General features: G+C 51.6%; 1 protein-coding gene across 1 annotated transcript; it reads right to left on the bottom strand.

Moving 5' to 3' along the window:
* Window positions 1-38,343: 38,343 nt before the first annotated feature.
* Window positions 38,344-67,141, bottom strand: RND2 (Rho family GTPase 2). The gene is made up of 5 exons (XM_074940596.1): window positions 66,959-67,141; window positions 66,214-66,301; window positions 48,012-48,121; window positions 42,863-42,997; window positions 38,344-39,820 (listed from the first exon to the last, which is right to left on the bottom strand). The coding sequence occupies exons 1-5, from the start codon at window positions 67,055-67,057 to the stop codon at window positions 39,572-39,574; spliced, it is 681 nt and encodes a 226-aa protein (XP_074796697.1). The 5' UTR covers window positions 67,058-67,141; the 3' UTR covers window positions 38,344-39,571.
* Between the last annotated feature and the right edge of the window lie 3,942 nt (window positions 67,142-71,083).

Below are 71,083 nucleotides of genomic sequence, written 5' to 3'. Positions count from 1 at the left end.
TGGCTTTAAGCTGGTCTCCTGAGTTTTGGGGCCTGACTTGTGATTGCCGAACGCTGCTGGTGGCGACATTGCGCTACTGCATGTGCAAGTGGGGTGTGAGGAGGGTTCTTTGGTGTTTGTCCTTGTGCAGTTTATTGATGTTGGGTACCCAGGACTGGAGCCCCTGGAACATGGGCTGGGTGGGAGTGTGTCTGACAGGCCTCTGAGCCATTAGGATGCCAACTGCACCTTTTGCTCCCCTTAATGGACCATGAGACAATTATGGTTAGATTTATGGAAGCTGCTGAAGCAGGAGACGCCCAGCAATAGTGCTGAGCAGCTCTCACTTCGGAGCCAGCCAGGTCATCGCTCTCTGCTCCCCCACCTCGGAAGAAGACATTCTTGTGTGGGGCTGATGCTCATTCAGTCACTTTGGAGACCATCTGTCTGCATGGTTCTGTGCTAGCCCACATCAGTAGGGCAGACTGACTGCTAGGCAAAGTCAGGAGGCTGTGAGCCCTATGGGGGCCTACCCCAGAGAGAGTCAGCTGAATATCAGGCTCCCTGCAGCAAGTACACGCCTCACAGCTAACGGGCGGTTCTGCAGTACCCCTCCATGCCTGCGGATGATAGCGGAAGTTGCATCTCCGGTCCTAGTAGACACTATTCTCTGTGGGTGGACAGCACTGGCTGCCAGAAGTAAAGGCTAAACCATTGGTCAAAACTGCAGTGACACAGAAAGACTCCTTGGCACCCAACATGAGCACGAAACAAGCCGTGAGAAAGGCATGAAGCCCTAAAATGCAAATCCTTTCCTGGTGAGCTGTCTCACCGCTAGAGAAAGGACGAGAATCTGGCATTTTTAATATAAATGTCACGTGTCTGTTCATTAGAAAAACCCAACATTAAGTTCTGCGGTGGCCTGGTGTGAGTGGTCAGAACCCAGCTTGGGAAGCTGCATAATAAGTTAGGAACGAAACAGAGGAAGCAAAGAGCAGTGTTAGCGTGACTCCGGCAATCTCATAGACAAATATACAGGTAGACACATCGATACATAGGTAAACACTGCTCTGTTCAGTGTACTCAGTAATTATTTTGGGGATCACCTAATCTGTGCCAGAATTCTCTCCAATTTAGCTCAGTTCCCAACTTTTCCATAAAAACATTCACCAGGTTATTTCTGATCATCAGATCCAATCCTTGGCCTCTCGGATGAATAAATGACTGCATGCCTGTGAGCATGCTCCTTCAACCACTTGATTGTGGATGGACATTCCACATGTGCCTGGCTGGAGCAACGCACCAGTGGTGCTGCCTGCTAGATGTTCTAAGACCAGGGGATTTGCTGCCAAACGTACCAGCTATGTCCCGATAGAATGCACCTGCTCTGCTGCCTGCTACGTATTCCAAAAAGGTACAGGCAGAAGGTTTATATGGTGCTGAATGTACCAGCTGTGCCCAGGTACATCACCCCTGATGCTCTGATACTGAACAGACTCTTTAGAATGACAGCAAGGTTGGTTTGTGGATAGGACGTTGGGCAGGGATTCTGGAGATTCTACGTCACCCTCCTCACTGTAGTATCTGACGGGATTGCCTATCACTGGCATCTGTCAGGTGTGATTCTTTCTTTCTCCTTCCTCGCCCCAGGAAGAAACTGTCTGGGGCTGTGTTTTTAAATGCATTCTATGTCTCCTGTGAGGCGTGATTATATTAGAAAAGGCAGGTCAGAGAAATGTGCCTCACACCAAGAGCAGAAGGGTCGGAGGTTTGTGATGGTTCTGAGATCCTGCAGGTGTTCCTTCCACAGTCTCACACCAGCCACCGAAAAAGCTCCGTCTCCTGCAAAGACTAGCTTTACTCCTGCAGTGGGCAGCTCAATTTTCCAGTCTTCAGGAGATCTGGGTTCTGTCTCTGGCAATGCCACAGACTGCATTGTGATCCTGGGTACACCACCTAATCTCTCTTTGCCTCCATGCCTATCAGTAAAGAGGTGAGAATGACACTTCCTTACCCCCAGGAGGATATGAGGATACATTAATTCCTGTTTGTGAGGCACTCAGATCCGAAGGTGACAGGGGTCACAGAAATAAAGTCAGTAATTTGGGTATGTCCAGATAGAACCAGGCTGTCACACTGCAAAATGTACCCGATGCATTTCACACCTTATGATTTCCATAGCCTTTAGCCATCTCCTCCTTGCTTGAGTGCTCCAGCATTATTCATGATGGCACTCTTATAGCTAATGCTGACCACTGATGCAGAGGAGTATATGCTGGCTTAATGATGTCAGATCCGTTCGTTAATTATCCCCCCAACAGGCTTTAAGGTTGACTATAAAGACTGATGATTTTAATTTCCTTACAGCCCACTTGGCTGAAGGAGGTTCCTCCTGTTACACACGTAATGAGTTAAGCCACTTCTGACAGCAATTACACAGCAGCTCATACTTATGTTCTCTCTTCAGACAAAGATCAAGGTCAATACAGTAATTAAACCTTATCAGGGAGCCCATATGAGAGGGAGCCAGAGAGAGGGCTGCTCTCACTTATGCTGTAGATGCATTTCCACTCAGACACCTTATTGATGTGTATAACACTCAGAAATTGCTAAGCAGTCTGTTCTGTTATGAACTAAAGAGATAATGCAAACAAATCACAGGGAAATAATTCAGAGAGTCCACACTCTGTGGTTCTTGCACTTTGACCTCTGCTAATACTTTGCTGTGCTAATGAACTGGGAAGAAATATTCTCCCTTAGAGTCAATAACATGTTTCCAAAAGCGTGCAGCGCAGTGCAGAAAGGTTACTTTGTGCTGTGCTGATTAGCTTGCACTTGTTCTGCATTACATCATCATCTAGCGGCAGCAGGTGGCTCCGCTGTGCAGATACATCTGAACTGTAGATGTCCGCCCTCGGATCCATGGAAGCCAAAAGGACACCATTCTATAGTGGCAAAGGGAACAGCTTAGATGTGACCTTACAGGGGACAGATTTGCATTTACACTGTGGCTCCTTTTCAGAGTAATGGGTGCTTTAGAATCGGCATAAATGTAATTTAATGCCAGAGTACTGTAAACAGGCCTTAGTGTACATGAGAATCAAGCCCTAGGTCTTTTCCATCTCTGATTCCTGTGATCCTCTGATTAGATAGATACACTGACCGCTAATATGCTAATGTGTTACACTGAGAACGGGACAAGTTCCATATTAAGGTACCAAGCTAGCGCCAAGTGTCTGCAGAGTCTGATGTAATGGTGGCAGGAAATTATCCAATAAGTTGTACCCCAATCCACCTGGCAGTGGTACCCAAACCAGAACTTTGGCGTAGAGAGAAATGTCTGCTTTGGATACTGCACAGCTGGGCTTTCTCTGAGACCTGTTCTTTTGCTGCACTGAAATGTCATTGTGAAATTATGGCATTGTTGGGATTTTTTCAGAGGTTAGCTGTAATTCGGTATAAGAATCTTGTTAAAGTCCTTCAGAAACACTGCTGTGCGTCTGACGCAGGCAGAGAACAGCATGAATTGCTCTCGTTTTGAAGAACTATGAATTTCTCCCATTGGTTTCAGTTTTTGTTGCTGCCTCTGTAGCAAAAAGTTGTCAGCAAGAATGGCCCATCTCCAGGGCTGTGTCTACACTATCCATTTCCCCTTCTGTTGCTGGCGGTGCCGTATCTACACTACATCTTCTAACAATGGAGCTGCACTGGGATTAGCAGGGTCCAGAACGGCAACTGAAAATTTTAGGGGTGGGAAGAAAAGGCCTAGGAAATATAGTGGTATGTTCCTGCAGAGCCAGCAGGGGTTGCTCTCACATTGGTTTTGCAGGCGTCATAAAGCAATGGGTGTGGCTGCTGCTTCCCTCTCAGCTTCTCAGCAAAGGAGTAGGGGTTCGGCGTGTGGAGGTAGATGTTCACTGTGGGCTAATTCGCAAGCTCAAGGTGCTTCCGGGGCTGCTGTGCCTTCCCTGCACCTGCCTGCTAAGCATCCCGTGGCTGATAAAAACTGCAGGAAACTTTTAAAAGCACAATCACACCTTGTATTGAGGTTCCAATTCCAAAGGGTGAATGGATTGTTAAGATGTGTTGAAAGCATGTTACAAACCGGAGTAGTGTGTGTTAGAGATGGTTATAAGCACATTGCTAGAAGGCATTGCCGATATAAGCTCCCCGTTGGACTCTGATGAGCTATTCATTAAAACATCGGTTGATAATTTATTAGCCCTTTACAACCTTAGTATAAAGTGTGGCCCAGAAGGTTTAGTGATAATGTACCTGCTGCTGCTGAAGTCAGTGGATACCAGCCCTTGCCAGGTGAGAGGGATATAACAAGTTGTCACTATGCCCATGTCAGGTGGACAAGGCTATGGGATAAAAAGCAGCCCCTTGCCAGCGCTTCTGTGTGTCACACTCTTCTTGCAAATAACTCCACTGTTGTGTCCACCCTCCCTTTCCTTCCCACAGATTGAAAGACACTAATGGAAAATATTCATTGCTCCACATGGGATGTTATTGATGGCCCAGTGGCTGCTGAAATGGCACACGCAAACTCTCTCTGCAGGTATTCAGCTCACTGATGAATAATATGCTTGGGGACCCAGGCTGTAAAAGATGCAGTAGAAATGTCAATGAAACACAAACCAGGAGATGGACAGGGCGGTAGTGACAGACGCATGCACTCAAATCAAAGCTGAGGAAAGGGTTAGCATATGACTATGCATCGTTTCTGCATACAGGGGTGTGTATCAGTGCAGAGGGCTATTGTATATCTGTGCATGTCTTTGGGTGGCAGTAGGCATTGTGCGAAGTAGAGTGTGGATATTTGTGTATTGCGTACATACAAACTATGAGATGTTTCACTTGGTCCTGGTCCAGAGAACATGGCCAAAGGTAAAAACCATATCCAATTTGGGAACCAACTTTTATTCTTTCTCTGCAAAGGTGGAACAATGGGGCTGTGTATTCTCAGAAAGGGAAAAGGGGGTTGGCTTGTTGGTTGTTTCTGAGGTGTCTTGCCTGTTTGACTTCACTTCCTCCACTGGAAGAAAATCAGACCCCAAGGCAAAGCAGAAGCTTGGCAAAAGCTTCCTATCCCTCCCTGTCCCTGATCATCCTGGGGTTCACATTTCAATCAAGTCAAACAACAGCCACTGAGTAAGCCACTGAGTGGCACTGACTGAGGTAAAATTCCCAGGGGCCAGTGCCCGGCCCCCCAGGCCCATGGCCCAAGCGGAGGCTCCTGCCCTCGGGGCTGGCCGGACTCTGACTCAGGCTGTGGGGGCTCGGCCCGTCAGCCCCAGTAGGCCACAGCGCCGGCACCCGGCGAGGTCAGAGAGGTGATGTGCTTGGCAGGGGAATGGGCAGGAACGAAGCAAGGGCCTCAGTGGGACTTAGCACAAGCTGTGCTGACAAGCTCGCCAGCACTGGGGCTGTGATTTGTTGGGAGCCTTCGAGCGCATTCACATGCTCGTCATGGGGTCTGTAAACCAGCCCGAGTCTGCTGCTGACCCGGACAGTCCTCTATTGCTCTTCAAGCTGAACAGAGCAGCCTGACAGCCGCTGTTCCCAGTGCCGGCTATTTAATGCCAAGTCACAGGGGAAGTGGGTGGCGTCTGATATGTCTGTGGAAAGAGACTTACTAATGCATGTGATGCTGACTCACCTGGCCTGAGAGACCTGCCAGGAATTCTTCCCTCTAGCAAACCTGTCAAAGCAGAGCCTGATTGGCAGAGACCTGGGACCTCAGGGCCTCTGTGTGTGAAATATTTCACATTGAGTGGTGGGGGGAGGCCTGGAAAGGGCATTGCTATAATTATGGAAACTTCCTTTCTGCCCCCCTGATACCACTGGGGAATGTGAGGGCACTCTGGCCATCCTGCTTCCTTACCCGCTAACAGGGCAGTCTGCCCCTGTAAGAGCCTGCAGAGCCAGGGAGCAGAAAGCTCTGGCCCAGGGAGAAGCCCAGGAGGCCAGGCAGGTGTAGGGAACCAGCTGATCCAGATAAGCAGCAGCTAGTGATTGGCTCGAATTCCCAGCTGGAAGAGATAAGTAAGGACCCAGCTGTAAGCGAGAGGGTGAATGTTTTCACAAGTAGTAGTGGAAGGTTGCAACAGGGCAGGCAGGGCTTGCGGTCCCCAGAAGGCAAAGGGAGGGTTGTGACCCTTGAGCTATTGGGGTGTAGACGATCTGGTCGTACCAGTCCAGGCCATTTTTGTTTCTTTTCATTATTTCTTGAGTTTGTGTGGCAGAGCACTAAGAGAGCCTGCCTGTACTGTAGCTAAAGTGGAGTTGGGAGTGGCTGACTGTCCTGTCCCCAAGCTGGTGGACAGGACTGCTAGACTACCCACTCCTCCAGTCCCCTCGTGTCCTCTGGAGGCTCCTGGAGGGGTGCCCTGGGGTTTCTGTTGGTGTGTAGAATGCTCAGGTGGCGTTTTTACATTCGTTTCTAGCAGCCAGTTTAAACACAGACTGACCATCTTGGAAAAGGATCTTGTTAAATATGTTTAAAGCAAATATTTACTAAACAAAATTTAAAAAATCACAGAAAGTGGCTTCCAATTGCGTGATAACTTGTATTAAAAGATGTTAAAATAAGCATTGCTAACATCCACCAATGCAAGAAGAGTGAATGGAAACTGCCTAATGTTAATTGCTCGGTTCAATTCCAAAGACAGCTTATAAAATGTACAGATGTTTTCCATATATGTGAATATCGGCTGCCTTTTTTCTTCCATTTTGAAACACACCAGACTGCATGTTTATTTGCATGCATGGTACTAAATATCAGAGTAATCCTAGGCCCCAGTGCTTTCAAATGCTACAAACTTAACTGCTCTGACTTCTTCACATTAACTCCTCACAGTGACAAGAAACACAGAAAAAAAGATTAGAAAAAAATGAGAAGGATAAAAATTAAGCAACTGCAACTACAAAACACAGCCCCTGCTTTTTGTACGCTTAAAACCTGTTTGCACTTTTGGGTAATCTACTTTATCAAAGATAGGAGAGCACCCTGCTTTCTCCTGCATTTTCACAATTTGGCCTTCAAATTAAATTTCTCTTGGAATGAATACATATCTCCGCGATCTTAGAGATCAGTTGAATATATTTTGGCAAAATTCTATTTACCTAAAATGTATGATTAGGTGCATTGGGGTCTATTTCAGCCCGTCTTTATGCTGAATTCTTTCCCTGAGAAGCCAGCTCTGAGAGAAGATCTCTCCTCTTTGACTCAGCTGCTCCTTGCTGCTATGTATTCCTCTGCACATTAGGGTTCCCATCTGTGGAGCCTTCTTTGTTCCTTTGTTTCGATAGCTGGAGAGGGTGTGAGGTTTGTTTTGGTTTTTTGTTCCAGAACTGAAATGACTCAGCCCTGGCCCATCCTTCCCCATCCCCTAGCAAGTGTTGACTCTTATGGGAAATTTTCTAGGAGAGAAGGGCTCCTAAGAACTGCTCCAAAGAACAGAAAATACTTCCCAGGAAAAACAGGTCCATCTTTTGCAGTCGCCCCAGTTTAGTAGTTGGAGCAACCAAGTCTGCAGAAGAATTTACCTCCCTCCAGCAGATTAGGCAATGGGAGACAGAGAGGTGGGAGGAGGGCAGAGAGGCTCACAAAAGAAAAGTGGATTTAAAATTACAATGAAATTTTCTTGCTTTATTATTTGTATTAGGGTAGCACCTGGACAACCCAGCCAACATCAGGGCTCCACTGTGCTGGGTGCTATACAAACACACAGCGAAAGACAGTCCCTGGCCTGAAGAGCTTAAATTCTGAATTGACAAAGGGTAGGAGAGGAAACAGAGAAGAGAAGTGACTTGCCTACGGTCAGGCAGCTAGTTAGTATCAGAGCCAGAAGCAGAACCCAGGTCTCCTGACCCCCAGCCTACTGCCCTGTCCACAGGGCCATGTTGGCTTCTTTCTGTCCTGTTAGAAATTCCCCAACACTGTCAGGTCCCTTCACACCTGACTCTGAGAAGTATCTTTAGCACATGAGTATATCAGGGCTCCTCTGGCCTCTTTCCAAAGGAAACAGAACGGAAAGGCTACACTTGGGGAAAGCAGGAATTACTATGTGTACTAAGGGGAAGGACCATAGAATCATAGAAGATCAGGGCTGGAAGAGACCTCAGGAGGTCATCTAGTCCAACCCCCTGCTCAAAGCAGGACCAACCCCAACTAAATCATCCCAGCCAGGGCTTTGTCAAGCTGGGCTTTTGTCAAGCCAGGACCAGTAGAAACAGACTTTGGATGGGCTGTGGCGATTAGCATGCTGCCTGGGGATAAAGACAGAAAATGATATTTTGGCCAGTGAAGCACCTTCCCTAAGTCAGGGAAGCAAAGTGACAGATTGTATTTTTGTCTGGTACCGGGAGTGCCTTCAGGCTGGGAATGTTTGTCAGGTTTGAATTACGCCGACTCCATCCCTGGGCCACATAGTCCCTGCATGGCTCCGTCATTGGAGAAATACTCTGATAATGCTCCATCACCCTAGTCTACTACATCACCAAGAGTGACTGGTGGTTAGACTGATGAATTAGTGTAATACATCATCCCAGTTAGGCACCCTGGTCACGTACATATCACCAGCGGCTTTCCCCAGGGAAGCAAAGGTCCATAAACAATCTGTTTAATCACAGAGCCACAGTCAGTCCCCACACTGCAAGCTGGGCACTGCTTGGCTAGTGCCAGCTAAAAATCTTGGCATGCAACCAGCTTTCTCCTGGGTACGAGTTGGGCATCATATTTGCAGCCTTTTCACAAGCCTTATGTTCTCCTGTAGATAGGATTTCTTTTTCCTCATCTGAAGTTTACAGGAGACATAATTCAGGTGGCCATTGCTATTAAATCCAAGCACTCTGTGAATAGTAATGAGATTAATAAATAATGAGCTTTATGTGTCATGTGTTCTGCCCCTGCAGCCCCACGGGTTGGCAGAGAAAATCCATCCTACTGGGAACAGATTTGCAAAGGAGATTGGGGAAAAGAGGAACCAGGGTCTTTGCTATTTATGAACTTAGGAATTATTTGCAATGTGGTAGCATATCCTATTTCCTGTCATACCAGAGCAGGCCAGTGGTCCTGATATCCCATACCTTACTACGCTGCAAACCAGAGCCCCACTGGACTCTGTAGCCTCATATCCTGCCTCCAGCAATGACCAGCAGCCAGTGCTTTGAAGGAAAGCAAACGGCACAGAGTGCAGTTGAGTGAAAGGAAAGGGAAAACTCTCCTGACCTCACCTGACACATTGAACCATGAGGGCTGGAAGCTCTGCTACATTTCGTACCTACCTTTTGAGTCCTGTGCAGCTGCCAGCATGACACTTGGTCATGTCAACATCCCATCTCCTCTTCAATCATTCTCATTAAGCTGTTTGTCTCACCAATTTCCCAGGCAACAGATGCGACAGATTTACTGCACTCTGCTTAAAGAGCCATCAGCCTGGATACAGGAAACAGTACACTCTACCTGTGGCAGCTAGCCTGCTTTCTAGAACGAGATGGCACCATGGCCAGTGCAGGGTTAGGAACCCATTCCAGTAAGTCCCTGCACGCCCTGGTACCCACAGCCTGGGCTAGGGTCAGTCACCCCTTGCAAAGGTCCATCGTAAAAAGAAGCACAAACCTCCGAGGGCTGAGTGCCTGTAGCCAGTGGGTGGCAATCCAGAAGCAGGGCAGCAAGGGTTCAGACTGGGTGAAGAAAATGACCTGCCTCGCATGAATGGGTTGCAAGGGTTGGTTGGATAATGTTGGTAAAGCATTTTGAGTTTCCGTGAGGTGGAAGGAACCACCAGAGATGGGCAAGGCTCTGAAGTAATCTCTGTCTGACTAACTCCTGGGATGTCCTTGCTCCGTGGGAGAAGCTGCCTGTGCTGAAGATCTGACAAGGCCCCAGTCACATCCATCACTGACGTTTTCCCTCTCCATAATCACCGTTTCCTCATTAGCACTTTGGATGCTTGCAGGCATCAGTGTCAGAACGCAGCGTGTGAGAGAGGAGGTCACTGATTTCAGAAGAGAAACGCCATCAGAATAAGCAGGGCAGGGCTGGTCAGAGACAATTCTCTCCTGTAATTTGTGGAAATTTTTGTTAGAGACAAAGGATGTCTGTAATGATCCGTTTCTCACTCCTGAGGAGGTGGGCAGCCGAGCAGGAGGCATGTCCAAGTTCCACGATAGACAACTGCCTTGCATGGCATGAGTTTGTTTTCCTGCCTCTCTGTACTGATTCTCTGAACTGTTGTGGGAATTCGATATTTCCAGTCTATTTACCCGTTGCAGGAGCCCTGCCTGGATGTCTGCTACGCTAAGTAGCCAGTTTGTACAAGACAAGATAATGCCCCCACCCTGAGGAAATCAAATCATCCAGTGAGTTAGCAAAGGGCAGAGCTAACTGCAGACTCTCCCAGCAGAACCCCTGTGCAAGGCATTGAGGAGCACATCCACCGTTGAACCAAATCTTTGAATTGCTGGGAGATGGAGCCAGCGGTCAGTGAGGAAAGATGTTCCCCCAGAGTTCTTAGTGTAAGAGAAATAAACCATTCACACAGGCGTAACCGTGGCAATCTGTAATTCACAAGTGAATTGTTCTAACAGCCAGGGGTGGCCACCACCAGAGGGCTTAGACGGACGCTTAGCACATTCAGAGCCAGCCGAAGCAACAATAAGAGCTATGTCAGAGTGTCCTGCCCAGAGCATCTCAGACATTCCCGCAAGAATGAGCACCTTAGACTATCCAGTCCCACCTTTCTGGACTATGATGTGTGGTCCAGAGGACATCAGAAGGCCTGCAGCTTGTTCCAGCATAGCTGTGCTCCTGGGTGAATGCCTGGAGAGAGATGCCCACGGTCCCCTTGCTTCTCAAACGGTGGCAACACATTTAGCAAGTCTCCCCCAGGAAACCTGGCTAACAAGCCTGGAGCTGAGCAGGTGCACTGGGTCTCCTTATCATTCGAAATCCCTCACTGACTGGCTAGATTCCTCCTCTTAACCAGGACATTTTGTAAATCAGTTTAATACACAGTAAGTGTGGTGAGCCATGGTCAAATCTCCCTTTAGATGGTCCATTTGAAGGGCCTTTGATGTAAGTTCCCGTTCAATATCAAGAAGTGAAAGGCTGTTTTATATTCAGGTAGGTGTTATGCGCACCGAGCATCACCAGTCTCTCTGCAGCCCGGCCTGTCTATGCAGTATGACCCTGACTCCGTGGTGAAATCTAGCTGTACAGGAAGACTCTAATGATCCTTCTGCACTTTGCTCACTTGAAAGTAAACTAAAAGAGAAGAAAATAATTTGCTAATTCCTTTGGCTTGTTTATATTTGCGCCTCGGTTCTATTCCCTTTCCTCTCGGCCTTCCTGCTAGTTAATTTTACAGATTAAGGAGCTTTATTAAAGTAATACACCAGGGATATGCTATTAATGATTAATAAAGGCTTCATATAGTTCATATTAATAATTTAGGCTCATTATGGTCAGTGCTATTACACTAAATCCCAGATTAATTAATAATGATGGAATTGCGCTGACAGGAAATTGTCACTGACGTGTCTTGGAAGGTGCCCATTAATTAACACTTTAAAAACAATTTGGAATCATAATGGAGCTTTTATTAAGGTTCCTGCCATTCTTGCATACAGCAATGATTTGCCTCTGATCAGCAAAGTTACTGGAAAGACAGTCACGCAGCCGAGGGTGATTAGGTGCCGCTGTGTGGAAAGCCAGATTCCGCCCCACCTACCCTGGCACAACTGTTCAATCAGCTCAGATAGGAGATGCCAGGACCAGACAGGGCATTCTGAATTGAGATCTTTATTAAGGAAGGGGAGAGGAGACTAACTCTAGCATATTGCTCGTTATTAACAACCGTAACTCGTTTGGGTTCATTCGTACTGCTTGGGACTCGCCGATTAGGCGTTGCTGACCTCAAGTGCCCCGGAATCATGAGCCAGGCCTCAGAAACTCCTGAGATGTCTAGAAAGAATAAATGTTGGGTTCTTCTTAAGGGCCTTCTGGTTTCTGAGCCTTTGGGGGGGGTCACATTTTCAAGCTACCCCAATGTTCCATAAAAGAGGGTGAGACACTGGCTATGGTTCCCAGGACGCAGCTGCCAGTGGCATGGCCCGTGCAGTTCACCTGGCCTCATGTGACCAGGCTAGATGGTGAGAACTGTGATGTTATAAGCCCAGTGTTGCTGTTCCTACCCCATCCTGGGGCTCGAATCCGAACAAGTGTTACCCGTGCTTTGAGTTCAGGTCTGAGCCCATCACCTTATCCTCAGGCCTCAGCGGGGCCAGAGGAGAGGCCAAAAGGAAGGCCGACCCCCTGCGATGCCATCCCCCAGGCCAGCATACCACTGTTGTTCCCGATCGAAGAGACAGGTTCTGCTTGTGTACTGGCTCCAAGGGGCCATATTTTCAGGTTGTAAAGTCAATCCAGGCCAGAAAAGGGTTAGTGTCAGCACATCTGCTGACTCAGATCTTTGTCTGGGAATCCTACACACACACATGGGCTTCCCAGTACCTCATGGCTCCCTCGAGACCCAGGGCCCTTACGTTAGGGTGGCAAAATTCTCATTCTGCCCCTCTCTCTCTCTCTCATCCCAGTGCTGCAGGGCGCCATGCATTGGCCCTCTCTGCGATCCCTCCAACAATGCAGGGAACCTGGTGCTCTGGGAGAGCCTGGAAACCACAAAGGCATAAACAATTAACATTTTGATTTCCCCGCTCCCACCCCAAGAAGTGACATTTCCAGTGAATGAGTGGGGGAGGGGCCCTGGCGAGGTGTTGAAATGGCACGCGAAGTATGATCCCAGGCAGTCCCGGCGAGAGCTTTTGTGTCTTTTAACAGTATATGCAGTTCTCTCCTAGCCCTGGAACAAAATGTCACCGAGTCTCTTTATTCCTGCCCTTTTCCCCAAGGGATATTAACATATAAACGATGTGGCAATGACTCAGAGAGCAGAAGGGAGTGCCTCTCCAGCCCTGGGTGTAAAGGGCACCTCTCCATCCCCACACGGAGGCACCCCCCAAGTCCCCGGACAGCATCTTGGGTGATACATACCTGCCAGCGCTGCTGGGCATGCACGGTACATGCAGAGAGCCTTTTAGTATCAGGGCTTGCTCTCGCCAGGTTGGGCTGCAAGATCTGGAAAACGTCATGCCTGGGTAAGACTTCTGTTCCAAGGTCAAACAGAACCAGAACCTGTATGACAAGAGGCTTGGAAGAATCCAAGAACCTTTCCCCAGTGCTGGCTGTCCTAGATTTAACGCCCCTGCATTTTCTAGCTTCAGCCATAAGCAGAAATCCTGGGATATCATGAAAGAGATTATTTTCCAACCTTTATGAAACCTGGGACTGGTGGAAATCTCACAACAGAGCCTGATTTGGGTCTCATACTAAGGTGATGGGCATGGTCTAAGAACTAGAATAGATGTCATGGGCGTTTCCAGACTGAAGAACCTGGGAAATGTATCAATTTCTTTGGGTTCTTAGCTGAACTGAACATGTTGGATCTGTCTTGTCAACAGTTTTTAAAGAGCCTTAACATCATATAAGCATTTAACCAGGGCACTCATTAGGAATGTGTTCTCATCTCCAGCGTTCATATTGGATAATTCAGTAAGCATACTGAAAATGCAAAGCTTTTGTGGTTGTATTTAGGTATGAGTATGTGGCAGCTCTAAGCCATTCCGGAGGTTTGTATTCACATTTAGACATAAGCCAAAAAATGTTGCCATACAAGAAATTATCAAGCATTTGGGGCCCTTCAAATACAACACATAACTACTGTGGAATGTGCTTACTCATTAACTGCACTTCACTCTGACGTCAAAGAACTCATTATATTTATTATTTCTTTCAACAAGCTTCCAGCACTGTTAAAAATAGGTAACATAGCCGCAAGAGGGGGGAAAAAACTTCCTTTAATCAGTCTACATTGTTGAATCAGTGTCTTTACGACATCTCCTTTCCAAAGGCTACAGGGACTGTAAAAACTAATCTGAGACAATATTTCCAGTATGATAGGGTCCTGAGAAATTTTTAAAGCTGTGTTTTAAATGCTGTCCTCAAACAGGGGCAGATGTTAACGTAATGATACTCTGCTTGGAGAAATTAGGGTTTCATTCATGTGAGACCTGGAGGGGCAGCAAGGGGCTCGGTCTGTGCCATTCTTGGAGTGCAGCATTGACTGGGATCTGGGACTGAAGAAGCCACATCTTGGATGCATAGGGTGAAAGGCTGGCCCCATTGAAGTCAACAGCAAAACTCCCACTGACCTCAGTGGGGTCAAGATTTCACCCATAGACACACAAGAAGGTTCTGATTCCGTAGCGAGAGAGGAGGGAGCAGCACATGCTGGGCTGACATCTGCATTGTGAGTCAGTGACAGCAGGAATGTGCCAGCTAAATCAGCCATTATTTTCCGTTGAGATTTACAATGTACTATTCCATTCTCCTAATTCAGGCAATGTTTGGCCAAATCACAGACAGTCTCTCAAGGAAGAAGGAAAAATTACCCCCTTAATCATAATGCTTAGCACTTACATGTTCAGAGCACTCTCCAAACATTAACCGTTAGTTCTCCCAGCACTCAGGTGAGGCAGTTAAGCGTGACTATTCCTCTTTGACCGATGGGGAGTTGAGACAGTGGTTAAGAGCCACATTTTTAGAAGTGGTCTCTAAGTTTGGATGTTCAACTTGAGATCCCTGGGGCCAGCTATTCAAAAGTGCTACACACTTACAATGTGAGGGGAAGTTAGTGGGAGCCACTGTATCCTCAGCACCTTTGGAAATCAAGCTGAAGATGGCTCAAGTCTGACATTTTAAATTTGAGGCACCCAAAATTAGAGGGCACTTTTGAAAAATTAGCCCTTGTGTTCAGTGTTGCCAGTTCCCACAGTTTTATAGCAAGTCTCTGGATAGGAAAAGGCATGTGATGATGTGACAATCCCTGCTTTATTGATTTATTCTTAAAATATGTTTCTGGCCCTCATGGTTGTGGAGAAAAGTTTGAAAATATAACCCAAGTGCAGTGTAAAGGCTCAGAAACCAGGATGCAAAGAAAAAGAACCCAACATTTAAGGATTTATTTGTTTTAATCTCATGATTTTAAAACCACTCACAACTTTTTTAGGCCTGAATCGTTGGGGCTGGCAATTTTGCTGCCCCTTCTGCAGAGGGGGAGAATTGTTCAGGTCATTTAAGTGGTAAGCTCTCTGCACAGGAGTGACTTTACTCCCATCTGCAGAATTCCCACTGAGTTCAATTTGGGGGGCTAACGTGAGTGCTCGCATAGGTCATGTAGTGTAGGATGCGGACACTGCTTATACACACCGATGTCTCTCCACTCAGTCACCAGCACCTTTCCTGCATAGACCAGCCAAGCTGATAGTCCAACGTGAACACCTCGGCTCTTACAGCAAATAAAACTAAGAAACTGCAGAATCTCATCGGCGAGTCTTATGAGGAAATTTATGCGCAAGCAAATCAGATAATAACATTTGTAACCCAGACAAATCAGCCCAATAGACCACGGACATATGATACATAATTCACCTTTACCATGAATCGTGTTTCACTGGCTTTCCACAGAATTCATGGTTATAATATCACTCGCCCAAGGCAATAGTAAAATACTGTAATGAAAAGGGAGTGCGAATGATCAGGCTGTGCTTAAAGGGGATTTTTTGCTTTTCTTGTAGAAATCAGAGCAAAGTGGCCAAAGCATGGACTGTTCACATCTAATTTTTAAGTGAACGTCTTGCAGGTAAAAGGTGCCAGATTAGCAGCCCAGGAACCAAAATCCTGGTTTAATCCACGTGGCAGGAACAGCCTGGGATCGGGCAGGTCAAGCTTTCTACATACATGCGTGGACGCTCACGCATGCACACTGCCCCTGCCATCTGACCCTGATGATTTAGTGGGATCTTTAGGGGTGAAATGGAATTCAGTCTCCGGCTCCTACACCCCTGGCTCTGAACAGACTGCCGGCAAAGAAGCTGATAACTGCTCCTCTGGCAGTTCTTGGCGTGGGGATGCCTTATCTCTGAAAGACTCAAGATACCTGCAGCCAGTGGCGTGTGGATTAGCAGTTGATCCCTAGCTGGCACTGCTTCTGAAGCAGAGACCCAGGAGTGAGGGAAGTGAGCCACCCAGCCTTATAACCAGCTTTCTGGGGGGATTCCAAAATTGTAGCTTTCAAGGGAAACCACAGCGGGTGGAGTCAGGTCGCACCTACGGCTCCATTCAGTGTCAATGGGAGATGGGGGTGCTCAGCACTTGCCTCTGAAAATCAAGCCCTCAACCCACTCTCCAGATTCTCAGGAATCAGAGACAGCAAAGTGGCAACCAGCTGGCAACTGCCTCTGACAAATAATGATTGTTTATTAATGAATAACAGTCTTACATTGACATGGTGCCTTTTGTTTCAAAGGGTCCCTGATGGCGTCACACACTTAACAAGTTGATACACAGGGATCACTTCACCTCTCCCTTCAGTGAAATGCAGCCACCTCTGGGGTGCAACATATCTGCTCATTGACTGTGCCCAGCAGGACTGCACCACTGGTTAGAGCAGAAAGTGAAGGAGGAAACTGGGTGGGATCTTGGGCATAAAACTATAATCACCTAAGACAGGATTCAACCAGGACATTGAAGCTAATGACCCTGCATTTACAGAAGTGCCAAGGGACCCTTAATGAGCGCAATTGATCAGGACCCCAGGTTTATGCCTTGCCTGACAGTTAGCACCTTCGGCGACACAGGAGCCCCAACATCATGTTGAGGCATCAGTTCAAGCCTCCTTCAAAGAGAAAAGTGACCCCTACAGAACCACCAACCCCACCTCCTGTACCTCTTGCCATATGTGTTCCACGGAGGCCTCCTATCCTTGCTCTGGCCCATCGGCATCCTGTATTGCTTGTGAGATCGGATGAAACCACAGCACAAGATGGTCTGGCTGGCAAATATGGGCGAACGTGCCTGGGCTCACCCCGAGCCTGGGGTCTGGTGCTGATAGCTGTGCCCCGGGGCTCGGCCCTCAGACACACTGTGCTCACTCACTGCCACCGGGACAGTTTGGGTTCAATAATGTACATTTTTATTTTGCCAATATTGTAAATTCTTTTCTAAAGAAAAGACAATGAGATGGCTCTGGAGCTGAATTAATGGCAGGATTATTCAAATGAATGTGGGGGAACAGTCACTCCCCCCTGCTTTTGTTTTTAATGCTAAAGTCTCTGCAGAGATTGATTCCTGAGTGTGAATATCCCATGCTGGCCTGAGCATCAGCCAAATGTTGCGTGGAAGGGATCTGAATTACATCAAGAAGCAGTGTGATGTTTTGTACATCAGAAATAAGTTGTGTATCATACTGTCACTCTCTAATGGACCGAGCCTTGTATGAAGGCTCTTACTTTTCGGTTGTCCTCATGCTGATTCCTTTAGAAGACCCCTGATGAGATCAGATTATATTAAAGCGGAATTATTCTTCCTTAACTATGATCCTCCTCAGAAATCCCAGGCCATGTTGGCCGTGGGGTTCCATTTGGTCAGCAGCTGATCTACCGTGTGGGGTTGCTTTTCACTGTTTTACACCAGCCAGGAGGGAGGGAGAGGAAGTGGAGTTATGCTGTGACAAAGTCAGGAAAACGCCCACTGCACTCGCTGTCGCACTGGCTCAGAGAGGAGGCTACTCGCTGCTCCCACCACCCGTCGGCCATTTTTGTGCTTGAGAAGCATCAGGAGTGGGGGGCTGGGAAGAGAGGATGCGGGGGAGTGTGTCATGACCCAAACCAGGCTGCAGTGTGGAAGGAATAAAGAGACACTCCACCCGTGAGTGGAAAGCCCTAAAATCATCAGTATGGGGCATCCCGAATCTCGAGGTCGTGTAGTCTCCTCCCCAGACCACAGGTGGGAGTCTGGTGGCCAGGACAGGGGAGGCTGTGAGATGTTTAATTTTTGCCCCATTGGTTTTGGCTGAAGACTCGTTTCAATGTGCTAGGCCATGCAGCATGTGCACAGACTTAAGGCCCTCCAAGAGCCGGTTGTTGGAAGCTGGAACGTCTTTGTTTGCAAAACCAAAACACAACATTTCACACACCTTGCTGTGAGGGTGCAGGCATTTTTACTGCCTAGGGAGTGTATGAGCCAAGCAGGCGCGTAACAGTTTCAGATGTATCCTTACACTTCAATAGCAGCCTCATTACCGGAGTGACCTGAAGGCAACTGCAGAGATTAACAACCACCTCCAGTTTACCCAATTCGACTCTAAAGAAAACCTGCCTACCTCACGTGGTGACACTCAGGCCAGTGTCCGTGCACCAGGGACACGGCCTCACTTCACCACCAGGACCGGAGTTTAGCACTCGATCAGCAGATCTGTGGCCGCCTGGTGCTGGCAGTTTTCTTGGTTTCCATAACCAGCCCAGCGCCGGCAGCCACTGCCAGGAAGTGCTTCCTGGTGTATTTTAGTTTAAACTATAATTAAAATATTGTATTGGAAAATGGGAACAAAAAGGAGTGATTAATAGAGAGAGCCCCTTCGTGAAGTTCAAGGGCGGAACGTTGGACATCGCAGTGTCCTCTGGAAGACTCCAGTAATTCGCCAAAGCGATGGAGCCCCTGCCATTTATTACAGTTTTCCTGGAGTATCTCTCCTGGTGACTCATGCATTGTGTTTTCATAATCCAATAATTGTTTCAATTTCCACATTACATCCAACTTAATTATATCTCCAATGTTTAATCTAGCAGTTTAACTCTTTCTCTGTGGCTTCTCTGCCTTGCTTATTACTCAAAAGCAGTTGTGCATTGTTCATAATGGGACTTTAATACAAGGAGAAGTAGCCATAATTTCTGACTCAGGGCTTTCCTGATAAACAGTAGGGTGATAGCTGTAATTCTGGGTGACTTCTTTCTCCTTAAGAACATAAGAACGGCCATACTGGGTCAGACCAAAGGTCCATCCAGCCCAGCATCCCACCTACCAACAGTGGCCAATGCCCGGCGCCCCAGGGGGAGTGAACCTAACAGGTAATGATCTAGTGATTTCTCTCCTGCCATCCATCTCCATCCTCTGACAAACAGAGGCTAGGGACACCATTTCTTACCCATCCTGGCTAATAGTCATTAATGGACTTAACCTCCATGAATTTATCCGGTTCTCTTTTAAACCCTGTTATAGTCCTTATCAGACAGCGTGTCTCAGACACGCCTCTTTCTTGTCTTGGGGGATCCCTTATAATTGCCCTTACGACCTCTTATTTACCAGCTCAGTCCCAATGGATTTAAAAATCTCTTTCTTAATGGGTCACAGCATCACATCTTTCATGCGCAGGTTTTCTGCAACATACAGGATAATTTTGCTGCATTCTGAGCTACACTTGCAACCCCTCAGGAGCCAGCCTCTAGTGAAAGAGGGAGATTTTGAGAGCCTGGGGCTTCAATGTTTGTGAAAAGCAGAGAAGGTGCAGCTGGAAAAGGCCTTCTGTTTACGTATGTGTAATTGGATCGGATGCATCTAGCTAATGCTGAAACTGGTGGTCAAAGGCACAAATGGCAGTTAGGTGCCCAATTTCCACTGACTTTCAAGGGGGGGTTAGGCACCTGCTTTGGAAAATCTCCCCCAGCAGCTCTCTGCTTTGGATACAAACTCCAGACTAGCCCAGCCTCATTTGACACTCAGCCCTGATGCACTGAAAGGTTTGCAAGTGCCCATGAAACTCACTCTTCTGCAGGGTGACCAGATGTCCTCATTTTATAGGGACAGTCCTGATTTTTGGGTCTTTTTCTTAGGTAGGCTCCTATTGCCCCCCCACCCCCATCCCAATTTCTCACACTTGCTGTCTGGTCACCCTGCTCTTGTGGGTTTCTAAGCAAATCAGTTTAACCTAGTTTCACACATGAAATTTTCTCGTAGCTTAGTGGGATAGTTAGACGGACGGCGCCTGCTCTCAGCCACCTTGGAACCCTTGTCAAAAGCACCGAGGGCTTGGCAATGCTCCCTTGGGAAGAGGTGGCTCAGTGTAGGGGGCCATGGAAATCTGCCATAAACAGAGATGCGCAAACTGAAGTAGTCGCAATATAAACCTGTGAAACCTTAACCCAACACTCAAACGAAGCGATACATTTCTTGGCGGTTCCGGGAGGTTTGGAAGCTTTGGTCCATTTCTTTGAATTTTACTGTGTCTCTGCACTTGCCAGGACAGGGACACAAGGAAGGGCTGTTTTCATGAGCTTGCCAGTTTCCCAGTCAAATGGGAAACCCACACTGGTGCTTTCCTAACCTTCTGGGTCCTTGTTCATCCCCCGTAGAGACTCAAAGCACCAGATTGCAAGGGGTATAAAAGAGAAGCAGGTGAGAGCTATCTTTCCAAGGCACTGTCACAGCACAGACATCACCCTCCCTGTGTTGTTCTGAAGGCACTGGTCAGCTTGCTATCTTAGCAGTCACTCTCTGGAATGCAAGTCCAAGAAACCCTTGTGTGAGTGCATGGGGCAAAGTCCCCCAAACCCCGCTGCGGGCAGGCGTGTAGTTTGGGAAGCCCATTTGGCAGCTTGTCCCGCTTCCCCAGGTGACGCTAGGGGTGAAGAAGGAATGCTGATTTCTGCATGCTGATTAGCTGTAGCAGCCTCGGCTTATTGGCTGCAGACAATAGCGCCATTGTGAATAAATCCAGCACACACACAAATGCGCTTTTCTCAGCGTGCAAGATAACTTAGCAGCCTTTGCTAATCAGCATCCCAATATCCTTCTCAGCCTGGGAAGCCGCATTATCAGCGTGAAGGGGGCAGTGCGCACAGCTCTGTGTGAAGCAGGAACCAAGGGAGCCCTGTGCTGTCAGCTTCTCACATCAGCCCTTTGCAGAACTGAACATTTTTACACTACTTATAACTGCAGGATGGGAAACTCGTTCTTGTCTGCCTCTGTCCCAATGCTCTGTGTGTGAAATCCAGCCAAGTGACAAGGCCTGGAACTTAAAGTGTTCAAAGGGTTAGTGCTAGCTCTCTGCACCCCGGGTGAACTACAGCCCGTGGGCTCTCGTGCCAAGGGAGGAGTGCAGTAACACCTCAGACACGTGGCTGCCGAAGCTGTGGGAGAAACATCTGGAGAGGATCATGCATCGGGGACAGCTTAGATCCCCTGGCCAAGGACAATTACATCTCTTTGGAGACATTAATGATTGAGTGCCCGGATGATCTTCTCAGGTTGGCTCATCTAGCATGGATATTTATGTCTATTGAAGGGCAGCAGTGGTGTCAGGGGCCTTGAACCATGGGCAGAGAGGAAAAGGCCCCATGCAGCCCACAGGATTCCAAGTGCCTTGACTGATCTACTGACCTCTACTGTGTCTGCCTCTGGACTGGAGATGGGCACCACAGGAGGCCGGCAAATCTGGTGAGGCAGGTAGCACGGTGTAACCATTCAAGCAAAGCTCAGCATGCCTCAGTTCTTCTTCCCGTGCCCGGAGGCAGTGTGTGCTGTTGGGTGCTATTTTCCTGCCAGCATGAAGGGTGTGCTCACTCTGCCCTCTCAGAGCCGGAGGTTCTCATCAGGAGAGAGTAGAACCTGCAGGATGCAGCTGGCGCCTCACCCAGGCCCTGCTCCTGGGGCAATAGCCTCAGGTTCATGGGAAGTGGCTGTAACTCGGCTCCTGGCTGGCAAGGAGAAGCACACTGCTGCGGGGAAAGGCCTATTTCCATATACACAATGCACACCAATCATTCATTCACAGCCCTGAGGCTCTGCAAATCCCAAAGATCAATATTGATGCTCAGTAATAGAAGATAATGAAACATAATGAGGAGTGAGAAATCCATTTACCTTTCAGGTTTTCTTAATTGCTGTCTGGATATTAATAGTTATGAGATACTAATTTGCAAAGATTTCTCCCTTCACCTCTCTCCTATAGCCAGCATCTCGCCCTTTCCTCTGCTCACACTAATTGGCCCTAATTCCCCAACTGAGATGACATATCCCTTTCCTGCAGGAGGGATCTTGAAGCCAGGAACAGAGGGATAGACACGCTGAAGCAAGGCTTGTGTTAGAAGCGAGGAGGAGTTGGGGAGGGGATGGAGAGAGATTTTTTGTACACACTGTAATCATGAATAATTAGGTGGTTAGGGTAAAATCCTGCCCTAGGCCTAGGCCCCTCAACAGGAGGCATGTGTGGAGTGTAAGTGGCACACAGGCCCCTGCACTGGGATGGATTTCACCTTTCGGGATGGAAACCCCACACCTTGCCCACCCCCCCATTGTGAAATGTCTTGGGCACTGCTGGGAACAATTCCCAGCTCCTCTGCCCCGTCCAAGGTGGCTGAGATGCAGGAGTGCAGTGTGAATTGGTGAGGTCTGACCCTGGTCTGTTCTTCCGATCTCCAGCACCCAGGCCTCTGCTCCGGCCCGGGAGGGCCTCTGTGTTCCGGGCACTGCCAAATCACGGTCTCTGGGAAAGGTTGACCCCAGCCTCCAGCCTGACTGATACGACAGAAGGATACTTGCTGTGGGTGAATTCAGCCTTGTGAGGGGGCCAGCACAAGGTCTAGGCAATGCTTATGCTCCGTGTCAGCCCCCACGGTGCTGGCCCACTGCACTGGGGTGATTTTCATGATCTCTCCCAGGCTGAAGTGGTTCCCAAGCTCTTAGGCTGCATCGCAGCAGCCTGGGTGCTTGAAACAATCAATCTGGAGTGAGTCCAAGTGCAACGTGGCAAATTTCCCAGTTCGCCAACAGATGAGACTCGAGAGAGGTTGACATGTCTCCTCAGCAGACACCATAGTCCAGAATTGACAGACAGTCCAGAGAGAAGCATCAATCACACATGGTTAATGGACTAGACCCTTCCAGCAATGAAGATGATGCATGGGCAATGCTGAAGTAATGGAAGCAAAGAGCCTGGATTTCTCACCCTAAATCACGACTGTTTTCAAAGTGCTCCCAGAGATGGGGTCTGGGCGGCAGCTCATCACAACACCTACACTGGGAGGTTAAAGGGTTGCATCACCCAACAGTGCCCAACTGCAGCCACTTCCTAGCTAATGATGCAGCAGAATCGATAAGGACATAATGCAGTGGTGTGCTTCTTTAGCCTCCCCGTCCCACTATCTGAGTGTACTTGCTGGAGAATATTGTCTAGAAACATCCAGGAATGTGTCCCCATAAGTGTGGGTGCCTGGAGAGGGGACAATGGGGAGATTGAGCCTGCAGGCTTTCTACGCTGCTAGAACTAGGGCTGGACATTTTGCAAGATAAGACTCCAGGCTAGATTCTGATTTCATTTACATGGTTTAAATCCAGAGCCATTCCACGGACGGAATCCTGTCGGAACAGACCAAGGCAAACCCAGCGTGACCAAGAGCAGAATATGGCCCTTGGTGGGCTTGGTTTAGGTTTGGTTTGTACCTGCTCCAAAATGTTTTGCCAAAAGGAAAATGGGAACTTGCCCAGCAAGAATTCTGTGGCTGCAAGCTTCCAAGCTGGAGCTGTTACCGGCAGAGAAACGTCCTCAGTTTGCCTTGGTCACATGGTCTGAAGCTCATAGGCAAGTTGAAAAGGGAACATTTGATAAAAAGAGCAATTTACGGGAAGTATTTGTGCATTTTCCCTCAGTAACTATTAGTTTAGAAATGTGTTGAGTAAAGACCCCGGGCCACGTTCTGTTCTGCATCAGCAGGGCAGCCACATTGACCTCAGCGTAACTGGGTGAAATTCAGCCGTGGGGAGAGCAGCCTGTACAAAACCTAGGCACTGTTTAAGGGGCAACTGTCGGCACAGAGCGAATCTCACCTCCTGAGAGCTGGTTTTGGTTCCTTCTCATTATCCCAGTCCAGCTTCTCCTCCTCACGAAGTCAGTCCTGCTAGCCAGGGTGTCAGCCTGGATTTGCCTCATCAAATTCATAAAATTTGCTTCTGCTATCACTGGCCAGGTGGGCTGGGCCCTTGCTGACACAAAGCATCTCTGTTAAGTTGCAAAAGTGTCAGAGGAAATATATAAAAAGACATGAAGTGGAAAAGCAGTAAAATGATAAACACCGGGTGACCTGCTCTCTGCATGAAGGACACCACTTCCAAAAGGCAGCCCTTAAACGACCACTTCAGAGTTTCCAGGACACTGTTCACTGACCTCTGCTAGGCACCCAGTCTTTGTGGCCCCTTGGTTGGATGATCCAGAACCAAGGTGGGTGAGTTTGATATCTGGATCCTACCTCATCTAATCCATGCCTAGGGAGGTGGTGGAATCTCCTTCCTTAGAGGTTTTTAAGATCAGGCTTGACAAAGCCCTGTCTGGGATGATTTAGTTGGGGTTGGTCCTGCTTTGAGCAGGGGGTTGGACTAGATGACCTCCTGAGGTCCCTTCCAACCCTGATATTCTATGATTCTATGATTCTTTGCACCCATCCGTCTAACACAGGTGCCAGTCACCATGGCAGATAGGGGCTGGGTCCGCCACCTTTACCTCATAGCAGGCACCTCACCAAGCACCTTTGCTGCGACCAGTGCTGGAAAGTTCTGTTGGGCTGGTTCGTATCGTCAGATCTTCACAGTGTCTCCAGGGTCCTGCTGAACTTCTATGGTGTGAAATATCCCAGGGATTATTTTTGTCTTCCTGCTTCTTTCCCAGGTGCCCTGCTGCTGAGCTGGGCTTTAGGCCCCCATCATTCCACTGCTTTTCCTGTGTTCAGTAGCATGCCGAGTACCAAGGCTGATGCACCTTCTGCTCCTTCAGCAGGACAAGGAAGGAAGCGGGAACTCCAGCAGCACCTGAGCCTGTTCTCCCCAAGCACTGTTCAGAGAACAAATCACCCATCCTAGACACTGCACAGTGCCGCCGTCCAGTCTCGGGGGCTCCCCTCCTGTGGAGTGCTTGCTAAACAGCTCCTGTGGCCGATGAGCAATTCCTCAGCACACACCAGTCTGTGGGAAGGTGGTGCTAAGTTACTCTCCGAATAGTGAGCTCCTGCAAACGGAATTAACTTTGTCCATTTGCAAGGAAACTCCTCTCCTGAAATGAAAAAAGAAAAGGAGTACTTGTGGCACCTTAGAGACTAACCAGTTTATTTGAGCATGAGCTTTCGTGAGCTACAGCTCACTTCATCGGATGCATAGCATATTGTGGAAACTGCAGAAGACATTATATACACACAGAGACCATGAAACAAAACTTCCTCCCACCCCACTGTCCTGCTCGTAACAGCTCCTGAAATGGTAGTTTAACTCCCCATCCTGCTGTCTGGCCAGCCCCTGTCGGAGAGGTGAGTAAAGGAAGAAATACAAACTGCTCTTCTGGGTTTGTAGGATCTCTGCCCTTATGAGTTTAATGACTTGAGCTTGGAATTAAAGTGGGTAATAACTCATCCGCTCGCTGGCCTAGTCACTTGGCTGTGGTCCTGGCTGGGGACTGTCTGAGGGGATCTGTGGAACAAACCCGGCGCTCAGAAAATTCTGGTTCACACATCTTTGCCTTGGAGAAAAGGAAGCCTGGGATGTCTCCCTCTGCCAGCCTCAGCTCAACTCCCGCCAGCCCAGTGTGAGCCGCACCCCCGGCTGTGCTGTTTGCTAACCCGTGTAACTCCCCGCGGAGCTGACCTGTGCGTTCCTTTCCAGAGGGATTGATGGGGCTCTCGGAACCCGCTCAAAGATGGCATCATTTACCAGGACTCCTTGCAGCCAGGCCCCTTTCACATACCACAGCCATGGGCTATAAAAATATTTTGTCAGGCGGCTGATTTACTACCAGCTGGAGACCTTGATTGTCATGAGGCAGGTCTGTCTGACGTCCCAGGGAGCTAAGGAACCAGCCTGGGTCACAGAGAACTAACAGGGGCCTTATAATTAGCACACTGAGGGTGGAAGCGAAGGAGACGATGCACAGGGTGTGATCCATGAGGGATTTGCACCGCGGAGCTCTGGAGTCACCAAGCTGCCCGGATTCAGCAGCGTTGGGTCTTGAAGTCTAGCCAGCTGTTCGAACAGCTAGAGTGCTGGGGAGAGGAGCTCAGCGCTCTGGCTGGAGGTGGGAGCGCTGCGGAGGCACCTTGTTGCAATCCTGGGCCTCGTGTAGTCTGCAAAGACCCCCTGGATCAGATGCAGCGAGAGCAGTGAGAAGAGACACAGAGCAGCCCGACACTAGGCCAGAGAGGGAGGATTAAATGGGGCAAGAATGGAAGAGCCGCTGAACCCTCCCCCTCAGTCTGGGGTTCCAAAGCAGCTTCACGGGCGATGGAGCCGCCAGAGCAGTGATACTCGGACTGAGGCTCGCGAGCCGCAAATGGCTCTTTACTGTGTCTCCTGCCGCTCTGTGCAGAGTAAAACACCGCGGGAGTGACTATATGGTGCTAGAGTGACACAGTGAATTCACACACCTGGAGCTTTTCCGGGCAATGCTGATCCCAGGGCTCCTGCGCCCCTGAGGTCACTGCCCTAGAGGGAAGGATGGCGGGAAAGGCCCCAGGGAGCTGGAGGCAGAGAAGGGAACAGCAGCAGCTGCATGTCCTTGTACTATGCTGACCTGGCACATGCTCCAAACCCTGCCCCCACCTCCACCCCCACTAGTGTTGCCAACTCTCATGAGTCGCATGATAACGATTGTTTTCCTTAAAGCCCCAGCTCCTGGAGTCAGGTGGGTCTGGGAGGATTTTAGCTTAATGCTTAAAGAAAAAGTAAGTTTCTCGCCCTCATGGCTATGGAGAAAGCTTCCAAATGTGACCCCAGTGCCCTATAAAGGCTCAAAGAGCAGAAAGCAAATACACAGAGCCCACCTCTGTTGTTGTTACAGAATCTCGGGATTTTAAAGCCAGTCTCATGATTGTTGGTGAGCCTGACTCACGATTTTTGACCACTTGCGGTTGGCAATGCTGCCCATTCTGTGTTCCCTTTGAGCCTTGAATGAGGAACTTTGAGCCTTGGATGAGGGGCACACAGAAATGGGTGAGATGGGGGCACAGGGTCTCCTGTGATGCTGGAGGGCATGGCACAACCCATGGGTGCAATGGGTCACACAGCAGATTAACACTCTCTCTCCTTCCCTCATTATTTCCATTAACCTGGCTTGCAGTCTGTGTGTGTTCTTTATTCCCTGTAAGCAGCACTGTCATTCACCTCTGTACGTGCCTCTGGACACAGATTTACAGTACTGCAGGCATGCCGAATGCAGCGGGAACCCAGCGTTGCAGAGGCAGGGCCACTGCTGGTGACTCTGTGACAGGCCTTCGGAGGACGGGGGAAGGGCTCTGAATCTCCTGACACATCCGTACAAATAGAAGGAGGGAGTTAGGAAGGAAAAATCCGAACCCCCCCATGTCGCTCCCACTGTCCTTTTAGCTATGATGAAAAGGGGCCAGTTACATCAGGGATGCAGCTCAGAACCTGATTTCCAGTCTCTCCTTCCCTGCGCTGGGCCTAGATACCTACAGACCCTGTGGACCCAAGGACCCCCAAAGGAAGGGGTGCTCAAGGGGGTGCAATGGGTGTGATGGTCCCACAAGAGCCCAAGTCCGCGCCAGGCCTGTCTGAGTCCACAGGAACTGGGAACAATGCTGGACAAAGCAGCATGTTGTTGTCAGTTGCGCTAAGCTCTGCTAAGGAACCAGTTTCTCCCGTTTCCCTGCGCACTGCTGTAGGGCAGGATGCACTCTTGCTTTTGCACACAGCCTGCACTCCTTCCCACAGCTTCCCCTTGCGATGTGCACTGCTTCCCCTTGGGGGTGCTCTGCCAGGAGTCTGCACCTACACTTCACTGCAGTGGCACTGAGTCACGTTCCTGCCAGTTCTGATCACTGACCCATGGCTCTGTGCAGTATTCGTTCCCCTGGGCTATTTCCCTGAGCCCACAGGAATGTTCCCTGCTTGGTGTATGGACGTCTAGGGCTGGCACAGGGTTAGTGCTTGGCTTCTGGGGGCAGCCCCAGAGGGGCAGCTGTAGCTATGCTAGTCTAGAATGCCAGAGAGGGGAGAGATTTTACATTTCTCCTTAAGTTGAAGCTCAAGAGTCGAGCAAATGGTTTCTCCAGCCCCATTGCAGGGGCTGTTTGTCCCAGTCAGCTGGGTCGCTACTCACCATACCCCATCTTGTGAAATGCTTTTGAGGAGGGACACCTGCACTTGCTGCTTTGCGCATTAATTTTTCCGCAAGCCCTAATTAGCGGCTTTGTGTCTCCCTCAGCTGCAGCCTCTTTCAAGTGTTGGTTCCATTGATCCCGTCTGCTTGGTTTTGTTTTTCCCTTACCCGACTCCTTTGCTGAGAGCACCAGGCAGATTTTTGGGATATTTCTGGGGAGCCTCTGGGGACCCCTCTCCTGGGGCAGGCTGCAGAGGAGATCACGCCTTTCCCTTCCGGGGAGTGTTTCCTTGCGGTCTAGCGCACTGTTTCTCAGGGCTGTAACTTCTGTGTGGGTGCTTTGCACGGGCAGGCAGCCTGGCCCAGGGGACCCAGGTCCAATTCCCACCTCTGTCACTGCCCTGCTGTGTGACCTCAGGCAAGTCCCGAAGTAACTGCACAGCGCACGGCAGCCACTGGCTAGAGCGCCTGGTCTCAAGCCCAGGGAATGAGGTTCTGTGCTGGGTGGCCCAGGGTAGGGTGGATGTAGGATCCATCAGATTTTGGGTTGTGCAGCATCCTGCACCTCGCCAAATTTGCAAAGAGGGAAAAAAATCCCAGCCGGTGCTTGCAGAGATGCAGCCTATAATCTAGATCAGTGTTTCCTAAATTTGGGACACCGCTTGTGCAGGGAAAGCCCCTGGCAGGCCGGGCTGGTTTGTTTACCTGTGGTGTCCACAGGTTTGGCCGATCGCGGCTCCCACTGGCCGCGGTTCGCCGCTCCAGGCCAATGGGGGCTGCAGGAAGCAGCAGCCAGCATGTCCCTCGGCCCGCACTGCTTCCCACAGCCCCCATTGGCCTGCAGCGGCGAACCGCAACCAGTGGGAGCCGCGATCGGCCGAACCTGCAGACGCGGCAGGTAAACAAACCGGCCCAGCCCGCCAGGGGTTTTCCCTGAACAATCGGCGTCCCAAGTTTGGGAAACACTGTTCTAGAACATGAGCGCGTCTGCAGGTCTGCATCTGTCTGTCCATCCCATACACCCATCAATGAGGCATCTAAGCCCCACTTGTTGTATCATGTCATCACTGGTCATAAAATCATCTGGTGCTTGTTAAAATGCAGCCAGAGAGCTTGACTTCTTGACCCTGGGCTGGGGACGCCACAGGCTGCCTGTTACCTGTTGTGCGTGGACGTATTGTTGTCTTTTATTTGTTCTAAATTTATCTGGCATTAACGCCAAGGGGTACCTTGGAGCTGCTCCTCTGTGAAAGAAGCGCTCTCCCCTTCTGTTTTTCCCTGACACTGTTTCTTATGTAAAACATCTTACATCTCTTGAGGCAGGCAGCTGGCATTGTTTGGAGAAGTAAGACCGCGTTTCATATGGTCTGTAGTGTCTGTCTCTCTCCTTCCCTCCATCAGATGTTTGAGGTTTGGTTTGCTTTTTTTCCTTTCTCTGCTTCTCTTAATTTTGCTTCCTGTTTTATGTCCTTTGTTTATTCCTGTTTAGAGAGAGAGGGAGGTTCCTTTGAAAAGCCTGGCTAAATGAACCATTGTGCGAGTCCTGAGACTCTTTATAGTCAAGCAGGCTGGTGGAGAAGTGAGTGCCAGAATATTAAGCTGCATGCTGGAATGAGAGGACTGAAGCGAGCTCCCCATACAGGCCCTATTTATTATGCGGAACGAAGGGTTGATCACTTTAGCAGGTTTAGAACCCACCCAGATGTCACAGGCTGTGGATTTCAAAACAGGACTCCCAGCAGCTGAGATTTGCGTCCCATTGGGCTCGAATGGGAGGCATGTTTTCTAGCTGTTGCATGCTTTTCACTTTAGTCCTTTTCCAGCTGTCCTAGAAGCAACTGGTCACAAATCACTTTCAATGCAGACTGGTTGTTGTTTTCATACCACAGGCTTCCAGTTAGTTAGAACAACACTGCAAAGGGAGACAGGCATAGAAATTACAGTTCCCTCTCTTTTCAGCAATGGGAGAAATAGTTTCAGGAAACTCCAAAAAGTTTTGCAAAACTATCCAATAAAAGGTCCCGGAAGTTTCATGAAACCAGGCCAGCAACTTCCCTGCTTTCTGCTGTTTAAGGACCTGTGGACAGTACCGAGCATACCAAGTACATGTCACACTGAGTTTGCTTTTGAGGAGGTGGAGCTAAGCCCTATAAATACAGCTTCTCTGTGGTGTTCCAGACTAATTTCCTGGTGAGGGGAGATGGCAGAGCAGGGCAGTGCTGATTTTGGAGATTAGAGTGGGTGGAGGTACATTGTCATTTGATTTGCTTAGCAGTTTAGGGGTGTCTCTCTGAGTTCCCGAGCCGTGCACATCTGGTTTTTAATTGCAGCTAAAGCCAGCTTGTTTGGGGATTTGCACAACAGACAGCTGTCCTGGTTTTGCCCTGGTGTCTGCAGGTTGCTTGTGGGCTATGTGACTCAGCTGAGCCTCCATGGAGGGAGGTGGGAGAGGAAGGGGTTTGGGGGTTTCACCATTCCTTGGTTTATGCTTTTTTTGTGACCTTGCAGGGGAGAAGGTGTTGTGGGTTCCAGCTGCCATAAAGGGATTTCATTCCCTTGCTCTTTAGCCACAGGGCTCGCTCAGCCAACCGCTCCCAGTCTCTCTGGCTTTGGCAGCACTGCATGGCCACCTGGACCTACAGCAGAAGGGCTCCCCCAAAGCTTGTCCCGCCAGTCACAGGCCAGTTCTTCCCTCCCAGGCAATGTGGCCAACAGTGCCAGAAAAACTCCATTGCCAGTGTGGCCAGTCCACCTGCGTCTGCTCCCCGTTCCCCAGGCAGAGCGGGCGTCACTCAGCCCGCACCCCCTTAGAGCTTGCAGGAGCGGTCTGCTCTCCCAGCAGTGGTACGGAGGATCCTTGTGCAATGACTGACCGGGCGCATGGAGTTTCACCCTGAAGTGGCTGCATTATTAACCCCTTCAGCCCTGCCTAATGTACCTGGTATGTCAGGTACTTGCCTCACCTGGGCCTTCCGGGTTTGGAGACGGTGTCCTGGCTGCTGTGCAGTCGACACTGGCACTGAAGGAGTTAACGGATGGCCCAGGCTCCAAGACAAATTCCCTCTTGCCGGTCAAGCCCTTGGGGTGCAGCTAAACTCACCCCCTTCTGGGCACGATGCACTCTGTGAAGGAAGGTGGCTGTGGAGGGCGAGCTGCCTGCCAGGCTGTCAGCAGGCCCCTCTGCCCTTCCAGCTCCAGTGATGCTAAAAAGAAACAGCTGCTCAAAAGGCCTGACTATTGCCATGGCCCTCCCTGCCCCTGCTCCCCGCCGCCCGCCCAGCCCCACCGCTGACTCACAGAGATCAGACCTTCCCCTGCCTTCTTCTGATCTCCAAAGCTCTGTTTGTCAGATGTGACCCAGCCCACCTCTCTGCGCTTTCAATCCGTCCAGGGGGGAGCCCTTAATGAATGTCACTTTGACTCTAGTTCTGTGGCTGCGGCCCCTGCCCTCTGACCCCCGGTGCTGCAGAATTGCAGAGGTCTGGCCGTCAAACCAGACAGCCCGGTCGTTCCTCGCCCACGCAGATTGCTTCTGCGCTGTCCAGCGCGTTTGCTGCTGTCTCTCACGGTGGGGCAGGCCTGGGAGGGAAGTGGGTTTGTGCTGGGAAGACAGTTACTGCCTCACTGAGAAAAACCATTAAGAAAACAAGTTCAGGGAAAAGTCTGTGTGACCTTCTGGGAATCTCACCCCAGCTCAGAGGTCAGTTGGAACTGCCAGTTCGGATTAGATTCACCCAGATGGCTCTGTGTGCTGAACCAGGTCCTGGGAAGAAACACGCCCTCCCAGCCCATTCGGCTGCAGTATCCATCTGCTTCACCTGTCCTAGTCAGAGCTTTTTCCCAGCGGCCTGACTTCTTAGCAGGGAACGTGCCTTTTCAGCCGTAGCAGCCAGGAGCCCCAGTCATGGACCAGGGCCCCGTTGTGCTAGGCGCTGTACAAACACAGAACAGAGCTTGTAGTTGAGCTTCTGTGTGGGGGAAATGCAGCCAATGCACCCGGGGCTGGGCCCTAAATTTTAATTTGTCATAAACTCTTCAATATTAATAAAGACACAACATTTTATGAAGTATTAAAGATCAAATTAATTAACTCATTAGTGGCAAACTCCTAGGTTTAGCTGCCAGACCATGTCAGGGGCCAACAAGGGAGAAACTCCAGCCGAGAATGAGTCACCTGATGCTCGCACTGGACACAGGCTGCAGGAGGGTGGGGGGTCAGTAGGTGGCTGCTGGAAAGAATAAGACCTAGTTCCTGCTGTTGCCAGAAGCAAATGCCACCGGTAAACATCCTGCTGCATCAGGAGAGGCGAGGCCCAATGGAGCTGGCTGCACCATAACCCAGCAATAGAGCGACAGTGTATTCATTCAGCTGGCAAAACCCGAGCACACAGTCCTGCTGGGAGCAGAGCCACCTTGTCCCCTCTTAAGCTTACAGATGATGCAGTAGGTGCATGGCTGGGCAGCAGTGCGGGCTGCGCATGGATAGCACCTTGGAGGAGGGCACAGCACCTAGCAGGATTGTGCAGCTGGGGGGTGGCACTGGATGTCTGCCAGCGTGACGTGGGGCTGTGGCATTCCTCTGGGAGCAGGCAGGTGCTGTAGGTAAGAGGGGCTGGTGCCGCTGCACCCCTTGCCCAGGGGGGCTGGGGTTCATTGTTCATGTTCAGCCCAACGCCTCACTGCAAATTAAAGGGGTGTGAGAAACAGGGAGGCTGCTGCATGGAGACAAAGTAAATCCCACCCTTGGCTGAGCAGCAGTTCAGTGGCCACATGCTGGGGAGCCCTGCCCTGTGCAGGCAGGTCACAGGCCTCTCTTCCCCTCCACAAACACATCCAAGTCTCCAAGCATGCATGCAGTTCATTCTCTCCTTCATCATGCAGGTGTCATGGGCACCCCACACATGCAGGTGCCATGGGAGCCCCCCAAATGCAGGGGTACCAAAAGTGGCACACCACAGCAGCAGACACGTGACCCAGGCTGATGATCCGTGCACACCCCAGCTCCATCATCCTGGAAATTGCTTCCTTAGCTGCCAGTGCTAGCCATACTGAACCCCACTGTCCTCATGCAGCTGATCACCTGCAGTGGAAGAGTCATTCCCTCAGGCAGGGAGCCTGGCGCCTGCTGCTGAGAATTAGCGAGGACACCAGAGGCCTCCCCTTGGAGGGCTTTAACATCTCTTTGCTTCCCCTTCTGGGGAGCCAGCTCAGCTGCTTGCTGATAAATGGTCATGGAGACTGCCTCACTGGCCCTTAATACTGGTATTTTCTTGCACTCTCCCACCCAAAGCTTCTGGGATGAATGTCCCTCCGTCAGTCTCGCTCCTTCCCCGAGGGCCAGTTAAGCAGCAAGAGCCTGGAAAGTTACTTTTTTTATAAAACACACACCAGCAGGACACGAAGGTCACAGCTACGCTAAGTGCCGGCACCGCTAAGGGCCAAGTTGTCTTTCTGCACCAGTGACCTGAGACAATGGGAAAGGATCGCCAGTCACTTGGGGACCTGCTGGATAGTACTCACGCCTCTTTCTGATAGATTAATTGCTCTGCGCCAGCCACAGCACAATCCAGATTCTGCATTTTCTCATTAACTGAAGGGAAAGCGAAGAGTGCTGAGTCTACTGCAGGTGCCTGAGGGTCAGGGGGCAACAGCTAGACCTGGGCACTGGGAGTTCTGCTTCTGACATTGTCACCCACTCATTGTGCGACCTCTGGTCACTTTTAAATGAGTTGCCTTTTAATTTCACTGACTATCCCCTGGCTCCTCTGTACCGAGAGAGGATGGCTAGGAGAGCCTGCTCTGTGTCCTACAGCCCATTCACTATCTTATATGTCCTGGGCATGGTCCCCACTCTGTAAACCAGGGTTTTCTCTCCCTCCTCATGCAGAAGTTGCCTAAAGGTTTTTGTTGCCCATCTATGTTTACCTGAGATGGGTGTGACCAGCCCTTCCTAGGTGAGAACATGCCATTGAGGATTATCACGGCTTTTAAATCCTTTGTTATACAAGATACTTAGTACAACTTGTGTTCATACAATGCCCAGGAACAGAGATTTATTTCCAGGTTGTGTTCATAACAGTGTGTTAGAGAACAACAGCTAGTGGCTTTATGAATCGCTCACTTGACTGGAAGTTGCTGATTGCCTAGGGACTGGGAAATGTGACCTGAGTGCATTCAATATGGACAAAAAAGAGTCCCAACCAATAATATAGACATTTGGTGCTTCAGAAGAGCTAACTTCCCAAAGCCAAGAAAATTATGACAAAAAACATGAATGAAAGTTGGGAGTTCTTAAAAAAAAAAAAAAATGTATGAGATGGCCAAAAAGCCACAATTCCACAATCGAAAAAGAGAGCAACTTTGGCTGAAAGCCCATCCTGGTTCAATGGTGACATGAAGGCAGCAATTAGAAATTGAAAAACAACATATAACACCATGGAAAAAGGGGCAGTGGATTGCAAACAATACAAATTAGAAGTTACGTAGGCAATTTATATGGGAAGCTAAAGACATCAAGAAAAAGAAATCCATGGCTGACAGGGCTAAGGACAGTAAGATAGAGTTTTTAAAGTATATTAGGAACAAAAGAAATCTTAGCAATGGTATAGGCCCATTACTAGCTGGAGATGGCAAAATTATTAATAATGCTGCAGAAAAGGCACAAACGTTCAGTAAATATCTCGTCTGTATTTTGAAAGAAGCAGGATGATGTATTCACATCACATGAGGATAGCAGCCCATTAGTAACTAAGAAAGGATGTTAGACAACATCAGCTAGGGATAAATATTTTTAAATCATCAGGCCCAGATGACATAGAATCATAGAATCATAGAATATCAGGGTTGGAAGGGACCCCAGAAGGTCATCTAGTCCAACCCCCTGCTCGAAGCAGGACCAATTCCCAGTTAAATCATCCCAGCCAGGGCTTTGTCAAGCCTGACCTTAAAAACCTCTAAGGAAGGAGATTCTACCACCTCCCTAGGTAACGCATTCCAGTGTTTCACCACCCTCTTAGTGAAAAAGTTTTTCCTAATATCCAATCTAAACCTCCCCCATTGCAACTTGAGACCATTACTCCTCGTTCTGTCATCTGCTACCATTGAGAACAGTCTAGAGCCATCCTCTTTGGAACCCCCTTTCAGGTAGTTGAAAGCAGCTATCAAATCCCCCCTCATTCTTCTCTTCTGCAGACTAAACAATCCCAGCTCCCTCAGCCTCTCCTCATAAGTCATGTGCTCTAGACCCCTAATCATTTTTGTTGCCCTTCGCTGGACTCTCTCCAATTTATCCACATCCTTCTTGTAGTGTGGGGCCCAAAACTGGACACAGTACTCCAGATGAGGCCTCACCAGTGTCGAATAGAGGGGAACGATCACATCCCTCGATCTGCTGGCTATGCCCCTACTTATACATCCCAAAATGCCATTGGCCTTCTTGGCAACAAGGGCACACTGTTGACTCATATCCAGCTTCTCGTCCACTGTCACCCCTAGGTCCTTTTCCGCAGAACTGCTGCCTAGCCATTCGGTCCCTAGTCTGTAGCGGTGCATTGGATTCTTCCATCCTAAGTGCAGGACCCTGCACTTATCCTTATTGAACCTCATCAGATTTCTTTTGGCCCAATCCTCCAATTTGTCTAGGTCCTTCTGTATCCTATCCCTCCCCTCCAGCGTATCTACCACTCCTCCCAGTTTAGTATCATCTGCAAATTTGCTGAGAGTGCAATCCACACCATCCTCCAGATCATTTATGAAGATATTGAACAAAACCGGCCCCAGGACCGACCCCTGGGGCACTCCACTTGACACCGGCTGCCAACTAGACATGGAGCCATTTATCACTACCCGTTGAGCCCGACAATCTAGCCAGCTTTCTACCCACCTTATAGTGCATTCATCCAGCCCATACTTCTTTAACTTGCTGACAAGAATACTGTGGGAGACCGTGTCAAAAGCTTTGCTAAAGTCAAGAAACAATACATCCACTGCTTTCCCTTCATCCACAGAACCAGTAATCTCATCATAAAAGGCGATTAGATTAGTCAGGCATGACCTTCCCTTGGTGAATCCATGCTGACTGTTCCTGATCACTTTCCTCTCATGTAAGTGCTTCAGGATTGATTCTTTGAGGACCTGCTCCATGATTTTTCCAGGGACTGAGGTGAGGCTGACCGGCCTGTAGTTCCCAGGATCCTCCTTCTTCCCTTTTTTAAAGATTGGCACTACATTAGCCTTTTTCCAGTCATCCGGGACTTCCCCCGTTCGCCACGAGTTTTCAAAGATAATGGCCAAGGGCTCTGCAATCACAGCCGCCAATTCCTTCAGCACTCTCGGATGTAACTCGTCCGGCCCCATGGACTTGTGCACGTCCAGCTTTTCTAAATAGTCCCTAACCACCTCTATCTCCACAGAGGGCTGGCCATCTCTTCCCCATTCTGTGATGCCCAGCGCAGCAGTCTGGGAGCTGACCTTGTTAGTGAAAACAGAGGCAAAAAAAGCATTGAGTACATTAGCTTTTTGACATGTACCCAAGAGTCCTAAAAGAGCTGGCTGAGGAGTGCTCTAGCCTGCTAATGTTAATTTTTAATAAATTGCGTAACACTAGAGAAATGCCAGAAGACTGGAAAGGTGCTAATGTTGCAACACTATTTAAAAAGGGCAAGCAGGATGACTCAGGTAACTGTAGGATGCTTAACATTGGATTTGCCATTACTCCTAGGCAAAATAATGGAAAAGCTAATAAGGAATTCAATTACTATAGAGTTAAAGGACAGGAATATAATGCCAGTCAACATGATTTAATGGAAAATCGGTCATTCTTTGATGAGATAGCAAGTTTGGCTGATAAGGTTCATAGACTCTAAGGTCAGACGGGACCAATGTGATCATCTATTCTCATTTGACTTCTTGCATAACATAGGCCATGAGACTTCCCTGTATTAATTCCTGCTTCAAGTCCAATAGTTGTGCTTGAACTAGAGAATATATTTTAGAAAAACCTCTAATCTTGACTTTAAAATTTCCAGTGATGGAGAATCCAGCACAAAGCGAACTGCGTAGATGTAATACACTCAGACTTTTATAAGGTGTTTGATTTAGTACCATGACATTCTGATTAAAAAATTAGCACTATACGCTACCAGGAAAGCACGTGTGAAATTGATTAATTTCTGGCTAACTGACAGACCTCAAAAAGTAGCCAGCAGTGGGGAACTGGTGTCAAATGGGCAAGTTTCTATCAGAGCAGAGCAGGGATCAGTGCTAGGTTTGATGCTATTAAACGTTTTCAGCAATGAGCTGGAAGTAATTATAAAAAATTGCTGCTGATAAAATTGGCAGGTGACCCAAAGCTTAGTAACTTGGGCCTGTTCAGATGAAATGCATGTTACTCCAGCCAAATGCAAAGCTAGAGCCTGGAAAGCAGTGACCCCTGAAAATGATTTAGGGGTCAAGGTGGACAAGTGACTCAGCACAAGCTCCCAGTGTGATGCTGTGGCACAAAGGACTAATGTGATGCTGGGCTGTATAAACAGTGGAGTGGGTAGGCGGTTTTACCTCTGTGTGCAGCATTGGCGAGCCCAATTCTGGACTAATTTATACAGTTCCAGTGTCCACATATTAAAAAGGTTGTTGAAAAATTGGAGTGGGCGCTAAACAGAGCCACAATGATTGAGGGGCTGGAGGAAAAGCCTGATAGTGAGAGACTGCAAAAAGCATATTCTGTTTATCAAAAAGCTTGCGAGGTGCCGTGATAACAGTGTCTAAGTACCTCCGTAGGGAGCCGATACCAGGTACTAGCCAGCGCTTTAATCTCGTGGAGGACAGCAGAACGAGACCCAAGGGCTAGAATCTGGCACCCAGGAAAATTCCTGTTAGAAATAAGGCAGGTGATTAACCATTGGGCCACACTACTGAGGGCAGAGGTGGATTCTCCATTGCTTCAAAACAAGACTGGCTGCCACTGAAATCAGGAGCCAATCATTATTGCCACTTGCCAAGGGCGATACAGCGAAGCCTGGGGCAGCCCACACTGGCCTGCATTGCCCCAGTGCTAACAGGGCGGAGGAGCATGCTGCAAACCTAGCGAATGGTTTAGAGACATAGGACGGAGTGCATGTCGACTTAGACAAGTATCGAGCTGCCAGAGTGACTGCGTGCAGCCTAACATGCTGCTTCTCTCACCTGTGCCAGGCCCGTGTGTGTGACCCGCAGTGACGCCACCAGGAACGAGATGATGAACCCATTTTGCGGGGCAGGGGCCCAGTTCTGCTGCATTCGTTAAAAAGAAACACAGCCGAGCACCTTCTGTTTTCCAATGACATTGTTTATTAGATTCCTGCAGCCCATCAACACAGATGGGCCCAGGCAATGAGGTTGGTGTTTTCCCTTAAAGTGTCTGTGTGACATCAAGTCAAAGTTAAGCTTGTAGTCAAAGGCATTAGAGGACATTAGAAGCCATGAGAGGTGGTAGTAGCAGGCCGATTACAGGGGGCTAGCAAGATAGGACGTTCCATCCCTCCCACTGGTATAGTGGAGATGGGAGGCGGGGGGGCGAGGATTCAAACCAAATAAACACGGGCACCATGCAACATGATCTGCAGCTGGGAAGGGCTGGAGAACAGGATTTGGTTGGTTATTGTGGATTGCTTTGTCGGATGCTGCATGCTTCAGGGTGCAGCTGCCCATGGCAGGGAGCAATACAGTTACTCACCCGGCTATCAGCTGCTCTACACATTCTCCCAAATAGCACCTGCTTGCTAAAGGGAACCACAGTTCATAGGGTGCATCGGCTGGGACTGACCTCTCCTCTGGGGCCAGGTCTCCCCATGGGTAGATCACAACCATTTAAACAGAGTTTGATGTAATTCAAATGTCTCAGAAGGGGCAAATTATCTGTCCTCCACTAGGGGCTGACTAAAAACCCCACTGGGTTATAGTCCACCCCAGGGAGCCTTTCCCTCCCAGCTCACTGACCCAGGTCTCCTACTTCCTACAGTGACCCTGCCTTACAGCTGGAGCCAGTCCCTTCCAGTGGTGAGTCACCAGCTGGGCACCACTGACTCACCTGCTGCTTTTAATCCTAAAAGGTTATTGGGATATTATTTCTTCGGCCCAGGAACACTGTCACTGACAGTTCCCCCCCCCCCCACTTCCCTGGCCTCCGTTCCAGACCCCACCACCTGTCCCCGTGCGAGCTGTGTGTCGGTACAGCCGCACATACTCAGGGAGACATGTGTACAGGAGATTCTCACACATGCTTTTTTTTCCTTTCACTTCAGCACAGACTTTCCAGCACCTGAATATTCCTCTGCTGAGTGGTTCCTTTACCCCAAGCAGTCAGCACAGCAACAGCCAATCCAGAAGTCTCCGTGGTGGGGGGGTGACACATGCACCCTGATTTGCAGCTAGCGTCTCTCAGACCTAGAGAGACTAAAAGAAAAGCCTTGGGAAGGCAGGCTGGCGCCTTTGTCTAGGCCCGTTACTGTACAAAACGAACACCACACACACGCACACACACACTATTTACAGCCCATTTGTCACATGATGGAGCAGCTCTTGGCTCGGTCTTTTCTGATCTCTGTGTCATTCAACAAGTCTGTCCTGCTGGGCATCTGAGACGCCCGCTTCAGTCCCCGCTTGGAGTTGCTGCGCTTGAGATTCTTGTGCATCCTGTTCACGGAGGCCAGCGTGGTTACGTGGAAGACATCCCGCACGCTGTTCTCAGAGACCTTGGAGGAGCATTCCACGTAGGCCACTGCCCCCACCTGCCGTGCCAGCGTGCTGCCCTAGGAGTTGGGGAAGGGAGAGAAGCGTTTGCATGGCAGCCACTGGCAGCATCCGTTCACACGGCATCAGCCTGCGTGTGCTGGCAGCTGCAGGCAGTAAGTACAGCTCAGCGGGAAGCTGCTCTCACACAATGTTAATTCATCCCCTCTCCTAACAGTGAGAGCACTGGGTGCAGACAAGCCTCCTGAGCAGCCGGCACTGTAGGTGCCAATGGGATGGCAGTGCCAGGAACGCTGGTGTCAGGTGCCGGTTCACTAATATCCCAGCTGTGGGCAGAATCAGCCTGTGACAGGCAGGAGGGCCTGTTCTCAGATGGCAGGAGGGCAAGGCGGCCTTTCCTCCCGACTCTCGCTTGGCGTCTGAGGCACGAGAGGGCTGGGGTGCATATCCTCCCCTGAACTAGGCATTCGATTACAGGTTCTTCACATTCCCAGCCCCTGGGCAGGCAGCATGGCCTGGGATTAAGAACACGTAATGGCTTGACTCAACCACCCCTGCCTCTGACAGCTCCACATGCCGGTGCTCTGCCACGCTGGATGCTCGTGCTCCAGCAGGGCTCCAGGAGCTCATGCAAGGCTGTTCCATTTCCACAGGCCAGCCTGAACAAGCAGTAGGGCTGGGACCACGTTACCCACAGAGACACCAGCAAGGGAGAGAGGCAGGGCCTTTGTGCGCTCCTGGCAGAAGTTAGAGCCGCTCAGCCATTGTGGGGAGACGAGGGACAGTAACTGCCGTGCTCACCGCGGTGAGATAATCGAGATAAATGGCACCAGCTCCCAATGGGCAGTGAGAGAACAGGGGGGTTGGTCTCGTCACCTGCTTCTAACTACAAGAACATTTACCCCACAGAACAGCTTCTTTCTTTTCTCCTATCCTTTGCTCCCAGCTTGTCCTGGTGCAAGAGCCCCAGAGTTACCAGGCACTGGCTGCCTAGGCAGCTTCCCATCTATTAGACCCTTCTCTTGTGATTGGCACATTATTACCGTGAATTATTGGAGATTGGGGTCCCATTGTGCTGGGTGCTGTGTATACATTGAGACCATCCCTGGCCTGTCAAATAGACAGACAAAGGCTGGATTATTGTCCCCATTTTACAGGCAAGGAACTGAGGCCCAGAGAGATGTAGAGACTTTTCCCAAGGTCACATGTTGAACCAAGAGCTCCCCAGGCCAGTGCCTTAACCCCACACAGGTCCCATGGCAGACGGAATCCCTCCCCTCCACTTCTGGATAGTGGACCCTGAATCCACGCTGCCTAAAAGTGGGAATTTGCTCATCACTCAGCCAAACACCTGCTCCTTAAATGACTGCAGCCCTGGCACCTAGAAGAGGCAATGGGAGGACTTGTGAGCTCTGTGTCTCCAATGCATGTTTGTGACACCATCTCAGCTGCCCGACCTGCACCGACACCCTAGTAGTGAACCCGGAGGGGAAATCATCCCCTTGTCCCAGTGCGCAACCTTGAACAAGTAAAACCACAGCATCATTTATCCCTCCCCTGCAAGCTGACGCCGTGGTGCCATAAACAGAGAACAGGTTTCAGTCCACAGGAAGCAAGGACAGCCCGACAGTTCTAAAGGGGATGCCAGGAGGCTGCAGCTGGGTGACGGATGCAGCCGGGGCAACATGTGTCTCCCCCCTTACTCCCCAGCAATGCCAAAGAGATGAGGCTGAGCACTCAGCTCAGGGGCAAAGCGCTGCTGTCTCAGGCCTTGGCTGCACACAGTTTTGCCATTTAACCAAAGGCAGGATGTTAAACCATGCAAACCACTGTGTGGATGTGCTGATTTCAGTTTAAACCACGTTAACTTCAGATTAGTTTACATCAGTTAAGAACTGGTTTAAGACAAGCTGAAATAAAACTGCTCTTGCACCAAAACATGCGTCCATGCCATGCGCCAGTTTGCATCAATTTGATTAAACAGATTGGAAAGGGCTTCAGCTTGAGTGGGCCTTGCACTGGCCCCCTGGACAGGGTGAATTTCTCCTTTGGCGCTTTCACCCCAGTTCACTCCCTTGAAATCTGGCAGGTAAAACTCCCCCCATCAAAGACTATGCGGCAATTCCCATGCATCTGGCGGATTGGCATCAGTGCCCTGGAGAGGTTATTGGGTACTGGGCAGCATGTGCCAAAGCAGCAGAAGGCAGGACTGAATCCGTCTGTGACCGCAACTCCTGCATGCTCTGGGAGAACGTGCCACACTCAGGGATGTGTTCACCCATCTGACAGCGAATGGATCATCATGTGGCTTGCACTGGGGCACCCAACCTAAGGGCCAGTCTCAGGGAAATTGAGCAGTGGCTTCCTTGGAGGGGTGGTCTAATGCAGCAGGACGGAATGAAGCCCAACCCTGGTGCCAGATGAACCCACAGACAGCAGCATCCTCTGTCTTACTCACAGCTTGCTCCAAGCTGCGGCGGTCTCATGATCAGAAGCAGTAACAGCCTCCAACGGGCCATGATCTGCTCAGATAAGCAACATTCAGCACTAGGGCTCTGCCCCCAACTGCAGTCACTGAACGCTGGCCTGGGGCTTTCACTCCACCTAGTCTGCAGCAGCCAGCCCGGCAAGTCACCCTGGTCACCGAGTGGAGAAAGAGCTTCCTGCTCGAGCCCAGGGAGCCCTCCCACCTCAGAGCAGCCCCACCCCCGCTGCCGTTACCACCCGCTCTATAGGCGAGATCAAGTGTCTTCATCACCTTCTAGGGAAGTAATTTTAGCTGCTAGGTGCGAACCAGAAACGGACGCCTGTATGCAGAGTAACGGCTCCTGGGAGGCGCCCGCAACCTGAATATTCAGCGAGAGGGCTAAGAATATACCCAGCTCGCACTGAGGGCGGAGAGAAGAGCGTCTGCGAGCCAGAGCTGCCTGCTCCATCGAGCCTGGGCCACACCAGCTCCGGAGCAGGCAGAGAGAGGCCTGGCTGCTGGTCCCAGCACAATGGAGGGCATGCAGCCCAGCTCCCGTCCATCAGCAGGGCTTCCTGTAGCTAGCCGGACTTGGGGCATACCCCACCCCCTGGAGTCTCCTGGAGAAGCTCACCTGCTCGTGTGTGACGGGGATGAGGCGCTGCTTGGAGAGCTCCCGGAGGGTGTTCAGATCTGTCCGCATGTCCAGCTTGCAGCCAACCAGCACGATCTTCGCGTTGGGGCAGAACTCCTGGGTCTCCCCTTGCCACTGCGGGAGAGAGCAACACAGGGGTGGGGTTCAGTGGCAGCTCGCAGGGCTCTCACCGAGAGGGGCTAGGGCTCTCCCCCCCCCCCACCTGCATCCTGGCAGCAAGACAGCTGCCCAGGGTGCAGCAGGAGCCAGCAAGGGGCATTAGCAGACTCTAGCCCTTTGGGCACAGCCCCTTGCTGCCAGCAGGGGGGGCCTAATGGGGGCACCTCAGGAAAGCAGGCAAGGGCAATCGTAATAGTACTGTGTGTCGGACATGTCTTCCAGCTCCACTCCCTGCCCAGAGCTGGGGAGAGAACACAGGAGTCCTGGCTCCCCGTCCGCCCTGCCCGCTCTAACCCACTAGGACCTACTCCCCTCTCCAAGCTGGGGAGAGAACCCAGGAGTCCTGGCTCCCCATCCGTGCCTTCCCCCTTCCACCAGAACACAGTGCTCCATGCTGGCTGGCAGGCAGTGTATCCGAGGACCCCACCTGGCCCAGTCAGCACAGAACGGAGCTCTTTCCACTGGCTGAGTCTCTTTTTCAGTGACAAGAACCCCAAGGCCCTGTCGCTGGAGCCGTGCTCCACAGGGGTGGGGCGCTGCTTTCAGCAGGTTACCTGCAGCCGGCTGGCAGGGAGCTCCCCAGAGACTCCAGGCAGCTGCAGCTGACAGGCCCCGTTTTTCCCCCTGCCCACCCTGGCCTTCAGTTAGCAGCAGCTGGCCCCCAGCCCAGGCAAGCTTCCCTCAGGGAAAAATCTCTCTGAACCGCCAGCTCCACCCTCACTCTCAGCTCCCTGGCTCGGCTCAGTGTCAGCCAGCCTGCGATTTACGGACCGGCATTGGGCTCCCAGCGAGGGAGAGGCCTCGGCCTTCTCCAGGCTGCACGCCAGGGCCCTGGCCCATGCCGTCCCCGCCCCACGAGTTTGCATGGGCGCTCGCTTCAGAACAGGCGTCCCTAACCAGATACTGCTGACATGGATTTACCCTGCCAGGGCAGGAGCCCCAGCAACCCCAAATCAGGGGGACTGATGTCAAAGAAGCCCGGGGTCCATGAGACACAGGGGTGGGGGGGAAAGGGGTATGCAAGATCGCACCTGGATTTGCTGAAACTAGACACGCCAGAGGGGACTTTGCCGTATCCCATTACAAAACACTCAGCCAGTGCACATGCTGGGAGTGGCTGGGTACCTGGAGGCCAGGATGGGAAAACACAGGGACAGTTGCCTTTTGAATCTAACATGAGGCTTTAATGGGATGAGGCTGGAAAAAGCTGCAAAGCCCTCCAGTGCAGATGCCCTTTCCAAGCTGGGGGCACAGCTGTTCGAAGGGCGATTAGCTCACTAGGGCACGTTATTGATGGTCACAGGCAGGGAATTAGCAGAGTGTCTCTTGAATAGGGGGCTTTCTGCTACTTGTTCCAGATGTGCCTTGCAGACCTGCTAAGCCTAAGCTCCCATCCCCCACTGTGGGCCCCCAGGAAGCCACTTCTGGGCTTAACTAAGGAAAAGTAATGACCACACAGTCTGGTGCACAGATCTGGCACTTCAAAGGGTGCCCTAGCTGAGCCCTCTGCACAACTGTTTCCAAGACACCCCAGTCAGCAGGGAGCTATTTGCACAGCAAACTCGGAATTGGTTTGCCTGTCAGGCTTCAGAACACAGCCATGGCCAGTGGCCTTAGGAACTGGGAGCCCTGGAAGGAATAGGCTAGGGCATCAAACGGCCATTTCCTCTGCTCTAACTGGCAGCTTCTGAAGCTCCAGCATGCAGCTCAGTGGCAGCAGCAGAAAATAAAACCATCCCCTGTGACCTCTCCGCCCTCCACCCCTCCCCAAAGAAGATTTGTCTAGGTCGCCCTTGCTGTGATCTGGAGTCAGCTACCTGGCTACGGTGCTCAGTGCTGGGAGGTGCAGCCAGACAGTGAGCAGAAACTCCCAGCATCTCAACTCATCCAGCCTTCACTCAGAACTAGCAATATCCTACTAGAGGAGCCGAAGGGAAAATATTCCAGGCAATTAAAAGACGACCTGGTGCCCACGGTCTGATGGAAAAATACATGACTCAGAATAGCACCGGTTTCATTCTGCAAACATCAGGGCAGAGCAGCCACAGCTGGACTTAGAGAGAGAGAGAAACACCATCTATTCCACCAGGAGGGTGGGCCTCAGTGTTTGCTTCCCCACAGACTGTCCACACCTGTGGCCAGGGACACAGGCAGCTTCTGTGCTGCTCAGCAATTCCACTGCACCAGCAGCTGATTGCACAGCTCACGGGAGATTCCACGGTCTTGGATATCACTGCCAGTTGCCATGACTCAGAGGCTTCGGATGGCAGGTGCCTAAAGTTCCTTTGTAGCTTGAACGCAAACATCAGCATTCATCCAGGGGATAGAGATCCCGATCCTGGAGAAGGTGGAGCAGCAGGGCCACCCGAACTAGGCTCCAAACTACTGCAGCCCCAAAAGGACAGTCCCCTACACTGGAGAGAGAGGGGCCTGATTCTGATCTGTAACCAGGCAGAAGTTAATCTGCATGAGGCAGATGCTGGAGAGGGACACTGGGACTGGAGTTTGCCGTGGGTCCCAGACACAGGGCTGCACTACCAAGACCTGTCAGGATTAAGGCACTGCACCACGAAAGCCCAGGCTGTATATACTAGCAAGCTGTTTGTTTGGATTCTCTCAGGTGGCTCCTTCCCCCTCAGTGTGACATGCTGTTTATATAAACTAGGGCTCCACGAATCAAATGCTCGTTCAGGTTTTGCATCCTAGGCATCAGACGGGCTGTGATAGTAAAAAGATTCCTCTGCTGAATTAGCATCTTGGCCCAGGGCTTTATTAGGCAGCTTTATTATCCTTACTAATTTGATATCAAAAGCTAAACCCTATTTCCACTTCATGGTGTCTTAGGCATTCTCCTCACCTCTGAAGGCTGCAAAACCTGCGCCAAAGGAAACAAGGCATCTACTCAGAGGTACTTAAGAAATCCCTGGTGTTTTAGGGTTTATTTTAAGTTGCCATATCAAAAAGACATTGCCTAATAGTATTTGAGGCATCTGGGAAGGCTGTGGAGGGAACATCTTGCATTTAACAGCACAGAAGTGTATGCAAACAGGGCCATAAATAAATGCCGGCTCAGGATAATTAGTGGGTTTCTTGCTCATTAAGGTAGAAATGATTTGCTGTTGCTATTATTCTGCAGATCCTTAAACTGGGCAATGAGTCTCCTTACCGTCCACATGCAGCCTGCCGCCCTCTAAACAGAGAGAGCCAGATCTAGGGAGCTGGTTTGGATTCAAACACTGAGCGAGTTGTTAAGGGTCTTTGTCCCCTTTGCCAGGATCTTGCAGTCCCAGCCCCACCTCCCAGTGCTCCCTATCAGCAGGAACAGCTGAACAAGAGGCATTTGCTTCAGCTCAGCAGTTGGCAAAACTTTGTGGGGGTCACCAGGCCAGACACCACAACGTGACTTATTCAGAAGCCAGTGTCTGGGCCAGTCCAGTAACTTGGGGCTTGTTAGCGGGAGCAACAATAGTGATCTTAGATTTCTGCAGGGTCTTTCGCTCCACGGGACACCAAAGTGCTTTTCAAAGCAGATATCAGCCATGGCACCCCTCCGGAGAGGGACAGAGCAGCTATTTCACAGAGCACAGCAATGGTGCACTGCAGTGAGAACTGCAGGAGGAATCTCAGCCGAGGGAATGTAATGGCCCATCCGAGTTTGGCCAGGATGCTAGGGTAACAGGAAGTGCTATCGGGTCACAGATGTGGGTTTTGCAGCTCACCAGAAAGGAGGCTGCTCCGACAGCATGATACCCATAGGCAAAATTCTGGGATGTTGGGTCACTCAGTGCTAACTCAGAGGGAAGTGCTTTCCCGGCACCGTTCCTTGCAGTGCTGCAGGTTGTCCCTGGTAGCCTTCCATCTCTGTACCACATAGTGCATGCAGGTCTGCTGAAGTTCTACCCAAAATCTGTTATCCCTGGGTAGCTCTAAGATCGGACATACTATTACCAGCCACACAGAACGGCTTTGCTGGAAGGTGCTAAACTTTCACTAGACAAACCTCTAGCTGCTAGTGGAGAAGCTTGACCGGTCAGCTCAGATTTATGCTGCCAGTGGCCCGTGGCAGGCAGCGTCCAAGTGCCCATGGACTAACCATGGCCCTCTGCCTGGCCAACACCCTCATGCCAATTCATCTTATTCTCAGACAGGTCTGAGATTCAGTGGCACAGCTGGTTATTTCTGTTGTCAGTCTGTGGGGAGTTGACCGCCGCCCTCTCCACGGTGCATACGCTGACCTGAGGGGGACTGAGCCAGCTAATGAACTCTCCAGTCACAAGAAAATAGGCACCAGGCCCACTTCTCGACTCTCATGAGCTAATTCCTAGCACGCCAGCTGCTGGGGGTGCTAACCAGGCCTTTGAGATGCACAGCGCTTTCTGAGGGCTTCATTAAAAACAGAACACTCACCAAGCCATCCTACTCCTACGCACACACTCCCTTCTCCAGCCATCCAGGAGCTGCACTGTTCATATGGGCGCCTTTCAGTTTGAAATGTGTCACTTTCTGCTGCATCCCATGTGGGGGGAGGCAGCAGCCGCTGTCAAGGGTAGGGATGAGAAAAGTGGCCTCTGACCTGGCTCATGGCAGGGGACTGGCCCCTCCAGAAGGGCTCAGGTATCAAGAGCCTCACTCCAGGAAAGAGCTGGTCCTTTCCCAGGCAGTGTGAGCACCCTGGGGGAGGGGGAAAGCGCACCAGGTGAGCAAGTGTGCACAGGCCATCTCGCCCCACCATTCAGGGCCCCGTCCCTGTGAGCAGAGAGCCCGACACCATTCTGAGCTGGGTGTTAGACAATGGCCAGGACACACAGTCGGACCTAGAGGGTCGACGGGGCATTCACCTGGCCCATGGCAATGCCCTGACCCCATTTCCACAGGCCTTGGGCTACAAATTCCCAGAGTGGCACCCTGGGCTGTAATGACATAGCCTGCTTCACGGGACAGCGGCCATGACAGAGCACCAGACACTGACCTTCTTGAGTACACTGTCCAGCGTCTCTGGGCGGCTGATGTCAAAGCAGATGAGCACAGCGTCCGAATCAGGGTAGGCCAAGGGGCGGACGTTGTCGTAATACGCTGAGCCTGCAACAGAGAGAGGGAGGTGAGCCATTAGTGGAGACATGCTCCACACCCCTGGATTGTGCTAGACAGGAGCGAGGCTGTCAGTTATTCCTGGAGCCTGGTGAGGGCAAGCCAGGCAGGTAGACCTGTTCGCTCTCCCAGGTGCCAAATTGTTAATTCCAGGCACAGCTGGTGGTGATGTTGGTACAGAACTGCCCAGGTAATGGAATTAATGCCACTTGGTCTGGGTTTATGGACAATAGAACCTGTCAAACTAATCTGATATTTTTTGTATGAGATAACAAGTTTGGTTGATAAAGGTGATTGTGTTGATGTAATATACTAAAATTCCTGTAAGGTGTTTGACTTGGTACCACCCGACATTCTGATTAAAAACTAGAATGAGATAAAATTAACATGGCCCATTAAATGGATTAAAAGCCAGCTAACAGATAGATCTGAAAATGTAACTATAAACAGGGAATCATCACTGAGCAGGTGTGTTTCTAGTGGGATCCTGCAGGGATCTGTTCTTGGCTTTGCCCTATTTAACATTTTTATCAATGACCTGGAGGAAAACATAAAATCATCAGTCAGCCAGATTCCCTTTTTTGGTACATAAAAACGGGCCGTGTTTGGAGACTGGGCCATAAATAGAGGAACTCCGATTCTGGATTCCGCAGGGTTTCTGGCGGAGCTGGCAGGGTGCCTGCACTGCTCCCCACCCAGCCAGCCCTCAAATGCAAATGTCAGCCGTTAAAGTCAGCATCCCATCACGTTTTTATTTGAAGTGCATTCTGTGTGCGATTGTAAATGCCTCAGTAAACAGTAATGGAGCAATCAGCTCACTGCTACTTAAAACCACTGTTACAGTTTTATATTTGGCTTTACAATGGCTTAAGCTTCCGGGAGGGATGAGCAGCAGCTGTTCATTTATGAAACGGGGAAGCAGACACCCGAGTCCTTGTTGAATTCACTATTCTTTTTCCCTCTTTCGCCAAAAGAATCCCCCACCCCGAGGGTGCGGAAACAGGACACGCTTCCTGTCGGCAGCCCCTTGGGAATACTCTTGGCCGGCACTTTCCCACTGCGAGGGAGGGAGTCCGAGCACCCAGGCCGGGTGTCAAATGGCCCCTTGATGGAGCGCAGCGTCTGATGAATTATGGATGATGACAGTTCACATTTCCGGAAGGGTGAGAGGAGAATAGGCTAATTCTCTGCTGGAGTTTCTAGTCATGAGAATCTAGCTCTCCTCCCCCGTCGCTGGCTAAGAGAAGGCTCTGCCACATGAGCCGGGACGCATAGCGCCAACTGGGAGCTTGGCAGATAAGAGGACAAGGCCCTGACCCAAACTGTCTCCCATTGAAATATCCTTCTCCTCCATGGCGGGAGGGGGAAATAAGCCACTTGAAGCAGGGTTTCCTCGTCTGCGTGGACAAGCTGAGCACAGAGCCCTATTGATTCCTGGTTCAGCCCCGGAGAGGGAGAACATTCTGATCTCCCCTTTCCACGGCAGAGCAGGCAGCCCCCCGGCACCATCAGGGCTCAATGGGCTTTAGGAGAATTTTAACGGAGCACATGTGCTAACCTCACAGAGCCCTCCCACTATCACAGAGAAGGACACATCAACTCTGCCCAGCCAAGGGCCATGCCAGAACCCTAAGACCAGCCCCACAGGTGCTGTGCATGGCTGCCATCTGCTCGCTGGTGGAGTGCTGAATGCCGAGGCCTGGTACTGAAACACAGCGGAGTCATGGGCTGCATGTTAGAATCCCCCGAACCATGGAGAGGAGGTCAACAGATCACGGGTCTCATAGTGCCGTTCCACAAGCCACAAGTGAGCGTTCAGGAAACCTAGAGGGCTGGGGATGGGGAGCTGGACAGGAATCAGCCCACCACTCACTGTAGAGACGAGGTGGGTGAGGTAACAAGTTTTATTGGACCAACTTCCGCTAGTTAAAGAGACGTGCTTTCCTCGCCCACCTTGTCTCTCTCAAGCCTGGGACCAACACAGCCACAGGAACACTGCAAACTGTACGAATCAATCAACACTTTACCAGGCATGTCGTACCCAGAGCCAAAGCCGCAGGGATAGGACATGAGGGAGCAGCTCCTGACAGCTCCACAGTGCATCTGTTAATCTCAGATGTCCACCATTCATTAGGGTCACATCTCTCCCAGAGTGATCCCCATCTGGGGAGGGGTCTCCCATCCTGGGAGCCCAAAAAGCCTTGAGCCGGATTTTCCAGAAGTGCTGAGCACTCAGGACTCCTGGGGACTGGAGAAGTTCAGACACTGCAAAGTGAGGGTGGCCCCAGCCTATGACAGCTCCAGCACAGGGCACCTGCTTTTGAGCGATCGGACTCAGATGCTCCAGTCTGGGCCAGTTAAGGCTCCAGGCCCAAGAGGGAGAGTCACCACCAGCCTGCACGAGAGAGCCCCCTGCACATCGCACTAGAAGCTAGAGGATGCCCAGCCAGCACCCCAGTTGCAGGGCAAGCCAGCTGCCTGTGCTCCCACCTGCCATAACTGCCCGACAGCCTGGCCCGCCCCTGGGGTTCCCCGTGGGAACACTCTGGTCTGGTCTGTGGAGGCGGCAGCCAGCAGGCTGAGAGAGCAGCTGAAGGAGCCCCTGGAACGCTGCACCCTGCGGATCCATCTGGAGAGTCCCGACCCAGCCTTAGGCCCGAATCACCTTGTCTGTGGCTGGCAGGTCTGGCACCAGCCATCCCTCCCCTTCCCAGCTGTCCCTGGAGCACAGAGCGGACCCCACTCCCACAGAATCGGAGGCTGCTGGTTAAGGTGGCCAGAACCCCGCAGGGCTGAGCTCCGCTGGGCAGCCGGTTTCCAGGCCCCTCTTCCAAAGCCAGTTGGGCAGCTTGAGCTCTGTTACAGTCTGGGCAATGATAGACACGGGCTCTGCTGTCGGAACCGGTCACAGGGCCCTCCCGGCTGCACTGGGACCCAGCTAACGGACATGGGACCCAGCACAGATCTCTGCGTGCTCAGAAAGGAACCTGGATAGAGTCTGTATAGAGCCTTTATCCCCCTGTGTGGGCAGGACTGCACCCTCACCCCCCCCCCCGGGGCAGGAGGCCCCCCATCCTCCTCCCCCCAACCCCTGACACCCTGCCCCACACACCCTCTTGTTAGAGTTCAAGTTTTAAAGAAAGGTCTCTGGATGCCTCCTCCTCTCTTCCAGTCTGGGCAACTTTCCCTTTTGTGCAGGAGATTTCGGCTCCTCTGAGCATAGTCATTGCTACAGCCAACTGTATCCTAGCAACATGCCATTTCCTGCAGCGCATCCTGCGGGGCTGCTGACTAATGGAGCACGGCCCTTGATTTAGTCTCTGCACCACCAGCAGTGTCACTACCCTCCTGAGTCACACACACACACACTTCAGCAGCTTCTCCCACCGCGTGAGCATGCGCTCGCTCTTCAGGGGCTGCCAGGGCAGCGGGGGCCTCCCGCTGATGGGGAGGAGGCTCCAGGCCAGAATGGCCTTTGCACCCCCTGACAGGCTGCTCCCAACTCAGGAGCTTGGGAGAGGCACAGAAGCAGAGGTTGAAGTCACACTCATGTCACTCCTGGCTGGTCCAGAAACCCGCCCGCTTTCCAGAGTCTGTTCCAGCCATGGACAGCAAAGGCCGGAGCAGTCTCTGCCTGCCCTAGGGGCCCCAAAGCCAGAGGGGTTTGGAGGCAGAGGAAGGCTTTCACATCTCCCTAAGACCCAGGCTTTCCAATGGTCTTTCAGGGAAATGACTTTCAAATTCGCCTGAGGGGCCATTTTAGAATTTCTGCAGCCAACACTTTGACAATCAAAGGCCCTGGTCCCCCCCCCCCAACATCGACTCTGGCTTGCTGACCACTCTACGCCTTTCAAGGATTCCAGCGAGACGCCCTGGAGACCTACGGTTTAGCGCTTTCCAAGGTGTGCACGGGCTCATGGGTCCATGGAGCCAGCCTGCCAGGACTGCCTAGGACATGCTCCCTTTCGGATCCAGGTCTGCAGGAAATAAGATTGATGGACATCTGTCCATGATTAAAGAGAGAAAACTAGACTGAGTCACCAAAGTCACTGTCAAAAATAAAACAAAGCGTCTGAAATTCAGAGGTGACTAGCTCCTCTCCCTTAGCAGCACCATGCTGGGGGTTGTGACTCGGCCAGGGAGTCTCCTGTTGGGCAAGGGACTGCAATGTGCTGTTGCCTTTACACCAAAACAGAGCTAATCTCAGTTTGCTGCTTCTCAGCTGTTCTGAGTGATAATGAGACTCGGAGCACGGGGCCCCTCCAGCCAACACTAGCATGTTCCAAGCTGGGACAGCAAATATGGATCCAGAGCCCCAGCAGGCTGGGCAGGAGGCCCCCACCAGCCCCAGCTTATGCAGCACAGAAAGCTGCCGAGGGGCCTGAATCTTTGAGCCTCACACTCTACCCAGAGGATTTGCTGTAAAAACCTCTTCCTCCAGAACCCACAGATGCTGCAGTGCATCGTGGAGTCCTGCCAAGAACGTCCTTTACAGAGCAAGGCAGCGGCTCCAGCCGGCTCGCTGAAGTGCTGGATGCCAAGCACAAGGCGCAAAGCCAGCCCACAGATTGCAGAGCCTGCCGAGAACGCTCCCCCTGCACCAGAAGAATCCCAGCTCCCAGGCATATGGCAAACAAGCCCACTAGCTGAGCACCCTCAGCCTCCGCTTTGTGCGGGGAGGGTGCTCGGCTCGTTTTCCTTGGCTGGTGCTCACAGAAGGCCCCAGCTCTGTGCAGAGGGTTCACACCATTTCTGCCAGTCCTGGCATGGCAGCAGGCTATCTAACGCTCCATTTCCACTCCAAGGCCCACTCCCAGCTCAGATCACACACACGGGAGGCCATGTGGCCATAGCTGTAAATAACAACACACATCTTCCCAGCACCTTGCACTGCAGGATCTCCAGCACATCAGGAACATGTAACTAGGCAGACACAAGCAGGGGGAAATAGCGGCCCCTGCAGCCCCCACCCCCCTGGCCTTAGGTCAGCATTCTTGCCCTTCTTGGCTATATGAAGTGGATGGGAGATACCTCTTGGCAGTTAGCTGGACAGAGGATTCATTTTCTAGCCACAAAGGCTGTGAATACACAGGAGTGACTCTGATACACACCCTTCCCAGCAAACATCCCCCCCAGGCTGGCTGGGAAACCCTGGGCGGTTGGGGGATGGATGAGGACTAGCGTGAGAACAAAGCTCAGCTTTGGAACAAGCACAGCATTCAATCACACGCAGCCTTGCCAATCCAGCCGATTTACAATTTTGAGTGCTACAATCCCCGAGTTAATATTACATGAAGTGCCAGCTAAACGCAACTGCTTTCCTGATTAGTCACTGCCCCAGCAGGTCCAGCGAGGATGGAGGTGTTAATAAATAGTAATAATAGGAGATTTTATTCATCCTGTGAAAATCCCAACATGCTTTACAAACGCACGGGATAAAGGAATACTTCACCCAGCCTCCCTCAGGCTGGAAGACAACAGCGATATGACAGTGGACAGCAAATCTACAGTCATTTGGGACGGGGAATAAAGAAGGACAATGCTGAGGAAGGATGGTCAGAGCACCAGTCTGGGGCTTAGGAGACATGGGTTCAGTTCTCTCCTGCACCACAGACTCCCTGTGACCTCAGGCCAGTCACCGAGTCTCTCTGCCTTGCCACTGGGACAATAGCCCTGCTTTCCCAAAGAGTGAGGACAGATGTACGAAAGATTGCAAGGGGTCAGATACTACAGTGACGGGCCAGGTAAGTGCCTCGGAGACAGAGGATGGCCAACTGTGATTACCCCAGTGAGACCGACTAGGAAAGCAGAGCCCCGCCGGGGCAGCCGTGGGATCTGTGACATCCACATGTGGGGCGCAGCTCACCAGCACAATGCCCCCCTAGCATCACCCCAGGGCAGTCGTCTACACCTAGTCAGAGCGAAGTGTGCCCCCTCCTGGGGAAAAGACCACTTGCTGCAGCACCCAAGTTTCCCCCTGGAGGTCTCCCAACCACCTGTGCTTGGCGCATAGCCCTGCTTAGCTCATGAGCTCTGACAAGGGTCTAGCCCAAGGTGAAGGGCTGCACCGAGGCAGTGACGTAGGAAGAGCGAATGGGTGGATGAGCACTGGGCTCACAGCCTTTACCTGCCAGGCCAGAGGCAGCATGGATGGTGGCTTGGAGTGAATCTACAGACGCCAGTCAGGTGGCATCCAGCTTCCTGCCATGGCAGCAGCCTGGGAACACCTCTGCCAGGTACAGAGCTGCACAAGGGAGCAGGACTGGGCTCTGAGGGCTCTGGGTGCCAGGGGCTGAAGATGCAGCCTCCTCCGTGACACAGCCATGCACTGGGGAGCAGCGAGTCATCTCCCTGCTGCGTCAGGACAGGATGTTCTTCCGGCTGCACCAAGTGGCCCCCAGATGGGATAAGAGCAGAACAGGGAGGGAACATGATGCTCCAAGGCAAGCGGGCTTCATGCATACAAACTATTTTTTGTGGACTGCTGGCTCCTCCTCACTCTGCTAGCACTCCTCAGCTTTGTCTTAGAAGGAGGAGAACTCAGAGACATGCCTGAGCCCAGTGTAAACAGTTAGTGGGGGGGGGGGGGAGGGGCAGGATCAAAGCAAGTTACAGACTTTTCAGCAGGCCACAAAAGGCCGCACTGCCACAGCTCTGCACAGCTCCATCCCCCGAAAGAGACACTCCCTCTTTGCTGCAGATGCCACCGCCTGTCTGGCCCTTCCTAGCTCCCTTTCTGCCCTCTGCAAAATCCTGCAATTCACAGGCCTGAGCAAAGCCCTTCTGAGCGATAAATGCAGTTGGGTTTCTCTCTCCCGCATCCACCTTTGTGCTTTGAGGTGTCCTTGAATGGAGCCTCCTGCAGCAGGCAGCTTATTTGCATGAGAAAGGCACAGATCGTATATAACAGCCCCGCTATTGTCCCCCTCCCAGGACCTGGCCAAGGGGAAGTAAAGAAGTGTAAAAGACCCTGGACTGAAAACCTGACAGTGAATGAAAGGGACAGAAGTGGCAGCCTTCCCAGAAGTCTTTGGTAAATAACAGCCAGGCCAGTCCCCATGGGGAGCTGGGAACTGGCCAGCTGATTTTCTAAGAAATGTTTGGTGCCATTTTCTCTGCAGATGCACTGAGAGGGGACGCCCTCCCACGTCTCCTGGCAGCTACCGAGGGCCAGCTGAACACCGCGAGAGTGCAGGGAAAAGCAGCCCAGCCTTCAAGAGCTGGTTAAACAGCCTTGCGAGGACACGCCTCGTCCCAAGTGTGGGGAGGTTTGGGGGTTTGCATGCTCTTTACTATTTGTCTGGAAAAAGCCAGCTGGCATTTACAGGAAGCGAGCATGTCATGGGAATCCAGCCACTAGCCTTGCCAGCTCGGGATGGGCCCGGCCCTGCAGAGATCCCTTCATTGTGATGTGTATGTGCAGTGCCCGCCAATAGCTACAGGAATCCATGTGCACTGACTGCAGACACATCCCCCCAGATCCTTTACTCGGGGGCTGGCCTGAAAACAAAGCACTCAGCTACTGGCGATGCCAACCATCTGGACTGGGAGCTTTTTCTGTCCCACTCTCTGGAATTCCTTCTGATGCATCTTCCCGTCTTGCAGAAACTCTCCGGAATACACCTGCTTCCAAGCTGCGCATCCAGTGGAAAAAGCCATCCAGCCAGATCCATAGGAAGGGCACTTTGTGCCCTCGGAACCAATGCAGGCCCACTTTTAACAGGGGCATTGTAGATGCCATTTAATAAAAGCTTCACAAGAGAACGGCTGGTATTTATATAGCACCAGCAATCTGACAGACTCTTTGCAGATGTGCAGGAAGGCAGGGTCCCTGCCCTAACATGACAATCCTTAAACTACAAAGAAAAGGTAGCATTTAAAGAGAACTGGCTGGATGTCTCTGGAATACAACAGAGCAGACTATTTAAATGTCCCACCTCTTTATAGCTAGAACTGATGGTCAATATAAGCAGGGGGCCAAGGAATTCGCTACTGCGGCTTTTTATAGAGCAGTACCTGTCAAGTCAGGAAGATAATCTGAGCTTTCTTTCATTGGCTCAGAGATCAGCTTCGTTCTCCTAATCTGAAACAAGCCCCGTTCCCCCTGAACAAAAGTCAGAGGAATTTCTTGTCAATTGATCCGCAGGCAGCAGCGATATTCCAGAGCAGATTGCTGAGTGTCCTCCTGACCCCAACTCAGCTGGGCACAAAGAGAGGTCAAGGATCCATGACCCCAGCCTCGCTGCTCATGGTGTGCAGTGGGTTGATAATGCAGTCCCTGCTGACACAAGGAGCATATTTCAAGCAGTGGCATGGTGTACATCCCAGTTCAAGCCAGGAATCGTGACAGGTGGCAGAGGCAGGAAGCGAAGAATTCTGGTGACAAACCCAGGCAAGCCAGCAACCAGGGCCCCGCTAATTGGGACGGCATGACAGCCGAGCAGCCAGGAAGCCCAGAAGCATGCACCAGATTCCAGAGCAGGGATGTCAGCAGCACAAGCAGCAAAATGAAGCAAGGAGCAACTATCGTCATCATCAAAGATAAAGGTCAGTGGCACCAAAAGTGAAATGGATCTAGTGAGACAAGGGAGAAGAGAAGCAGGGACACTCCAACCTCCACCCTGCTCCCCAGCTGCAGCTGGAGGCAGTTCCATGTCTGCAGCGCAATGCTTGTACCTGGCCCTTCTCTAGCCTTTTTCACCCAGATATCTCAAAGCCCTTCACAAAGTCTTATCCCCATTTTGTTTATTTCTTGCCACGTAAAACAAGCAGGAAGACACCTATCTGCTGCTCTGGGCACCCTGACGTTATGAAAACCACCAATGCAACGTAGAGAAACCCAGCTGCAGCCAACCCCCTCATCAAAACGCCATCCCCAACACAACCAAATAAGCAGGACTTTCCCCAACATGCACCTGCTGAAGCACCTCTCGACTCCTCCATGAACGGCATTGACCACAGGGACACAAGACGCCCAGGGACTTCAGAAGGAGTTTTGGCCAAGGACGCCCCGAATTGCTCTGCAGAAGTTACAGCTTAACGCAATCAATTCAGCCACCTTTAGGCCAGTCCTCGGTGGGGACCTAGGGGACTCAACAACCTAATACCCAAGAGTTGGAGCTGAGATTTGCGCCTGGCCGGACACTGCTGCTGCTCCTGCGATGTTGCTCTAACCCCGAGGTCTGTGAACACCAGGCAGAATAAGCGATCATCTGGAAAGCGCATGATCAAGACAACAGCTAATCAACTCAGACAATTAACCTCTGCTCCTAATTCTTGTGCTGCACATAGAAAAAGCCAACGAGTAAATTACAAACTGGCCCAGCTGGTGGGTTTTCCAAATGGAGGTGACCAGGATGAAGGGGGTGTGGGATTTACCCACTTTGGGGGGCCGTTTCTGGGCCTCTCGCCAGGCCTCGTTACTGAGCAGTTCTCACTCACAGGAAGTCCAGCTTGCGTAGTTCTTGGCAGAGGAATCCCCCAGTCGAGGCGAGGGTCAGGGAGCTGGGGCCAAATTCTCACCGTGGATGTGGCAGCTCATGGAGGGAGAGAACCGCAGTGGTTCACACCCCCACTCTTGCTGGGGGCTGAAGACATACAACAAGCCCAGGCACGCTAGGAAGGAGCGGCTCCAGAAGGTCCATCAGGCAAGCTTTGCTGCACACCACACTGAGAGACCAGCCCCTTCCCTTCTCCTGGGGAGCACTGGGACTGGGAGGAGTTGGGCAGAGGGCGTTTCCAGACGTTCAGCACACTCCGCTTTGCACATTTCGTTTAGGGAAGCCAGGACCAGAGCCATCAATGAAAGCCCCAGGCCCCCTCTGCAGCCTGTGCAGTTTGCTCTGCAGGGTTTCAGTGGAGCAGATGGGTCTCCACTCCGGATGGCAGCTGTCTCAAGGAGTCCCAGGGAGCAGTTTTAAAGGCCTCAGAGCATGTTGTGTTATGCAGATGGCCTGGCTTGGGAAAGGAATGGAGATTGGCTCCCCAGGCCAGTGAGAATGGATATGTGAACACGCAGGGCTTGGTGGTCTCTGGTTGCCTGGCTGGCGACGCTCTGGCAGCCAGTTCTCAGAGTGACTGGCACTGGCTCCAGCATACGCAGCTCACCCAGTTTCTCCAGCCAGATGCTAGAATCACGCTGGTGGCAGCTGGTTAAGTAGATGAATGAGAAAAGTCTCTGGACGTGACCGTGACACATCCAGAAGCCAGGGGCTTTAGGCACCGCAAGCACATTCCAGATTCTCCCTGGTGCCTCCTAATCCAGTCCCTGGATTACAGCAAGGAATGGGAGTGGCAAACCCACAGGTTCCCTCAGCATAGCTTGGTCCAGGCACCATGCCACTGTGCTTCACAGGGAAATGTCTCTGGGGCCGACCAAGCTCATGCAATTATCTCCCAAAGAACGGAGATGCTCCACGCTTCAAGTTCCATGTGTGTAAGTGGCAAACGGCTGGCAGCCTGGGTAAGAGCATGGGGGCTTCTGCCTGCACTAAGGGCTGGAGCTCATAAACTTGTGCACTTTATTTCTCTGGAGAGCCTGGCATTAAAGGAATGCTGCATCCTCACCATTCCCAAATGGAGCAGAGTCCTGGAATGCCATGTCTTTCCGGCTCATTCACAGTGAGTTTTAGCTTGTGCGATCTGCCACCCCGACCCCCTTAAATCAGGACTCTGGTATTCCCCCGCAGCTCCCACCCCCATGGACGAGACAGAAGTTTATTTGCATTTCTGGAAGGGAAAAAACGTGGGATTCTCGTTACCAGTCTGGCTGCCTCTGCCCCTTTGCTATTATTAAGATAAGCTACCGCAGGGCCCAGAGTCCATGGGGACTTAGCCCCCTGGAGCAGCTTCTGCAGTTCTGTTTATGTCACCTGCCGTGATAGGAAACCGCCCCTCACCCTTACAGTTATTTGTATTGCTGTGTATTGCGCTAGCAACCCCAATCAGGCCCATTCAGCCGGGTGCTGCAGATGTGCTGAGGAAGAGACAGTCCCTGCCCCAAAGCGCTTACAGTCCAACTAGAAGAGGGACAGAGCTGGGGAAGGGGAGCATTATTCTCCCCATTGTACAGAAGGGGAAGCATGGTCCGGAGAGAGCAAGTGACTGGGCCAAGGTCCCCCGGGGGTGGGTGTCAGAGCAGGGAATGAACCTATCACTCTTAAGCTGCAGCACAGCCCCTTAACACCCACCTCTCACTCCTAAAGCAGGTCACACTCCCATCACTACAGTCTCTCCAGCCCCGTCCACCAGCAAATCTCTGCATGCTTTATAAGCCTGTAGGAAGGTTAGCCTGCCAGCCCGCCTGTGAGACGGAGAAAGGCCTGTCACTGCAGAGAGCCACGCCCTGCCCCTGCCATGTGGGGGCCAGAACCGCACTGCTAGGCAGAAAACCTTCACTGTTGAGCCATGCAGCATCCCAGCACCCCCTCGCTTCACTGCTGTATGGAGCTGCTCCAATCCCATTTACCCCCTGTCCTGCTAAATGGCCCCTGGGCCACCCCTGTGCAGGGAAATCAGCCTCTGCTAGCATCTTCCCAGACACACAGGAAATCTATTTCAAGCATCAGCATTTCTGCTGCTAGCCCTGCGACTCCTTAAACTGCTTGTCCGATTGGTTATTGACCTGCATGAGAATGTGAGCCAGCTGCACATATTTTTAGGCTTAACTACTTATTTGTTCGGAGGCAGGACACAAGTATGTTAATGGGGGGCATTTGAGGAGTTATTCTGGGATGAAAGAGCAGCTCCGCATTTCTCCTCTGCCTCAGCGAGCGAGTGGCACTGAACTCTCTTGTCCTTTCCCTTGCACTAAAAGAACCTGCAGTGGTGATCTTGCGGGCACTTGCACTGGGACTTTGGGAATGAGAAAGCTCCAAGAATCCATGGCGAGGTCACCCTTAAATCCCAGCCCTATTCAGCTCCTTAATCTCATCAACATTCCTCAAGAGCTCCCACTGAAGAGGGATTTGTTATCAGAAGCTGTGGGTTCCCACACTCCAGACCACAGCAAGTCAGCCTGCTTGCTGAACGGCAGAAGGGAAGGCAGGAGAATTCCAGATTCACTGTGTTATTCTTGTCCTGAAAGCACAACCACCGAGGCAAAAACATGACCTGCAATCCTGTGCCTAAGCAGCCCCACTGCTCCAAGCGACGGAGTCCTAGCTACACTACAACTCCCACTGTCCCTCCTATGGGGGGGTGAATTCTGGGGCCCATTATTTTCAGCATAGACCGGTGCTGCCTAGCTGCCTTTAGGGGGCTGAATCGGAGCCAGTGCAAAGCACAGAGTCAGGCCAGGATCCACACCAACGACACCGTTGGCGTAGCTACCCCAGGCATCAACAGGCAGCATGTGATGTGCACCAGCAAGGCGTACCCGGGGTCCAAGCAAGGATTAGCTGCCTCAGTGCAAACTGCAGCTTTGCGGCCTACCCGAGGGGCGCCTTAGGGCATGAATGCAGCTCTACCGATGTCAAGGGGTGCTGGCTGTTTGCACCAGCAGAGGCTTTGGCTGCTAGGGTCTGAACGCCACAGCAGAAAGGAGGCCTCGGATTACCTGGCTCACTTCCTGCCCTTTAAGAGGAGAGAACACAGGGATTAAATCCCAGCCCGACCAAACCCCATTGACTTGCTGCTTGTCCCATGGCCTCGGAGAGGGGTTCCCCACCCATGTGTCATCTGAGGCCGTTTCTCCAAATCCAGTAAGCAGGGCAAAGGAGGGAGTGCTGGGGAAGGAACACTACTGCCAGAGCCATGGAGGAGAAAGGGAGGTGGATGGGAGAAAGTCACTCTGGTGCGAGCTGGCTGCAGTAAACACACTGGAGATACATGGGGGCAGCAGTGACTGTTGGCAGGGAGTGGGCAGAAGGAGCGTTCAGTTTGCAAACTCTGAGTCGCCCCCTTTCAGGATTCAGCTGGAGAGCTAGGTCACTGGGAAGAGGGCAAGCAAAGCTTTTAGCCACTGCACTACTGGAGAGAGAGAAGAACTTGCTGAACCCACCAGCCACTGCCATAGAGAGCAAGATTTTCCATAGCCAATCAGACCATGGGACCAGCAAGGCCAGTGATCAATACCTGGAGCTTCACAGAAGGCAATCCCCCCACCCCATCACCAAAAAAACAACCAACCAGCCTAGCCCTGTCACCTGGCCAGCCATCAGTCCACGCAGTGGAGACCTGCTCAGAGGCCTGGAAATGTCACAGCCTCACCTCAGCAAAAGTGTCCTGAGGGGTCACTAATTTCCCCAGCCCTTTTAACAGCTGGCTGCAGGTTTTCTCGCTACACTTGGCAGGGGAGGGGGAAAAACCCTTTCCCACATCAGATTTCAGCAACCACTCCTGAGATCTGCGGAGGAAGCAAGGCCCGATGGGGAGATTATTTACCAAGCCACCAGGGTCACAAGACAAACATGAGAGTTTCCCAGCGCAACCGGTACTTCCGGACTGTGCAGAGCCAGCCGCACATGCACCTCAGTGAGCAGAGAGATCAGAATGCAGGCGCCGTGAGGCCGAAGGGCAGCAAAGCAATCTCTCCTCTGCAATGAGAGCACCGCAGCTCCCCACTGGAGTCCTGGGTCCAGCAAAGCTGTTCCCAACGCCACAGGTCCCCCTCCCTCCAGCAAAATGCTCCTCTTCTCCAGACTGACAGGTGGGCTGTCCCTGCTTCCCCGTCTCCTTTCATGTAGAGGCATCAAACTACTTCTTAATGGTTTCAAAAATACACATAGAGGTGTGGGGGGAGGAACGGCCATCCCTGCGGTGCTGTAAAATGGCACCTAACACTATTTCACTCTCATGCCGTGTCTGGGTGTAGGACTGACGTACAAAGAAACAAACACTGAACACGACTGACGTCTGCGGGGGGGGGGGGGGGGGACCTGAACCAATCTCCTTTCCTCTTCATTGTTGAATGCATGTTTGAGTTCTCAGGACCTGGGGTGAAATTCCTGCGGACGGGGTGCACTGGCCTCACCTGCACAGGAGGCTTTACGCTCGCTGAAGGTGTTTCAGGGCCAAGAATTCTATTCTAGGCCAGGGTCACCTTCCAACTATGAAAAACTGAATGGAGAGTTAAGGGTTAAAAGATTTTCAAGAGAAAATCCAAGTCCACAGTATGAATTGGGATAAATTTGATTCCTCATCGCTGCCATTCACCCTCCAATAACGTTTCCCTAACTAGATTTACCTGTTCCCTTGTCAGCTGCTCATGTCAGAGCCTGGATTTGCCACTTAGCAAGAGGGGCAAATTCAGCCTGATAGGCCTACATTAGCCAGCCTCCTCCACATGTCACCTGGCTCTGTTAGCCTCAGGCAAGCTGCTCCCAGGAGCTGCACACAATATCCTAGTTTAGAACACAATCAACAGGCATCTTGGACGGTTCGATAAGCCGTGGCTGCATTTAGCTCCAGTAGAGGGAGTTTTCTAACAAGAGTGCTCTTGCGGGAGGGCCTGTTACAGGACCACCCCTGGCGGCTCCACACACTTTCACAACTACCTAATTGCAAAGGAAAAAAATTGACAGGCAGCTCCCCAGCTCAGGTCTCTACAAATCCCAGGAGGGTGGAAGCCCAGGGCTTCAGCTTCAGTCACCAGGAGTTGGCGAGTGAGAAAACTATAAACCATCGTCTCAAAAGGAGGAGACACCCAGCAGCACCCTTCCCTCCTGCGGAGGATGGAATTTAGCAGGAACAATACTCCCTGCTTGGAAGCCGGTCAAAAGTGGCAGCGGGTAGCCCCCAGTCTAGAGAAAGAGCATCCTGCGGACAGTCACTCTGCACCAGTGGGGCAATTAGCTGCTCCAGATCCCATCAGCTCAGCTGCTTCCATTTGCTATTGTGTGAAACTTATTTTACCAAAAGCTTCTTTTGACAAGTGTCTCCAAAGGGAAGTGGAAATTCCACAGCAGTTCACAGTCTACAGCTAAAAATATCAGTTTGATTATGGGGGGAAATTGGTGTGTGCTGTTTTGCAGGACCATTTATTGAAGAACTAGCTCTTGTATATTTCAAATTCAAGCTGCAAAGGAAGGGAATTTATGTAGTGACTCTCTCCACAATAACCCATTTTAAAAGGGTTTACATGTTTCCGAAGGAGAAGGAGTGAGAACGAATCAAAATCCGTTCACAGCAAAGAAGAAAGGGAGATAAACATTGGATAAAACTCACTTCTTTTGTTTAAAAGGAAAAAAGGGTAGAACTGAGTGCATCACAGAGCGTGATGCAGGCGTACAATACATGTACATACCTCTAAAACCATTTCATCACATCATTTAATTTTAACATTTGTAAGATCAAAGCAAATGTTCTGGAAAATTCCTAAAAAACACCAAGTGCGTCAAACATGCTGCCGTGCGCTCGAAAGCTGACGTTTTTAATTCTGAGAGGCAGACGCCCACCGCGGAACCACTGGCCTCTAACAATCGCACACTTTCACAACTGGGGACAGGCCTCAAGGTTTTACAGTTCAGAAACTCCCCCAAGCAAATCCGAGGCAATTATTCTGGATAACAAAACTCAATGCGCACACACAAAAAGCCATAAGAACGACAGGATTTTCTGCTCTCGCTTCATTCCCTAGCAAGCCAAGTGTCCGATTCACCGCTGCACTACGCTGGTGTAGCCCTGCCGTTAATAGGCCCTAAAGCTTTAGCTGAACTTTTGTTACTGGGTGTTCGGAAGGACTCTAATGCAGACACATCAGTTCCATAATTCCCCAGCTCTGCACCATCGCTTTGTGTATTCAGCCTCCACAGTTTCTGCCTCTAGGTAAACACTGGTAGCTGAAGCTTTTCCACTTCATTATTTCATCCCTTGCTCTGCCACCTCCAACAGCTGCCCTGCCAACCAGTTCACTGCTGCTGCTGCTCCTGCAAAGGGAAAGACCCTCTTTCTCTCTCAAGACAGAGGGACCTTTCGGCAGCACACACTTCTCCCAGGACAGGAAGCCCCCAGTGAGAGCTTCACAGCTGCATCTTGCACAGCAGAGCTAGACCAGCTCCCCGGGGTAAACTGCTAAACCCACAGCTATAAATTAAGCTAACATGCAAGAGCAAGGGAATTCCGACTTAAGGTTTCATACGGAACGTAACCTCTCTTCTCATTCTGAATCCAAGAGTCATCAATAGGAAAAAACAAACGAGAGCCTTAATTAACCTTCCCAGAAGGTTTCTAGCACAGGCACTCAGCCACGTCCTGGCTCTCGGCTGCGTCAGTGTCGCCCTGGGAGTCCAGAAAGGTTTTCAAAAGTAAATTTAAAGGTGCACCCACATTTTTGTGCTAAATGCCAACATTTTATCAGCACTGCTACAAATAAACCACTTGTGTCTATGCCCGTTTAGTGTCATAAGGCTCTCTGTGGTTTAGGAGGGCTGTATTTATGGCTTCCTGCATGATCTCAGCCGGACACAGACAAAAAACAAACAAACAAAAACCCAAAACCATTTGTCAAAGGGAAGAGAGTAATGAGAGAAAGGAACCTTCCTGCAGCACATTCCTCACGAAGGTGAGGTCTCCAGTCTTGAGAGCTTTTCCCCCCTTTCCTTGCTAGCCTCACCTTGCACCTAAGAACTGGTTTTATTATCACGCAATTGTATCCATGATACAATCAAAGCAGGAAAGACACTGAGTACAGTACAGCAACTGAACGTAGCGTAGAGCAGCACTCCTAGGAGACAGTATCAGTGCAAGCTCAAATCCATCTATGTTTTAATATAAGGATAAGAAGAAGTTATACGAAGGGGTTACTGTGTATTAGTGTTGGGCCAGACGTGGGGAACAACTGGGCTGGTGTGAGGGTGCAGCGAAGCACAGTGCTGTGCAGAGAAGACACAAACTACCCCAGTATCAGAATGCAGCCAGTGACATTTCTAAAGTTCCAAGGAACAAGTAGGCATTAGTGGGAAAGCCAGTCGTCATGAGGGCGCACAGCTTGCAGAGTGGGTCTACAGCCACACACAGGGGTTAACGATAACAGACATATGTGAAGGGTGCCCACGCCACTGAGGGAGATTTGTTTGGCCTGGTACGAGGGGTTATAATAACCAGGAGTCACACATTTCAAAAAACAAGGAAAATGTAGGTTAGCTGTCAGGAATGGCTCCTAGAGGAGGTGCTCTAGCTGCCGAGGGAACAGTCTCCCCAGGGAAATGGTTCAAGCCCCAGCTCTGGAGACATTTACAACTGGATTAAATAAAAACAGCACGAGTTTGCGGAAAAATCCCACCCCTGCAGGCAGCTGCACCCTGTTGTTTCAGCTCGGTGGGTTTGGTGAAGTGGGATGAAAATAGAGTCTCTAACCCTCAGGGACTAGCCCCTTGTAATACAGCGTAGGGCATGACCCTGCATTGGTCCTGGGGGGGCAAGGAGAGGGAGAAAGGACCCAAGAGACCACCCCATCTCTAGTTTCTGTGGGAACAAAGCTGTTGTCAGTTCAAAGGTCCAACTTTCATAGGTCTTAGAAGAGTCCCAGCAAGGCAAATTGTAGGAAACTATGAAAATACCCACCCTGGCCTCCCCCAATAACCCATCACTCTGTCCCCTCCTACAGCCTGAGGGGGAGAAGAGTGTTACTAATTCTGCTGTATTACTTTAAAACACCTCACCTATCTGGGCAACGCCATGATTCCCTACGTGGGAGAAAGACACAGATCTGCAGCTGGGTCTGGTGTGTGCCCCACACGGGGAAGATCAGCAGGCAGGCTGCTATCATCACCCCATGCCAGCGCATCAAAGCTGGCAGGCTGCCTCCTCCTGGGGGCAGCTGTCGTGCCCTAGTTAGGGAACAGGACAGGGTCTGGATGGGGCTGCTGGAGCAGGGGGCTCTGCAAACCTGGGTGGGGAGCAATGGGGGGGATGGGACAGAGCAGGAGAGGGAATGGAGAGAGTTGGGAGACCCAACAGGAGGAGTGGCGTGAGGGAAAGGGGATTCCAGCAGGCAGGAGGGGAAAATGGGGATCCCAGCCTGGGAGGGAGTCCTGACTACTGAATCCAGGATCCAACATTCTCCTGAACATTTACCAGCCAAGCCACAAAATCTCCCCTCCCGAAATCCCCAGCACCCCCATCCGGCCTGTCTGCCCCCTCACCTGAGGTGTCCCACATGTTGAGCTCGATGCGCTGCTTGTCGATCTCGAAGCTCGCCGTGTAGTTCTCGAACACGGTGGGGACATAGTTCTGGGGGAGGAGACGGGACAAGTCTGGGTCAGCAGCTCCTGCGCCGGCAGCCCCAGGGAGCTGATCGGATCCTGCCCTGGCGTCAGCACCGGGAGCTGACCGCGCATTGTAACCGTCCCTGACGGACCCCTGCCCATGTCCAGCAGCACCCCCAGCCCAGACACCAGCTCCCCCGGTCACACCTCAAATCTCCCACCCAGACCCCCAACTCCATTCATCCCCCACTGCACCCCCAAAGACTGCCACACACCCAGCCCAGCCCCCCCCAGCTGCACCTCAATTCCCCACCCAGACCCACAGCTCTCCTAGCCAGAACCCCAGTCCCCTTCATCCCCCACCACACCCCCATCAGCACTTATCACACCCCCAGCCCATCCTCCCAGCCCCCTCGGCCACACCCCAGCCCCCTCCACCCAGGGCCCCAGCCCCCCCTTCATCACTCTCCACACCCCCAGACCAGACTCCCATCTCCCCCAGCCACACCCCCAGCTTGGACCCCCAGCCCCCTTCAGCTCCTAGGGGCACCCCTGTCCCCTTCAACCCCCACCACACCCCCCGGCCATCCCCCCTGCTCCCCCAGCCGCACCCCCAAATCCCCCAGCAGACCCCCAGCTCCCCCCCGGCCCCGCAGCTCCCCCCCAAGTCCCCCGGCCGCACCTCGGGGTAGCTGTCCTTGGCGAAGACATGCAGCAGCGCCGTCTTGCCGCACTGGGTGTCCCCCACCACCACGATCTTGCAGCGGGCCCCGCTCTCCATGGTGCCGCTACGCGCCCCGCATCGCAGCGCCCGGCTCCGCTCCGGACCCTGCGCCCGGCGCCCGGGCCGCTTTAGCCGGGACCAGCCCCGCGCGGCCGCGCCCCCGGCTCCCCCCGGCACCAACCAGGCGCGGAGCCGCCGCCGCCGCCCCGCCCCGAGCCCCGCCCGCGACCGCGACCGCCTCGCTCGGGAGCCGCGGGCCGGAGCCGGAGCCGGAGCTCGGGGGCAGCGCCCGGAGGGGCTCGGTTACAGGTTGAGGGGCGTCGCTCCTCCCGCCTCTGAGCCCCCAGCCCGAGCCCAGCTTTCCTCCCCCAGTCCAAATTCATCTCTGCCCCCCACGCAGCCCGAGCCCCCAATTCATCCTTTCCCCCAGTCCCCAATTCATCTCTGCCCCCAACCCAGCCCGAGCCCCCAATTCATCTCTCTCCCCAACCCAGCCCGAGCCCCGAGTTCATCCCTGCCCCCCAGTCCCCAATTCATCTCTGCCCCCCAACCAGCCAGCTCAGCCCGAGCCCCCGATTCATCTCTCTCCCCAACCCAGCCCGAGCCCCCAATTCATCTCTCTCCCCAGCCCGAGCCCCCAGTTCATCCCTGCCCCCCCAGTCCCCAATTCATCTCTGCCCCCCACGCAGCCCGAGCCCCCAATTCATCCTTTCCCCCAGTCCCCAATTCATCTCTGCCCCCCAACCCAGCCTGAGCCCCCAATTCATCCCTGCCCCCCAACCCCCAATTCATCTCTGCCCCCAACCCAGCCCGAGCCCCCAATTCATCTCTCTCCCCAACCCAGCCCGAGCCCCGAGTTCATCCCTGCCCCCCAGTCCCCAATTCATCTCTGCCCCCCAACCAGCCAGCTCAGCCCGAGCCCCCGATTCATCTCTCTCCCCAGCCCGAGCCCCCAGTTCATCCCTGCCCCCCCAGTCCCCAATTCATCTCTGCCCCCCAACCACCCAGCTCAGCCCAAGCCCCCGATTCATCTCTCTCCCCAACCCAAGCCCCCAATTCATCTCTCTCCCCAGCCCGAGCCCCCAGTTCATCGCTGCCCCCCCAGTCCCCAATTCATCTCTGCCCCCCAACCACCCAGCTCAGCCCAAGCCCCCGATTCATCTCTCTCCCCAACCCAGCCCGAGCCCCCAATTCATCCCTGCCCCCCAGTCCCCAATTCATCTCTGCCCCCCAACCACCCAGCTCAGCCCAAGCCCCCGATTCATCTCTCTCCCCAACCCAGCCTGAGCCCCCAATTCATCTCTCTCCCCAGCCCGAGCCCCCAGTTCATCCCTGCCCCCCAGTCCCCAATTCATCCCTGCCCCCCAGTCCCCAATTCATCTCTGCCCCCCAACCACCCAGCTCAGCCCAAGCCCCCGATTCATCTCTCTCCCCAACCCAGCCCGAGCCCCCAATTCATCCCTGCCCCCCAGTCCCCAATTCATCTCTGCCCCCCAACCACCCAGCTCAGCCCAAGCCCCCGATTCATCTCTCTCCCCAACCCAGCCCGAGCCCCCAATTCATCCTTTCCCCCCAGTCCCCAGTTCATCTCTGCCCCCCATTCCCCCAGCTCAGCCCAAGCCCCCAATTCATCCCTGCCCCCCAGTCCCCAATTCATCTTTCCCCCCGCCTCCCAGCTCAGCCCCCCAGCCCCCAATTCATCCCTTCCCCCCGAGCCCCCAATTCATCTCTACCCCCCAGCCTCCAAATCATCCCTCCTCCCCAACGCCCCCCAGCTGAGCTCTCCTCCCCAAGCCCACAGCTCAGCCCTCCCGCTGGCTCCCCAATTCATCCCGCCCCCCCCCTCGACTCATACCTCTCCCCAACCCCTCCAACTCATCCCAACCCATCCCTCCCCCGACCTCCCAGCTCAGCCCCCTTCCACACAGTCACTGGGACAGCCCCGAGGGCTGGGCCCGGAGGTGCCGGGTTTTGCAGGGGCTGCGTTTCAGCCAGTAACTCGTTGCCTCTTGGTTCCCCTTTGCGCTCGGCTCGCTGGCCCCGTGCTGTGGAGTTTGGGTCGGGGCTGAATAAGAACTAAGGGGGGCGGGGGAGACAGCCTGAATCAATGTGTATAGTGTGGGGGCTGAGAGCCCTTGAACCAAACTGTAAACCCTGCATGTGATGGAAACCACTTCAAGCCGGGTTCCAGCGCCCATGGGCTGAATTGAACTTTATCTGGGGGCACAGGAGACATCTCAGCTGCTCGCTTAATGCACTGAATGTTTGTAAGGTTACACCACCCCAGAGCTGGGCTCTGCTGTGCTGCCCTACAGCTACCAGGGGGAGCACCCAACTCTGCTTTCTGGGGGGCCTGCAGTTAATTCCTCCCCCGTTTGTTTTTTGGGGTATTTTTTAATTTCTCGGCAATAAGGCAGGTTTGATTGGAATGGGATCTATTACAATAGCTCCAGGCAGAGGCCCCAGCCAGGTGTGGCACCCAGTCAAGGCAGGCTCTGTACAGACAGGCAGCCTAAGCTGCTGACCCGCCAAGATTTGTGCCTGTGCTTACTGGGATGCGGCTAGTAGGGCTACTGCAATGTGTAAAGTTAAGTGTGTGCCTCAGTCTTTGCAGGATTGGGGCCTGAATAGACGTGATTAGAATTCAGCAGGCCTTGCTCTGGCAAGCTTTAGCAGAGACACTGCTGACATGAGCAAGGTCCTGATCCTGCCAGAAGAACTCTGCAGACAAACCCTAGGCCCACACATGGCCCCACTCACATGAAAGGGGCCCTGCTGCTCACACAGGATCAGGGCCTACAAGCCCCCAATGCATCTCTTGCCATTAATCTGTAATGGGTGGATTAGAGAAGCACACCGTTCATCACTAACTGTTATTGATAGCACACTGTGGGTGACTTAAGTGCTTTACAAATAATAATAATGGTTTTTCCCTGGTGCAAATAATGTAGCTCATCAGTCAGTGAAGGAGGTGTTTCTCCCAGGCTGTGGATACTGATATCTGTGCACTGGCCCAGAGCTGGTGGTAAACTAACCTAGTAATAAGGACCCGCCAGCATCCGCCTGCAACCAAACTTCTAGCAGCTCATTAAATAGCAAGATATGCTGTCTGAGCTGCAAGGTCCTTTTCTTGCTCTGAGCTAGCCAGATGGTTGTAACCAGTTCTGGGGAAGCCTTTGGCACATCCCAGAGCACCTCTCTTGCCTATGTCTAAAGCTAAGAAAAAAAATTCATATCCGGGTGCTCACCGTAAGGAAAGCATGAACAAATACACAGGTATCGCCAGAGCAAAAATCAGAAAGCCAGACCTGAGCCTGCATGGGTCAAGGGTCTTTGCCCCTTTTTGCCAGCCTGTTGTCTGGGTTCAACGGGGGGCCTGGTGAAATTGCACTTTCAATAACATTTATGAGTACTTGTGAAAAACAGGAGTTTTCACAGATATTTGCAAAGCAGGGCTTGGTTGTGTTGGGGGAGGGCCACCGGTAAGCCAAGTGAGAGGAGTCACGTGGTGCCTAGGCCATGTGCACTGGGGTGAATTTCACCCGCGGTGCAGTGCTGACCTGGCTTTAATTGAAAGTACCTTTGTATGTTACAATGGAGGGTTTCTTTCTGTAGATCACATAGGGTGAGAACTGTGATTGTCAGCTCTTCGGAGCAGGCTCTGTCTTTTGGGTTATGGGGCCTGGGGCACTACCATAATGCAAATAATAACAACACTAATGAAAGGCACCAAAGGGCCTGGAAAGCATCCCAGAGGTCAAGGCTGTTCACTCTCACCTAGGGCTGTTCCCGCTGTGTCACCCCAGCATGTGTTAGCCCTTGGGGAATGTTTTGTTCCCGTGAACATTTTCAGCAAAAATTTTAAACTTCATTTTCATTAACATTTTCTTTAAAAAATAACCACCACCCCCCGCAGTTTTTAGACTTTTTGTTTTTGTTTTCAATTGCCAAAAAAGTTTGTCAGTTCATTGTTCACCTCCAAAATTCTGTCGAAAGCAGACATTTCCCACTGCGACAAAAACGCCACGTCTTCACTGAAAAAAAAATGGTGAATGAAGAATGTTGACTAGTTATACCCAAGAG

The sequence above is a fragment of the Natator depressus genome, chromosome 27, assembly GCF_965152275.1.
Source record: "Natator depressus isolate rNatDep1 chromosome 27, rNatDep2.hap1, whole genome shotgun sequence".
Classification (NCBI taxonomy): domain Eukaryota; kingdom Metazoa; phylum Chordata; order Testudines; family Cheloniidae; genus Natator; species Natator depressus.
This window is presented reverse-complemented; position numbering and strand designations above follow the sequence as displayed.

Excerpts from the sequence above, each read along its gene's own strand:
- RND2 (XM_074940596.1), bottom strand. The coding sequence starts at position 67,057 with ATGGAGAGCGGGGCCCGCTGCAAGATCGTGGTGGTGGGGGACACCCAG. Across the intron at positions 48,122-66,213 it reads CAACATGTGGGACACCTCAG|GCTCAGCGTATTACGACAAC; the intron begins GTGAGGGGGCAG and ends TCTCTGTTGCAG. Across the intron at positions 42,998-48,011 it reads TGGACAGTGTACTCAAGAAG|TGGCAAGGGGAGACCCAGGA; the intron begins GTCAGTGTCTGG and ends TCTCTCCCGCAG.